Here is a 59827-nt window from a genome sequence, read left to right on the forward strand (position 1 = left end):
CTACAAATTATAAGAATTATCAACTTTTTTTATTATTTGAACTTACAACAAAATATACTTTGTTATCACCTACGTACACCAACATTCTTAGTCATCATCATTATCCTCCACCACTCATGCATTGCCCACATGCCAAAGTTGTAATTCAACATTGCACATTTTTTGTATACAACAGTACTTTCAAGCACTATTTTATGAGAACAATAGAATATCTGCATGCTTTAACGGTGCATAACCCATCATTTTTGTCCCTATTACCAACATTTATAACACATGTTACCAGCAATGGATGCATTGTTACCAACACTTTCATAACCCATCACTACCATCCTCAGTCACTAACCAGCATTTGTTGTTGTGCTGCAGCCATTGTCCTAAAAAACTCCCATTTTTCAGTTACTAACAAATCACAAAGGTTACCAGTTTTTTTATTTATTTAGAGTTACCAACAATAGCCACTCAGACCCACCACACCACCGCCCGACCATACATGCCACCTCCCTCACATATTTGATCAATGGTGGGTGCAATACTGCTAGTATACGATTTTATCGTAGAGTAATAAAAAGATCAAATATATAAGGAATGAAATACCTCTAAGTAATTTTAATTAATTACTAAAACACTTAAAGATACATTGCATTAAAGGTTGAGCTAATTGGGGACTTAGACCCCAGTAGAGTAAATTATAGGTTTCATGCATGATATGCACCTGAGGCTTTGTTTGGGGTACGAGAGAGAAAGGGAAGGAGAGAAATCAAAGGGAGAGGAAAGGAAGGGAAAAAGAGGGAAATCCTCTATTTATTTTGAGAGTATGAAATTTAGATGAAGAAAAGAGATGTAAACTAATGATAATATAAGGATATTTTTTTATTTTTCCTTTAAAAATGTAATTAATAATGAGAAAATGACAAAATAATATATAATTATATAATATTACTAAAATATTTAGTTATTTTAATATTTTATCTCCAAAAAACTCCAAATTAGGGAAACTTTAAAATTAGACACATGAAGGTTTGAGAAACCCTCCAAAACTTTCCTCCCTCCTTCATCCAACTCTCAAATAAGGGAAAACTTTCCAAAGTCATCCATTCCCTCCACCTACAAAACCCTACTATGAAACAAAGCCTAAATGACTTACATGCCTCAAGAACTATTGCTTTATGTATATTTTCAAGTTATGAGGTTTATATTCCATATTGTTCTATATTGTGCCTTAATAGAATAAATTACTCTCTTAAGTGGTACCTTGAATGTTTAGTGGAACGACTACTATAAGTCTTGATAGCTCTCTTTTTGTGTTGTAGTTAGTCTATTATTTTTAATATGATTTTATTGATGACCTCTTATACTTTTGATAAGAACACTTGCATTTTGAGTACTTCGAAACATTAGATTACTATACTAAAATGTGTTACTTTTAGATCTTATAGCATGAAATTCATTTTGGTTGGGTGTTTGGACCTTAGCATTTTGGTTTTGAGGCAAGTTTTTTCAATTTCTAGGGTATTGATTCTCATTTAGCGAAATACTCCTCCTTAAGCCTTCATTTGGAAGAGTAGAAATAGAAGAGAAAGAGAGTGGGAGGAGAGAAGTTGAGGAGAAATATCATCTTTCCCTCATTTGGTTTAGGAGAGAGTTTGAGGGAGGAGAGGAAAAAAGAAGAGGGTCCCACAAAATCTCTTTCTCCTCCCAAGTGAAGAGAAAATGAGAGGAGAAGAGAGACGCCGATCTATTGTACCAAACTGTGTCTTAAACCATGTCATGCACCAATAATATTGAAACAAAAAACAAAAAATAATGAACATTTATTTTTTTTAATTGACATGAAATATTTTTATTGATGTTCGGCATGATTTGAAACATAATTTGGGACAACAAATCTTTATCTAGTGAAGAGTGAGGAGAGAAAAATCACTTCTTTTTTTTTTTTTTTTTATACAACCAAACAACACTAAAATCGACTCTATTTCTCATATCTTTCTCATCCATTTCTCTCTTTTCACTCTCTTTCTCACATATTTCTTTCTTCTTATTTTCTTCTCCCAACCAAACGAAGCATAAGTGAAAGTCTTGAGAGAATTAGTATCAATTCTCTACTCCATTTTTGTTTAAATAATCTTTTTTGCTTAACAAATCCTCACATTTCAGGGAGAGGATCTCTATTTAATTTCACAATGCTTGAAAGCTAATTTTCACCTTGCCTAAAAAATTGTAAAATTTTCTAAGTTCTTGATTTGATTCTTTTAAACGGTCTCTTTGTCAATTTTTTAATAATTTTGTATTTCTTGGTTTGATTATTTTTGTATGGTATATATACATATATTCTTTAGGTATTAATGGCTAATTTTTTTAATATGATGCATGGATAATTCACCCCACATGGGTGTTTAGATGTATAATGGTTACTTAACCATGTTTTAAGGACTTATGGAGATGGTTCTCTCTCATTTTGATGCACGATCACCTCTCCTTCTATTTAAATATTCATGTAGTTTAGTTGTATTTACTTTAATTTATTATAAAATGGTGTTCTGTTGGCCCTCTACAATGGTGTTATATTGACCCATTCTCGTGGGTCAACTAGAATGGTCAAAGCTGGCCTGTTTTGACAGCTCCTTCAAGTGACATGATGTGTGTCATTTGAAGCCTTGACGAATACTAATATTGTTATCTTTTTAACGTACCAATATTATATTTTTATCATTTAAAATACACTAAAATTTTTAACTATCATCTCCATTATCTGACAGGAATCCAACTCATTTAAAGGTAGTAGTAAAAATGTACACATCTGATGTCCCATTCTTTGTGCTATGAGTTTGTGATTGGTTAGAAAAAATATATTTAAGTTTAAATTTAATTATTAAGTATTTTGCTAACCAATCACAATCGCAACACATGGAGTGACACAAAGTGTGAGACAACAGATGTACGTGCACAAGAATGAGTATGACAGCTTGACATTTTTTTAATTTAGCAACAACTTTATTAACTTCAAAAGATTGAAATTAAAATTGTAATACTAAAAACTACATTTTTCTTTAAAAATTCAAAATTTACGACTAAACCCAACCTGACTTATTTTTTTGCATCAGTTCTATTCTTATTAAACCAAGAAAAGAAAAAAAATAAGCCTTCGTGTTCTATCATATAGTATAAGTTGGAATGAAACAAGCTAAAAATATATATAAAGAAGTCTTTCCACCCGTTTTTTATTAACTAATAATATTCTCACAATATGAGTTAATCTTTTTTAATATATGATGTTTTTTAATCTGAATAAGTATCATTGTTAGGGACCAAAACCTCTTTTCTTTTGGTTGTATGATGTGTGGAGATGAAACGTGGCTTAAACTAATAACATATTTATTAAAGTGAGTTTTATTAATATTTTTGCAATTCCTCAAGTTAAATTAACATTTTAGTAAAATATGAATAACATTTTACTAGTATAAGAAAGAGTAGAATATATATGAAATAAAAAACGAAAATATTAATATATAACTTTATAATAACTTAAATTTTCATATAGCATCATTGTAAAAGTTTATCGGCAAATTTATTTGGCTGATATACTTTGACCGAAATATTCCAATATTAGTGTACCTTTTAAAAAAATTTATTAAACTACAAATTCGATAATGACATAGTCTAGTTTTTTTTCCTGGCCTTACATAAAACTCGGTAACTACGATGTAGAGTTTCAAATCCTTTTTTTAATTTCCTAAACAAAACTGGTCAATATGGTAGTAGTTTTTATTATAAATACATATTGCAATCCACACGCATGATGCCAACTTTTTTAAATGTTACATTTTAGTAATTCCGCAACTTTGTTGCTGAGTATTGCTTATTTTTTTTTAATTATGTATTGTTTACATTTTAATAAAATATTTTGCAAAGTATATCCATTTTGCAAAACATAAATATTACAAGGCAATAACAATAAAAACCAGTCTAATAAATATGAATATGCATGTTTTGCATTTCAGTAACAATAACATTCTCAACTAAGTTTTTTTTATTTTTGGTACTACTAAGGATATTCTCTCACCCTTTTGGATAAAAAATTAATTCATTTTGGTGTGTGACTGTCACTCCTAAAAAATATCACTCACAAAAATCGAAATCATAACCTTTTAGTCATCTTAGAATCTAGCGGGGTCTTCCATGTAATAGCCATGATAGTTCACCTTATATTATATTGTTATATGCTTTAAGTTGCTGATAGAATCATAGCAGTCGATAAACCATTGCAACATGTAGTACCCATGATAGAGTGATAAATATTGATCATTACAACATTTCCATTTCTTAATGTAGTAACCAATGCATCATTTACTATTATGCCTATGAAATTGATAAACGTACTATTTGCACTTCGTTCAGTGGGATATATGGCTCTATGTGAAATTTCCATTTCTTCATGGAAAACTCTTCTAGATTACCTTTTATCTACTTGTACTAACTTTGTCTTATTGTTGTAGAATATGGATCAAATATAGTGCTCATGGTTTGTCCATAAAAGATTGAATTTCAATCCCAAATTACATGCTTTTCTCATATTCAAAATATTGGATAGGTAAATATGTAATGTGGTAGTTTTATGTAAAAAAGTTTAAACAACACCCGGCAACAAAGTTCCTAATATACTAAGATGTAATATTTAAAAAAGTTGGTAACCCGGTTGCCAATTTCAGATAGAGAAATTAAAAAAAAAAGAAATACTCCATTGGGGATGTCGAGTTTTATTTAGGAAATTAATAAACTCTACCTCCTTCTTGTTGCCGATTATATTTAAATATTAATATATATATATGAAACTCTACATCCTAGTTGTCGAGTTTTATGTGGGGTCAGAAAAAAAGGAAAACTCAACTATGTCATTGTCGATTTTATGAACAGTGCATTAGTTTAGTAATTTTTTTGAAAGGTGCACCAAAACCATAATATTTTGGTCAAAATGTACCAATTATGTAAATTTGCACACACATAAAAAACAACTCATTGTAAAGACTAAAAACTTAGTTAACGAATGAAATCACATCATCTAAAATTATGGGAATCATAAGACACTAACTTATAATTTATCTAATACCTTACCCTTTTTTTGACTTAATCAATAAGCTAAAAGATTCATTTGTTAAATAAAAATTGAAAAGCAGTCTACAACTTTTAAAAAGGTACCTTTTACATTTTAGTTTTTATCAACAAAGTCATAGTTAATTGTCTAGGTAGTAAATGGATGAATTTAGATCCTAATGAATAGATGAAAAATCATTCATTTTATTTAAATCATATTTTAATTTATCTAATCATTAATATGGGTGGATTTTGATCCATCCCATTCACTCATGAATCAATTTTAATAAATTGGATGGTTAAATGACCAATCTATTTAATTTTTTAATTGGAGCTAAAAATACTTTTGAAGCAAATCGTTCTTTTAAAAAACACTATTTCAATAATACTTTTAGAAAAATGACTTTTAACAATCATTTTTCTAATGTGTGTTATTTTTTATATAAAAAACACCTTTTTCAAAGAGTAATTTTTTGAATTTTTAAAAAAACTAATTTTTTTGTGATAGATATATTTTAAGCTCTTGTTGGATAAGGTCATGAGGGAAGGACAAAGTTGTTCCACCCTACATATTGCATCAAAGGCTTTGTTAGATGATTATGAAGTTCATAGTACACCTCCAAGGAATATTTGATATTGATATTAAGAACAATGTTGGAAAACAATGGAAGCTCTAGACATAGATCATGACATAGATCATGTATTATAGAACCATATCAAATTCATAAAACATAATTGTTATAAAAATTAGGTTATATGTGTAATATTTTTAATATATATTTATATATATATATATATATTATATATTTAAGAATAAATTTTTAATATTAATCACATCCACATATTATATGATTGATCTCAATTTAATTAAAAAATCAAAGTGAGGGTGAAAAGTAAAAGTAAGAGTTAAGATAATGAATAAAATTTAAAAGTAAAAAAAAAATTGTTTGTAAATATTTGTTTTTTTGGATGGATTGGATATCCATCTAAATGGATATGTACACAAATATCCACTAGAATAATGGATGAATTCAAATTATCCACTACTAAAATTATATATTAGATTATATACATTTAAATTTATTATCTCTAATGAAAAGATTTAGATGTATTTAATTTTCTTGAATTTGAATAATTGTGAATAATTTTGTCACATCTAATCAATTTCTCTCTTTTTCCTCTTACAAGTTTGTAATACTCAAATCGAATTAGAAAACTTTACAAGTTTTAAAATTTTAATTATCATCATTATTATCTCACAAATAAAGCATAATAACTTAAGACAGGTAAAATCTAACACTAAGACTTTGTTTAAGAGTCTTATTTTACAGTAGGGTTGAAGGAAAATGATAGCTTTGGAAATAGTCTCCTTTGTTTGAGAGTTTGGGGGAAGAGAGGGGAGAGTTTTGGAGGTTTCCAGGAGCCATTTAAAACATCTACATGACCATTTTCATGGTTCCCACAATTTAGAGTTTTTTTGGAAGGTAAACATGTTAAAGTACCTATATGTCTTTAGTAAAATATTATAATTATATTTTTGTACATTTCCTATTGTTAAAAATATTTTGAGTAAATTACATAGACATCCCCTGAGTTTTAATAAAATTACACGAATTACCTATCCTTTTTTTTTGCACCTACACAAACCTCAAACATCCCCTCATTTATATATGCACGTTACACAAACTACTTTTGTCATTAGTTGACTCTTAAATAATGGTACTATGTGCATATTACATGTAATGCTCACACCTTGTTTGATAAATACTTGAAAGAATTATAATGAATATTAATCTACACATAAATTAATGAATGTTTTTAGAAGTGATTATATGATACATAAAGAACCTTCTTCTACTACTACACGAGGAACATAGCATGATGCAATTAAATCAAGAGTTATGAAGCTGAGAATTTGAACAGCATAATGGAAAGTCAATTTGAATTCATATTCTCAATCTCATGTCCCTTACATGACATATTGAATTCATATTCCTCTATCTTAAATTAATGTAAAGCCGAGAATTTGAACAGAAAGCCAATTTGAATAATTTTGTCTTTATATGGCAACCTTTTTGCATCACTAATGGAAAACCACATTTTAACAATTTGAAAATTTTGAATTTATAATCTTTGAACAACATAATGGAAAGCCACATTTTATGTCAATGAATATTACAACATTTGCTGTAAATCTCTTATGATAGAAGGAAAATGACTCACAATTCTTTCAAACATTTTATCAAACAATAGAGAGTCAAAACGGAAGAATTGGAATACAACAAAATGCAAGACAAAAGAGCATATAGTTTCTCAGAATTTAATACAATGAAGCCAATTTCACAATGGAGTACAATGAAATGAAAAAAAATCATAATACAATACAAAAACGAAAAACTAAAAAATGAAAATTGAGTAGAAAAATGAAAGATGAAAACAATAGTAAACATGAGAATACAATAAAAAAATGTGATATTGTTTATACTCACTCTTAGCCGTAATCAGTTACCAAATTTGATTTTGATTTATTTGAACCCTAGTTTGAGAAAGATGACTTACTTTGTTAAAAGAAAAAAAAAGTTGTATTTTTTGAAATAAAGCGTAGTTTAATATTTTACTCATTTACTTTAACTCTTGGTTAATATTGTTAGATCAATGGAATGTATGTATAACTGTTAAAAGAGGCAGAATAATATATATTGTTTCATTAAAACTGTGGGAGGTCCATATAATTTACTCAAAATTTTTTAAAGGAAAAATATTCTTTTTTGCACTATCATTACTTTAATATCTCCAATTTTGTGGGTAGTTTGTTGTGAAACTATGACCAAAGTTCAAATGTTAGTGTCAACCAAATAATGTGGCCTAATTTTGATTAGGCATGATTATGAGGGTTCGAGTTTTACCTTCCTCAACCGCGAATTCCTAACCCTAAACTTAAACCATGGGGGGGGGATCACATCCTCGTCTTGTCGGGTTTTGAGTTTACTTCAGTTCTTTCCTCGACTCTCTCTTATACACACACATATATATAAGAGTATTTTCATAAAATTCTTATATCTAATCTTATGTTTACATAGGGCACTCAAGTGAGAACAATTCTCATATAAAAACTATTAGAATAATAAATTTAGGTCTTACAACCAATCATGAATGGTTAGAATTAAAAGTTCGTCATCGGTCACATGATAGTCATGTGTTTGTACCTTTTAATCTTGACCGTTCAAATAAGATCTAATGATTCAAATTAAATGTTTTCATTTCTCACAATAACATATCATTCTCTTGTGAGTCACTCTATATATATATATATGAGATGAATTTGAGTGTCCTCAATACCTAGCTCGATGAGTAAAAATAAACACATAAAAATGGAATTTCATCGTCAAGTATCCAATGATTCAAGATATATTGCATATTGCATTGTCAATTTGGCTTATCCTACCCGTGTATATGCAATGCCCACCTAATTTAGGGCAGAAATGTGCATACCCATTTGCGAAAATGACATGAAATATCATATCATGCCTTCCCTAAATATGAGTAGGACGACTTGCACCGTGCCACTATAAAATAAAAAAAAAAAAAATACATAAAATTTAAAGATAATCTTATATCATTCCCACATTTTTAAATTTAACACAAATTAATATTAATTATCATTGAAATTGAATGATAAATCAAAACTTAATACTTAATAATTAAGATTATATGCCATCTAACAATCTGCCTTGCCCATTAAACAAAGTAGACATTTTGAGTGAATGAAGACATTTTTGACTCTCCACTAATCCAACAACTGCAGGGGCAAGGCCCATGTGCTAAACCAACCTAATTGCCACGAAATATAACCTTTCCTCTTTCCCCCCCACTTTGTTCCCTACTCCCCATTGGTGGAATTAAGAAGAGAAAATGCCTAAAAAGCCATAAGATAATAAAATTATTAAGAGAGAAAGAGAGGCATTTTGGTATCAAACAAAAAACAATAATTTTATTGAGAGAGTCTGAGACTCTGCCCCTCTTGTAAAAACCCTATTCAAGATTTTTCAACACGCGTGCTCATCAAATTCATCACCATCATCTAACATAGACCCCATTCAGGTTCAAAGTTCCCACCTTTTTTGTCTCTCCAATTACCCACTTTTATTATTTTCCATTTTTTTAATTGCCAATATGTTAGGGTGTGCTTTTTCTGTGATTTTTTTAACTATGGAATGGTAAAGTTGTCAACTTGATTGTTCCCCACCATCTGAAATATGTTAGTTTATGAATTTTATTTATGGGGTTTGGTTTTTATATGAGTTTATCATGTTTTATTTCTCTGGGGATTGAATTGAATTGGAAGTTTTGGTAAAGGTGAGATTTTTGAAGCATGTGTAAAAGTAGATGCTATTCAGTGAATGTTTGTGTCAGCTTGAAGTTAGTTATTACCTTGTTTCAATTATCAAATGAACTGAACTTATTATCTTGATTTTCACTTTCTGTCCTTGAGTGTTCAGTGGATGCTTGTGGTTTTTGAATATGGATAGGGTAACATTTCTTATCATATTATTCTGATCTGATTTTTCTATTATTTTCTATATTCTTGCTTTGATAGATTCTACATAGAGGGGTGCTGCTGCTTATAATCTCCGGATTATTTTAATTTTGGAGAGTAAAAATTTAATGGGGAGATGTGATTGATTGTTGTAACCTAGCTGAGTCAGTTGAGTGCTGTGAAGTGGGAATGCCTAAAGCTGAAGTTTAAGGAATCTGGTCTAGTGTCATGAAGAAGATGAAAAAAAGAATTTTAGCTTCGCAAAACGTTGATTATTGTAAATCTGCTGATTGTCAAGATAGACTTGGTGATTTACCGGATTGCCTTATCCATCATATTTTGTCCTTTGTGGAAACAAAGGATGCAATTCGAACTTGTGTTTTATCAAAAAGGTGGAGGCATCTTTGGGCTTCAGTTCCCTGCCTGAACTTCACCAGCAAATCATTTGCTCGGCTGGTTGATTTCAGGAAATTTGTGCTGTGGGTCCTATCCCATCGCGATTCTTCCCAGGTCAAAGTTCTTATTTACTCTCGCTTCGGGGTAGATTATGCGACAGATCAATATCTATTGAATAGGGTTATTGAATATGCAGCAGTGCATGGTGTTAAAGAAATCAGAATCAATCTTCAGGCAAAAACTTTTGGCAGTCCACCGGTTGAAATCCCCTTGGCTCTATTTGCTTGCCGATCCTTGAAAATGCTTGAGTTTAAAGATTGTCATCCTACAAATCTGTCATCCCCTATAGGTTGCAAATCATTGGAAATATTGCATTTGGAACGATTCTCAATGCATCCTGCTGCGGCTGACTTTTCAAATCCATTTGCAAGTTTGGCAGAACTTTTTGGTTTTACAACATTGACAACTTTGCACCTAAGCAGCTTCAGTCTGTGTTACACAGGGATTGACTGTCTGGATCCTTTCAGAAATTGTGTCAATTTGAAGACTTTGCACTTAAGTGAAATGTCCTTTCAGTCAGATCTGAACCCTAGGGATTTCGTGATATCCGCTCCCCAACTAAAGAACTTGAGTCTAATGTGCAACCGCTTTAAATGCAAGATTATAGTCGCTGCACCGCAGCTTACCAATTTCAGCTACTTATATTCTACACCTTGCGCCTTTTTTGAGTTTGGTCTTCCTTCCTTGGATGGCTTGACCATTGATATTCATGAACCACATGATCAGTTGGAAAAGTCTCATCACAAGAAGAGGCAGGAGACGTTACATGGTTTGATCAATATGTTACGGGGACAATGTAATGCTGAAGCAGTGAAACTATCCTTCTGCACTGTTGCGGTATAGAGAAATTTCTGTGTTTTTTATCTGTGTTTGTACATGAATGCTCACTTGGAATGTGTATGTGTATTTTGCATGACATGTGTGTGAGAGAGTATAGATTTTTGTTTTGAATACTTTCAAATATAGTTTGGTTTCTCTTAGCGTTTTTTCTGTTTCCCCCTCTTTTTTCAGGTTACCTGTGGGACTGCAATCTTGTTAAAACCAGAATGTTTGTCTTTTAGTAAATTAAAGTCATTGAATTTCGGGGTCGGATCAACATATAAAATCTTCATTAACAACCTTGACCATATAGCTGCCTACTTCCGCAATTGCTCTCAGCATGCAGACTTTGAGATAGTGACTATTTAGAAGGTATTCATAAACCCCCTTCATTCTTAAATTAGATATTCTCTCCTTATTACAACTGTTATGGGTTTTTGGAGCTTATTTCTTATGCTAATGACATTCTTTAATTTGGTCCTTTTAGCTGATCATTCCTCTCCGTAAAATAAATATTACTTTAATGATTGGCTATAGTTTGTAATTTATGGATAATACTCAATTCCATTGACCATTTTCATGTTCTGCAAGGTCTTGAATTTGTGTGCTCATATAGTTTTTCTATGTCCCTTGATACACTTTGAGACAGATAAATATTCGTCACCTTTAATTTTTGTTTGGAAATACCATTTTTCACTTCTTTGTTTTTTGCATGTTCAAAAAGTTTGACGGATCATTTAATATGCTCTCTATTTGCATTATTTTTCGTAGTTTTTTACCGTAAAAATATAAATTACATCAACCAGATCACATATGTTCATCTTTATTACTTTTGGATTGATGCTATTATTTTATTTATAGAAAACAATACTGTTTAATGTATTAACCAAACCAGATAAGAAAAGAAAGATAGAACTTAATTGCTATCGAATCCTTCACTGGTGGGTCGTCATTCTCACGAATGGAAGAAGCATAACCCCATCCCTGTGAACAGCATCATGGTCTTATCTTCTTTCACTTTGATATCATGTTTGGTTCTGCTGCTACCTTCCTCTTGATGTTGATTCTGAACATTGAAATGTTTCTGAAGTCTGTTATTGTTTCAGTTTTGTGAACTGGTCTTGAAAACTGTTCGAAACAGTTTTGTCAATTCATTGGTATTTTTCGAATTGAACCCAACCATGTCCAGCCTCTCTGATCTGTGAAATTTGGATGGGTTTGATTTTTTTAACTGATTTTATTTAAGTTTGTTTATATATAAAACTGGTTCTGTTCAAAAAATGGATTGTATATCCTGTTCAAATTTGTTTAGCATGGAAGGTTGAACTAAACTGCACCTTCCCCACTGCTATGCAACACTAAGTTCTGACACTATTTCCCACCTTTGATTTAATGAGAACCATAGTTTTGCATTTGAGTTTTCATATTGACTAGGAACTTTGGGTTGTAAAAAGGTTATAGAATGCTATGAAGTGGGAATATTATCATGTTATTTTTGTGAATGTTTAGGAGCGAGATAAAAATTGGAGATCATACCATACCACAAGTCAGTAAGTTTAAGTATTTTTGGTCAATCATACAATTCAATTGGGAAATTGAGGAGATCCAAACCATGTGATTCAAGTGGAATGTATGAAATGACATAGTGCTTATAGTGTCATGTGATATGAAATGACCCAATATGTTATATGGATCGAATGTTGAGCGGTGAAAATGAAATGTCAACAAGAGAATTAACTCAATGTAGCATAGATGAGAATGTTGCTTTGGATGAGTGGACACATACAAGATATAATTAGGAAATAATTCATTAGAGAGAAAGTTGGGATATCTCTTATTATAGAAAAGATGATAGAATCACACCTTAAGTGAATTAATCATGTGTTAAGGAGACTGTTAGACCCCCTAGTAAGAAGAGTAGAACAAAATAGAGGTTAATCTAATTTCTAGAAGCAAATGGAGGCAGAGAAAAATCATACACGAAATGATTAGAAAAAATTTAGAGACTAGTGTTTTGTCTGTGGACATGATATATGATAGAGCCTCGTGATGTTGTTCAATTTATATATCTAACCCCACATAATGGGTTGTTTAGGAGCAGCAATTACTAGTAACTAATTAGTATTGCAGTGTAGTGTGACTATATTTTTGGAGTGACTTGTATAATGAGGTCATTGATAATGACTCCTTTAATTGATTTTTTTGGACTTTGGTAATAGATTTCAATTTAAAATCTTTCTAAATTAGAATATGAGAATAAAATTATTAATTTGTCCATTTGTTATAAATTGAAGGATAATTTGCACAGGAGGTTTTGCTGCTGCTGCTGAGGTGGAAGTTAACCCAATACTTGGATATTTATAATCTAAAGAAGGAATAGTATTTGGTATATTTTGAATGGAAGGGATTGGGGAATACTTGTATATGTGGTTGATTTTAGACAGCATGATATACAGTGAAATAGAAATTTAAAGACTTTTTTCACATTGTCTTATCTTTATTCTCATTTTATAGCTAATTTTTCAGCTGAAAAAAAGAAGAAAATGGGCTGAATATACTGACCATTAATTATTTATTTTCTTTAGTATCTCTTAGGAAAGTAAATGGGAAAAATGCATTGAGGTTTATGAAAAAGATAATTCTGTTCATTGTTAATGTTGAGATTGCAATCAGCTAATGGAACGTACTTCCATTTTGAATTGTAGATTAATATTTTGTGATAATGATAGATTTAGTTTTAAAGAAATAATAGTTTGGATATTTTTATTCAACTACCAATTGTTCACTGTATATATAAATAGGCACTTGAATTATATATATCAAAATTGAACTCTACCATCTTCCTAAATTTGGATAACATTGAAGTAATCTAACAGCATTTTCTTTCACTCTATGTATGAATTGTGTTTGTTGCTTTTGGAGCCATTCATAGCCATTTCTGATTGCCTATTTATTCATCTTGTGTCACTTCCATTTATCATTGTCACAACTATAATGCATGTTGAGACTAGTATATTAACCTTCCATGAGGTGTGTTAGGTCATTTGACCTGAAGCCAGTACAATCTCCAACATGAAGACTTATATGTTTTGTGGTAGTTCAATGTTACTTTTAACTAGGTGGTCACAAAAGGTTGTACTGAATATATGCAACTAATGTGAGTGGGATTTGTTCGACTAGTTTGACCCGTTGATCGATTACAATAGCTATATTAATTCATGCTCTCAAACAAACTCTTAGCTGGTCCATTTTGAATCATCTAAAAAAATTATTCTTGATATCTAGTAAATAAATGCATAATAAACTGTATAATGATAATTGAGGAAACTAGGAATTAATATCTACTAAATGTCATAATAAAAAATTCTTTAAATATTTTTTGTTCTTGATATCTATTTATACGAGAAGAAATGCTATTATATGGAATTCTAAGTATAAAAATTAATCTTAAAAAACGAGGGACAACTACATTCATATATAGATAAAGAGATAAATATAAACATTATAATGAAAAATGATATATTCTCCAAATAAATCCTCTTTCATATGTTACAAATTAATACTTTATTTATTAAAGATTGATTTACAAGTGACATATGCCACTTTCTTGTGGTAAGAGGATTTGTAGGAGAATTTAGTAGGAAAATGTCATTACTCAGAAATAAATATATATATAAAGTTCCCAACTAACAAATTGATATGATAAAGATATACACCGTTACTAACTGGTTTAGAGACACTCCCTTCACTTGAGTTTTTTCATGCAAAGTTATATTTGGTGGTGTGACCATAATTAATTCCCAAAACTACTCCATTCATCCCAAAAAAAATAGTAAAAATATACACACAAAAAGGTGTCTCAAATTAAAATTATGATAATGAATAAAAAGGCTTAAAAGTTACATAAGCATATATAATTGAATAATGAATGACAAATACATTGAATTATTGATTTGATGATTGATCTCTCTGACAAAACACTAAGTGTGTTCCCTTGATTTTGTCTTTACAAAATTTCATCATCTTTATAAGGCTTGGAGAGAATATAAGTTTATCAGTAGAAACTAGCAACTAGTGGGAGAATATATGTTTTTTTTTGTGTTTTGACCAAATACACTATGACACATAAAATATAGCAGCACATAACAAAAAACAACAAATTTGATCTTTTACATCACATCACCAATTACTTCTTTTTCTCTTTCTAGAGAAAGAGTGTAGAAGAAATATTTTTCTTAAATAAAAGCCATTTTTCCCAAGCTTCAATGGAATCCAAACATGCTACATCCACAGTTCCACACACCAGTCATCTAAGAGTTTAGCTTTGTCTAAAACACCCAAAGCTTCATCTAAAACTTCAGCAACAGTCTATAAATTCAACTCAATCTTATTTGAAAGACTTGGAAGAGATTATTACATCAACATCTATGAAGACTATAATTCTTTCATGGACTTTTTCTTCCCCTTAAACTCAGGGAATATTCCATTAATCTACATAAACTTAACAACATACAATGTCAAACCATGGAAAAAAAAGTTAAACAATTACTTTGGAGACTGTTGAGAAGCATCCTTTTGCTCTTGTTTTGACCCTGACACGGCTGCAGTTGCGGCTGCTGTCATCGCAGCTGCAGCTGCACCCAATTTTACACCACCTGCAGCCTTCATTGCACCTGCTATTTTAGCAAATGCTGCTATGCCTCCCACAAATAAAGCCCTCAATGCAACTGTTGGTTTAACTGCCATATCTACCACTTGCTACCTGCAACAAAAACAAGTCTAACTAATGTCACCTAACAAACACCAAATAAGTTCATTACACCATTTAGGATGATAACAACATGCTGCACCAACATGGTTTCCATCAATCCAGCAATATCAAGAACCTAAACGCGTGCCGACTAATTATGAACATTCTTGATATGCATTTTTTTACAAAAGAAATATCTTGGCAAAGTAACAGAGGTCAAGGTCACAATAATTTAACACCTTCTAACAGTATTTTTGGGGTATTACAGTTGAAGGTAAAACAATTTCCAGAGAGAAAATCTGGTGTTCATAATCATAAGAAAAATTATTCGCATAAACCAACCTATCAAGTCCAATTACAGAATTATGAAACCTCGCAATCTGATAATGTGTATTCTTAACAAATGTTGTAAATTCCGTCAGATTAAACATTTGGAAAGTAATATGGCGAATGTTATTTTAAAACCATATACCATCCGTTATGAAAAATGGTTTATTTGAACTTTTTGTTTTTGATAAAACTTAGTAGCATTGATCAATTCATGTAGTTGATCCCTCCTAGTGAAATAGGATCGGGTTGTTGTATTCCACCCATTTTCATCAAAGAGTTCAACCACATAAGTAGCATATCCTTCACACTAAAGATGCATCTATAATTTGGATATCCTAGAAAATCATAAAATATAAGTTTCCTTTGCAAATAATGATAAGCAGAGTTTAAATTGAAAGCACTGATGTTAATCAGATATCTCAGTTCCTGAGAAAATTGGTATTTGTTGTAGTGGTTAAATCTGGGTGGTGCAGTATGATTCTTGTTCACTTCAATCCTTTCAAAAACCAAACCTTATTCCCTTATACAGAGGCGTTTGTCTCTATTAAAATTTTGAGCACTTATGTAATCAAATGGAACCTATAAAGTTAAAAACCACCTAATGAAGAAGATTTGGAGCTACCACTTGATGTGAATCATAAGATATAGAAAAGGGGACAAAGGCATCATCAAGATTCGAGAGAAAGCATAAATCCTCCCCATTACCTATGTGAATTTGGCATTTGCTTTCCTTGAAGCTAGTCAATAACAAAATTGTTTACACTAGAACTTCCTATGGAACTTTTAAACCTCAAAATGACCCAGAGTCAATCAATTTGGTGTTGAAAGGTATATTGGATTCAGTTTCAAATGACAACTATAGTCCATTGCAACAGTGGCTATTTGGAGGACAGATAGCCATATTTCTCCATTTTTGCATTGAAAGATCACATGCCATTAGGCAAAAAGGATCCATAACAAGTTTTTATTTATTAATTCCAACATTTCCTAACAGCCCTCTGTCAAATGAGCTGTTTATGCAAAGAACCTTACAACATGGATGTGTCAAATGATCCCACAATGCCATAAGAGCAGATGGTTTTTTCAATCATTCTATTTGCTATGAAGGCACCTAATTAGACTAGATTTTCAGAAATCATTTGTTGGAAGGTTTTGAGACAATTTTATATAAAGGTAAAGTGGGAGGACATACCAACAACAACAACCAAGTCTTAATCTCATTAGGTGGGGTCGGCTACATAGATCAAACTACGTCATAATACACTATCATAAATAATATCCATCGACAAAACATTGATCTCTAAATATTTCCTAATCGTTTTGCCTATGGTTTTTCTTGGTCTCCTTCTACCTCTAAAAATTGGATTAGGCTCTACTTGATCTATTCTCTTTATCGGAGCTTCCAACAATCTTATCCACACATGTGTAAACTACATAAGGCGCGATTCTACCACCTTTTTTACAATTTAAGGTACCCCAAATTTCTCACTAATACATTTGTCCCAAATCCTACCTTGTTAAGTATTTCCAATCATCTAACGCAACATTATCATTTTTGTTACATTGAGCTTATTCTCTTGTTGACATTTTACCACCTAACACTCGGTCCTATATAACATTGCGGATCTTAGCTGTGGAGCAAAATTTTCCTTTCTACCACATATGACACAGAAACCACTCCTCCTTAAGCTTTTTATTGAAAAAATTCGCTTCTGACATTAATTCTTTAGCTTCTAACAAAAAAAGTTTCAGCCGAAGTCCAGATTTTGGAGAATCACTTTTTTGTAAAGCCAAAACAAATAAGTACTAAGTGACTTAAAATTCACCCTTTTGATCATTAGCAAGTCATCTCAAGAAGGACTCAAGTTAAGGGAAAACTAGTTGCATTCACATATGTAGGATTCACTTTCAACTTTGAAGAATCAAATTCTGAAATAACAAACTACCATAACCAATTCTCACTAAATAAGACCAAACCTAAACAAAATTTTAACTCAATTCATATATTGAATAAACTCTTCAAAAATTAATATTTTCTAATCTTTGGGTTTCATTGTAAACCTAAAACACAAGTATTTTTCACCCCACATAACCCAATAAAATGAAAATACAAATGAAACAAAAAGGAGAGCAAATTAGATAATAATGAAACCTGAAATTGGAATTGATAGAGGTGAAAGATGAAAACTTTGTGGGTAATGGAGAAAGGCGCAATGAAATTGATGCATTTTATTTCCTTTTGCTAAACAAAACGCTAACAGGGCTGTTTTTGGTTTGTAGAGAAGAAAATGGGCTTTAACAATTTTTGGGCCGAACACTAATTAGACAAATATGTATCTTCTTGAACAAGGTTAGGGTTGCAGTTTGAACTTTGAAGTAAGAACATAATATTTAGTTATGTATTGTTAATATAAGATTTACTTTGATTTTTTTAAGAATTAATAATGGTTAAATATATAGTAAATGATATGAGTAAATCACCCTCATTTACTTTCATTTCATTATACTGATTAGCTGCATAAGAAATAAGTAATCTTTTAAACAAAAAATGTGATAAATGCAATTAAGTTAACAAAACATGATATATTGTGTAAACAAGTCTAAATAATATAAAAATCAATGTATTTTATTATTTTTGGTTACAAAATACATCAACAATTCTAAAAAAAATATTGTTTAAATCATTCTTATAATACAGTGTAACGAACCAAAAATAATAAAGAAATATTGACTCATATATTATTTGAACTTGTCTCTAAATGTATCACATTTTTTGTTTAAAATATTACACTTGTTTCTTATGCTTAAAAAATTAGGAGAGGTTTGTGTAAGTATAAAAAAATAAGGGATGATTTATATAATTTCACTAAAACTAGTGTAATTTCCACTAATGATATTGCTTATAGACTGATATGTATTATAAGAGATAAATTACATGAATTTTATATAATATTATTTCATCACTAACTTTTCTAACTGTTTTAGCCTTTCAATCCCATCAGGAACTATAGCACCACCGCGCCATTCCGCCAACCCCGCCGGAAAAATACCACTAAGAACGACATTGCACAACCATTATCTGTAAGCTTACTCTTCATCTGCTTTTTTCTGACACAACCATTGTCTGATTTTGCACACCATTTGTTTGAGGAAATACCTGAACCTCGTGATTGCTGTCTGAAGTTAGAAAAAATGAATCTTTTTTGCCTTGTGAGCTTGATTATATACTTGTTGGGTTCTTCTTAGTCTATGCTTTGGGTTCAACGTGCTGATATAAATATTATCTTAGAAAGTGAGGCTCGGCGGAACCATAAGGTCGCATGTGTTGTCACCGGGAGATCATGGGTTTAAACACCGGAAACAATCTCTTCGCTTGCGTAAAATAAGATGCAATATTAAGATGGGGTTTAATTAAATTTTGCATAAAATAAGATGCAATATTAAGCTCATTCTTTTTTAAGTAGTTGTGCTTCTATTAAGAATAATACCAGCAGCTTTTATTAAGAATAATTATTGACAAAGATATTATGTATGTGATATGTTTTGTTTTCCATTAACAGTCTAGTGCATTGCAGAGTAACATTCATAACACTTTTTTAAAATCATGGCATTTAAGTTTCTATGAGGGGATCTGCTAAGGTAACTCTTCTATTAGTATGAAAGCTATTTCATTAATTCCTACTCTCTTCACATGGATTTCAGAATGGGAGGCAGTGAAGACGAGTCAATTTCTGACCTGAAGCAAGAAATTATACATAAATTTAAAGATTTCATGACAGGGTAATTGCTAACCTTACTACTTTCTGGCTTCTTCGTTTTTTATAGGTTGCCAAAATGATTGGTAAACATTTGATAATCTTAGTTTTTTATCGAGTAGATAAATTACAGGAGAAAACTTAGGTAAAGTTCTGAAGGTGCTTGTGATGTTGTTTATCAATAAAAACTAAACATTTCTCTTACTTTTTTTCCTCTCATTAATAAACAGTAAGAGAATAACAGTATGTGTTATACTTTTATTGGTGTACAGCACCACAAGCACCTAAATAACTTTATCTATGTTTTGTTCTAACCTATGAGTAAAGCTGCCCTGTGGACTGGAAACAACTTATTTGCTTGCGAGGGTAAAGCTGTGTTTATCTACCCTCTAGCCTTGTGCACTGGATAGTTCTTTCCTTTTTTGTCCTAACTTATATGCTTGCTTTGGCTGATGCTTCAAAATAAAAATTAAAAACCTTTTCGATGTTGTTCTTCTAAGGTTGAGAACTCCATTGTGCAGAGAATAATATTTTACTTCTTAAGAATGTGATCTTACAAGCATCATAGTATTTCTTAGAGTTCTCGAAGTAGCTTCAACTCAATAATCATATCAATGTCTACAATTCTAAATCTGTAACAAAATAAGATACCGAAAGAAGAATTTTGAATGGGTACAAACATTATCAGCATTAGTTATTGTTGTTTTGGAGGTCGGTTTGCTTTCATAAGCAAAGAGGATCCAGAAGTTTCAGGATAATTCCTCATCTAGTTCTTGGTTGTTGTCTTTGCTGTTGATTTGGTTGTATTTATTTAATAAAGACAACATAGAGGTTTGATTTTAAAAGACATCCTACAAACTACATTAACCCTAACCAGTACCACACTCTTAGTTGCTCCAAGATAATCAGTTCTGTAACCTGGATATGCAATAACGATAAGCCGATAAGGGATCCCTACTCCGAGGACTTTAGTTGGTGATAACTGGTAAATGGCAGACGTAATGGGAAGCAACATTAAGAGAGCTTGATAGTCAGGAAATGGAACTAATGCATGAAAGAAATTTTTTTCATGGTTGCTTGTCTGTGTATGTTTATATATTTTTGAGACACTGATAATACACAAATACTTTTGTCTTTGCTTTTTCTTTTGGAATCAGTGCTAGGACAGAATTATTTTGTACTTTTTTATCTCAAAATATATTTGCACAAGTTTATGTTTCTCAACAGCTACCATGTGATAGGATCGCAAAGCTTGAGGAGTTGGGAACTGCTGGAAGCAAGCTGCTGTCTGGATTTCAACGAGCACTTGGTAGTTTTACATAATCATGTTTACCACCTGTTAGTAGTTGGTGTAAGATAAAAATAGTGCTTGCTCATTCATTCTTCACCTTTTATCATGCAGAGTTTATTCGGAGGCCTCCTATAGATACAAATTCTAAATTAGTCAACAAGATAATTGAAGCCAATGAAACTAAGAGAGTTAAATCCTATGTCAATTCTGGATGTAGGAATCCCAATGATGGTGTCCAGAGTGTAACCAGTTGTAAGCACAACTATTCTCTCTCCCTCTCTATCTCTATCTCTATCACATTTTTCTTACTTTTTTGGTTAAGTTTAAGAGGAGGACAGTGTGTGATGTGCCATTCCAAAGTTAGGTTATGCCAAAGCCCACCTGAGGAATTCAGGGTGATACTTACAAATGACCTACCAATGTACAACTCTTTTTTAACATTCTAAATTGTGTCTAATATATTTTTTAAAGTAAACAAACAACTTTTCTGCATCTACGGTATGGTTGGTGCAATAGTAAGGTTATTGGTTTGTGACTTGAAGTCACAGGTTCAAATCCAGGAAATAGGCTCTCTACTTATGGAGGTATGACTATGTATATTTACCTTCCCCAGATCTCATTAATTGGGAGCCTCGTGCACTGGACCACCCTTTTTTAAACAAACAAGTTTTCATTATGATAGAGGATTATGACGTTGTTCGATCCTTGTACCCGACCCCACCTAGCAGAATAATAGCGTGTTTGTTGTTGTTGTTGTAAACAAACAAGTTTTCTGCAAGACTGTTAACAATTCACGATTCTTCTTTATTCAAATAAAAATGTAAACAAGTGATTTCTTTTTGTGTGCACTTTAAGTTAATATTGAATTTTGCAAAGCTATGATTATATCATAATTTCTCACAAAATTGTGCAGTCCTACAAAATTACTCTAACTTCTATTCACAAATTTTGTTCTCAATAAATGATCCTACATGTTTTTCATGGCCTGTTTGTGAAGCAACACGCTCGGGTCTGTTTATTTGGGAAACTAGAAATGTAGAAACAAGCTTTGGAAGTACTTAGCTTTTGTATAAGTGGAAGTAGGACAAAATATATGTGGTATAAGTTTAGCAAGAGGTAGAAAGATTGGGGATCATGTCATATCACAAGTGACAAGTCACTAGATTTAGGTATCTTGGGTCAATCATAGAAGACAATAGGAAATTGATGGAGATGTAAACCATAAGATTGAAGCGGGTTGGATGAAATGGCGGAGTGCTTCAAGTGTCATATGTGATAAAAATGTACCACCAAAGCTTAAGGGAGAGTTTTATCACATGACTATAAGAACTGCAATGTTATATGGGACAAAACGTTGGGCAGTAAAATGTCAACAAGAGAATAACCTTCATGTATCAGAGATGAGAATGTTCGTTGGATGAGTGGACACACTAGACAATATAAGATTATTTTCTTCACTTGTATTAGTCAGTTCACCAAATGTCTACCATTAACAAATTTTTGGTTGAAATCACTAGAACTAGACATATCTAGTGCCTTTTATTTATTGGATAAAGGACTCCTGCTTGAAACAGCACTATCAGATCATCCGTTATCAATTCTCAATTAAATTCGTTTTTCTAAAATTTATTGCTATTTCATTGCCCTGACTATTCCACTGTTTCAATAATGGCAAAATCTATATATGGAAGTGAACTCATGCAAGCATGGACTTCTTATCCATATAAGCGAAGGTATGGACTCATTTTTTTCATATGTTTGATCACTTATTGCAATATGCTTATGTTAGGCCCATATAAACTTATCTAGAAAGTTGAAGCATGGTGCTAGGCTTATACAAAACCATAATCCACTTAGTCTGGAATATACAATTCTGGACAGAATAATACGTTTTTTTTCATCAGTTGGCTGGTTTTCTTGCCCTTAAATCTATTCAATTTTGTAGTACACAACATACTGTACTTGTAATAACTCAGGCATTTGTTGAATATATATATATTTCTCTTGACTATAGGAAAAAAGAAAGTTGTTACTTTTAGTTAACCATTTCGATTGCTGGCCATTTATTTATGTTTGTCTTCAGTCTTCACTATGGCTTCTGGCTTCTTACTTTATGAAGACCCGTTGTAACTTGGAGGATGATTCTTTTCATTTGTCAATATTGCTTTCTGGATTTGCATTACTTTTCAATATGCCCTTCCTTTCCTTCATATCTATGCAAATTCTCTAGTAGATAGAAAGTAAAGTTGTGCTCCATAAAGAGGCTATCATTAGTATAAAGGCCCATAGTAACAAAATCAAGCCCCCTCCCCTTGTAGTGGAGCAATGGCTCCTATGAAGTGTATTTGTTTGTAAAGTGAAAAAGTTACTATCCACCTTTAATTTAATAAAGTGCGTTGTGATCTTAGCTCACTAAATGATCCAATAATATACATACACCATAGACCCCTACTTTCTCAATTTAGGGACAGATTTGCTTTAGAGAAGCTTTTTCTAAATTGTAGTTTGCTTATAACTTGTATGTATTCTTGGAATGTAAGGTAATGCAGTGGTCTTCTTGATTCATCTTGCCTTCTTTGTCTTAATGTGACAATTAACCAATCAAGTATGTCTTGCAGCCCAACAAATACTTAATAAACTTGAAGGTTTATTGGGTGATGTAACAAGTACTATACAGCGTATACATGGAAAATTGTTAGTCCTCTCAGATCATGATGTTGGTGTTGAATTGAATGAGGTGGAGACCTATAATGATTTGGTAAATACATTTTTAATGCATTCTTTCAAGTTTTTCCCCGTGTATCCCTCAGCCCCATAAAGAAAGTGAAAAGCCCGACATGATATATGTGGGCGAGATTCATATGTAATGCAAGGTCATTGTCCTCTTTTTCTGTTCTTTCACGAAGTTAAATATCTTCACTAGATTCATGCATTGCTTACATGTTCTTGATATAAATGTGATAATGAAAATTATGAAATTCTAGCTCACTTAAGAGTTACATCTCACGCAGGACGAAAATGGCGCTTTGTCATCAACTACTGATGTCACAACTACCAAACAACAGAAAAATACTGATGTCACACATTTAGCTACCTTGATGGCTATCTTGTACAGTATGGTCAAGCAAGACTATTTGATGCAGGTAATGATCTATTTGTGACCTTACAATCATAGTAATATTGAAAAATCTTAATCTTCCTTGTCAGTGTTTTAGCCGACCCCGTCTGGTGAGACTAAGGCTTTGGTTGTTATATTGTAGGAAAGAGTTGTTTCTGCATTAGATCTCAAGTTGTCATCAGAAGAACTTGAAAGTTATTGCCAAATGTGGTCTTTGTGCCCCTTCATAAATGATGAAACGGTGCGTCAAGCTTGGGAACTTATTCGGTGATCAGTCATTTGTTTCTTACTTCATAAAATGATTTACCAAAAATTTATTTTGAATCTAAGTTAAATTTATGTTCTGCCTTCTTGAGTATTAGAAAAAATTGAAATATTTTTGGATAAGATTTCTTCATCCAAATTCTCTTGGCAAGAATCACACACTATGCAACATACTTCTAGTTCCTGAAAATAGTTCAGTTATTGCTTTAGAGTGAGTGTGAATCTAAAAGTCCCCACTTAATAGAATGAAGAAATCAGAAGTAAAGAGACTTTGTGAGGATAAACTCTTTGAACTTGATTTGATATCTATTTAGAAGAGAGTTGGTCGAGATCAGGAGTGGCCAATCGAGTAAAGAATACTCTGAGCCTGACTAGGCTTATTGTGGAAAATTGCTCATGCTGAGAGAGTCTTGGGTTTCGAGAGGCGAAGGTGTAAGAATACTGACTTGAGCATCGAAGCGAAGATGCAAAAGAATGCTCGGTCAGCCTCGAGATGTAAAGAATACATGTAGCCTTAGGAGAATATTTATGCATTTTAAATGGACTAGTGGTTGATATCTTTGTAGTTATTAAGGTTGGGATGTAATTTATGGTGGCTGTGAATGAATCATGGTAATTTTTTTGTGAGATCTTCAATTTTGAGCTCATTCTAATTGATTTTATTTAACTTGTAGTTCAAAAGATTCACAGAACGAATCTTTTTTTATCGATCTAATTTTGATTTGTAAATTTCTAAGAATCCCTTTTGTGTGGCTAATTTTTTCATGCATGGTAAATATTTTTGAAGTTTTTGGGAATTCAAAATTATTTATCTATTATCACTTTTTAGTTTGACAATATATATTACAAATATCTAAGACAATTTTCATAATTTATTCTTGAATAATTTTTAGGTTTAACTTATAATTTTTTTACTTAAATAAAAATTGGTCCCAGGTTTATGAATTATGATCGTAAGTTGATCATATTTTTCACTAATTCATGCACTTTCCCAAATTGTGTTCAAATACTTTATTTGATTGAACTACGAATTAATACAACTTCAAAAATTTAAGGAACATAAAAGGTAAAGTATGATCATGATCATACATATATTTTACCAAGCTATTAGAGAAAAGATGATTTCCACATTAAAAAAAACTAAGGAAATAAATCGGCATCCTAGCATTAAACATAAATGTGAATGTGATTTTGTTTTTTTATTTTACAAGATAACAGGTTGTGTAGTAAAAGTGTAAATGTTCTTGACATTGTAGTATAGTACATTATTTATCATTGTGTTAAAAATTATTCACTATAAAGTAAATGTCATAAAAAAAAAGTAAATGATATGTGTTGAGTGTTGACAATTTAAACTTTTTACATCATCAATGAATATTCATTGAACTCTCTTTTATTTATTGCAAAGTCAAATGAAAATAATTAACTTTATTGATTTTAAAAAAATAATAGAAAAATATGAAGCTGGAAACTATTTTAAAAGTTTCATAACTTCAAACTAAAAATCATTCCAAAGAGAAGCAAAAACAATTTAATCCTTAGTACCATTTCTCTCTCTTTTCCAAAAACATAATTTTCTCTTAACATCTCTCACTTTTTTTTCAAAAAAGAAAAAAACTTCTTATAACGAGTCAGGTTATCGCTTTTGTTTATTTAAAAGTAAAAAGTTCAAAACACTACAAAGACTTGTTCAAAAGATAAATGAGACTAATTCAAATTAACAACGGTGTAACTTACAATATCTTGAAGAAAAAACATAGTGTCAAATTAAAGTGTAGCATATAGATTTTTATTTTGGATTGTTTTTTTTTTCAATATCCAAAACACACACAAAGTAGTATTTTTTTTCCCAACAAAACTTTCGTGTTATGCATTCCCCTTATTTATATTGTGATATGTGACTAAAAAATTATGTGTATTATTAGTCATTGATATATAATACACATAGTCTCTGATTAACATTTATCTTTTATAATAAAGTTTCTACCCACTTCACACATAATAATAAATTTGAAGTAACCCCAAATGAATTGCTCTTTTTAGTTTGTATTTCAAATTTCAAACGGGTAATATTAAATATATATATTTTAATAAATAGTTATCTAGAGGATTTGACTTGGCTTTCAAAACTGAATTATAATTAGTAGCATTTGGATATCACACTAGCAATGTACATATCTAATTAACAAAATGAATAAGACCAATTGAAACTTAGATGAATCATTTTAATTGATTTGGATCCTCTCCGATAGTTGTATCTCTGCCACAGTTACTTTGCAAATCAAACAAAAAAAAAAGCTATTCCCTATACTTTTCTAGAAACATTGAAACTTAAGGTTATCTAGTAACATTTCTAATTAAATACAAGGTTTTGTCAATCTAAACTTTAGTTTAAAATGAGTCGGTCAATTGTATCTAACATCAAACATAACATTATCTTTCTTTAAACTAGGTTGGAGGATAACAAAATCATTAGTATTTAGAATGAAAAAATAAATGCCAAACCAACAATTTCCTATAATATGACACATTCCACTCACAGAAATGGATTCTGTTACACCTCTCTGTCTCATATATCTATATTTCTACCTATCTTTCCTTCCATTTCTCTCCATCTCTCATTTCCTTTTTCCCTCATTTCCATTATTCTGTTTCATCCTTTAACAATGCTGAGAAATTAAGGGGAGAGAAACCCTCCAGAATAAGTCCCTTCCCATAGGAAACGCAGCTGATATCTCACATTCACACCCTTTTTTTCTTCCTGTTTTTCCCTACACAAACCATGAACTATAACAACAACAATCCAAGAAATGGTAACAATACAACCCAGGCTTGCGCCGCGTGCAAGTACCAACGCAGGAAGTGCGCGCCCGACTGCATTCTTGCACCTTATTTCCCTCATGATCGCCAAAGGCAATTCCTCAATGCCCATAAATTATTTGGTGTTAGCAACATTACCAAGATTATTAAGTTTCTTGAGCCGCACGAGAAGGATCAAGCCATGCGCACGATCATTTACCAATCCGATATGCGTGCGAATGACCCTGTAGGTGGTTGTTTTAGGCATATCCAAGACCTCCAAGCGCAGATCGAATACTATCACGCAGAACTCGAATTAGTCCTTCAACAACTAGCTTTTGTTCGAGCGCAGGCTCATCAACAACAACAATCTCAACATGTTTACAATCCAACAATGAGTAATGTTAATGTTGGTATAAATGGAGAGGATGTTATGAGTGCTAGTGATCCTTTGAGCTTGTATAACGCGCCCCTGACGAATCAATATCATTATATTTCACAAGTGCCACAACATGAACATTACATTATGTTGCCAGAGACTAATGAGAATAATTGCAGCAATAATAACAATAATGCCGCTTTGCAAGAACATGTTAATGCGTGGACGATGCAGAATTCGATGTCTTTATCATCGTTGTCATTGCAGGGACAGAATAGTAATGCAAGTGTTGGCGATGAATATGATCCTAAGCCAATGCTTGAGATACCTTGTGATGAAAGAAATGAACTCGGATTCGAGGTCGAAAATCTAGTCCACCACAGGTTTGTCTATCATTAACACTATGCATGTTTTAATTGTTGATCATTGTTGTAAAAATTTATGTTCTCGTTCTAATTGATCTCAGTCACATGTACTGGGTCGCCCTTTTTATTCTAATTGATGTGTTAGACATACAATTTGTGAAATTGCATGCATCTAGTTAGAATCTATATTCATTCATTGTCTTTCATATAATTTGGATTTAGTCTTTGATCAAATTTCTTTGGATCTTTGATCGTAGGATGTAGAAAGGCATCATGAATTCCAACAACAACAAAAAACAAGAGTAGATTACTCCGACTAACCCTTGTAAGAGGAAAAAAATGTAATTTTTTAAACAAAAAATTGTGACGAAAGTAGATATATTGTTGGGAAGACAAACCCAAATAGGATGAGAGTCAATGTCTATTCATTATTTTGTTTAGTTACAAACTGATCAATAATTCACTAAAAACTACATTGTAACTAATAAAAACAATGAATAGATACAGACTCTTATACTGTTTGAACTTTGGGTAGAAGTGTAACATATATATCTGCTTCTGATTCATACAAATATGCATTATGATTGGAGTTATGACTATAATATGTTCTGTTTCTGATTCATACAGCAACAACATTTTCTAACAAAGTTTTATAATTAATATGCAGTGATGATGCAGTTTTATTTAAGATAGATGATGAGGTAATAAAGGAAGATGGTGATTACATTCAACAAGCTCAAGATCATGATCTGAAAGGTGCAGCAACTTTGTTTACTCTCACAAATTGTACTAGCTGAGATGTTAATTAGCATAGATTTTTAGAATATGATTTCACATTATTAGAATGTTTCTTACTCAATTTAGAGCTTATAATTTTTGAAACAATGATTAGATGAGGCTATAACTATAACATAACATCTTTCATTTTTTATTAATTTTATTTCTTCAAATAAATAAAATACCATATATCATATCTCATGCAGGTTTGGTTCATGAGAAAAAAGTATATGCATTTTCTGATAAAGTATGTTTGGATTCAAGAAGTAGAATGTTCCCTTAACTTTGGCTTCCTAATAATACCATGGGTAGGTGCACAAGAATTACAACAAAAGACTGAAAAAATGTAAGGAAAAAACTTGCAATGCCATAACAGTAAAAATGAAATTGAATCAGGGTGCTTCAAGAAAAATGAAATTTTGCATATCTAAAATAATAAGTTATATGATTTTGATATTGACATCCACTAAATAAATAAAGGATTTACTATGTATACACTGATAGTGCAAGTGTTTTTTTACACTGTCAGTACACAGATTTTAAACTCGTTGATAAAATCAAAGTGTGAAATTTTGCATCAAATAAGATATCCATGCTATCCTTTAATGATTTATCAAATTAATAGCAATCAGATTATTCATAAAATAATAAACCCAACGTTTTAATTGATAAGTAAGTTCAGGCTAGTATTACAAGTTGTACAACCCTATTTAACTTATTACCATATGTGTGAGCCAGTACAAACCATATTTTAGTATAAGGAGAAAAGTTAAATTCTATCCACCTATAATAAGTTAATGTGTCGGAAAATTTTTAATGAAAAAACAAAGATAACATTTACTGAAAGAACAAATATAGTAAATGTCCTGATATGATGATATACATCATTATGTTTGGATATATATATAGGAAAGAATACTACTTGTTGGATTTAAATATATTTCAGCTTCACCTTTAGTATTTGAGTGGGATTAACATCCCAATCCATAACTATAACATCACGATTACTCAAGTGTCTCTAAGCAGTAAGAAAATAAGATTACATCTTAACTACAAGCTATAGTTTTGGGCCTAATGGTAAGTGCTTGATGCCACAAATGGTATTAGACTGAGTCACAGGTTTGAATCCCATGACTAGAGCTTATATTGGGCTTTTGAATTTATATATTGAGAGTGGTTAACATCCCAAGTCATGGTACAAAACACCATAGTCCCTTAAGTATTTCTATTCCTCAAGGAAATAAAATTTAACTTGACTAACATGTTTAGTTCAACAAATTGACCATTTACTAATAATAGCCAACTTTATTTTCTATTATCCTCTCATAAACTTCGCTTTTATGAAATTAAAAATCTTTCATTTGTCTACTTTACTCATCTCAAATCATGTAAACACGCTCTTCCTCAATTTTACTAATGACTTGGAGTTGTTACAATGAAGATCATCCACATATAAACACTTAAGAATAATATCTCTATCCTTGTTGACTTAGATATATAAAACATGCTAGTATGTAACTCTTGCAATAACCATTATTGATGATGTATGCAACTATACTTATATACCATCTTTAGTTGCTTGATTTCTATAAAATGCTTTCAACTTGCAAACCCGACCAATCTTTATCACCTTATTTTAAGTACAACAATTGTTGGATGTAAACTTCTTCAAATACATTATTCAAGAAAGCAGATTTTACATCTATTTGGAATACGCAGCGTAACCATTCTAGCAACCAGAGCAAATAAAAAACTAAACCAAAGAAAGAATTTTTAATAAGTACTCTCCCCGATCCACCTACTTATCTCGAACCAAACATAATCCTAAAGAATGAATAACTAAGTTTCCATCTAATATCCTATTTATATAAGGATAACTAGAATGAGAAACAAATTTCCCCAATACATGTAAATCATAGGTTGTATATTTCAGCCTCACTCCATAAAATACAAAGGTTTTAACCACTCAAAAAAAAATGATACAAAAATTTGCTTTCACCATTTGATGAAACAGGTTAGTAGCCCAAATCATCCATATCTGGCACCCTGCTTGGAGGTTTATTTTTGTCATTCACATTCTCTACCACTGCTGCTTCAGTTGTTGTCAGTAGCAATGAGACACTGCATCATGAAAAAATAGTTTAACATATATACTAATGGAGAAAAAATGTGTGCATTGACAATGTACGGGTTTTATACATTGTCACTGCATCATTCACCATTCATATTTAATCATCACTGACCGATCAAAAAAAGTAATTCAAATGAATGGTGAATGATGTAGTGACTGTGTATAAGTCTTTACACTGTATATAGATATTGCACTTATAATAATATTTCATTTATGAAGAAAAAATTGCAATGTAATGATATGATTTTACCTGGCAGCATCTACCAAAGCTGATCTAACAACTTTAAGTGGATCTATGATTCCAGCCTTTACCATATCAACATAGACACCTGCTTCAGCAGAATATGCAACAACTAAACATCAAAATATAACTTAAAAACAATCTTTCTTTACTACATTATTATGATTATTCAGAATTTTTTTAATGTTAATGTTAGAATATCCAGAAAATATTTCTATATATATTGGTTCTATCGAATTTGGAAATAGTTTCTAAGCAGGATAAGCTTTGTTCTATAAAGGTTGTAGCTTGTAACTATATCAAGCAACCAGACCAAAGGAAGCTTTGTTCCATTGTCTTGAACCATAGCCAAGGAGGGGAAAAAATATGAGGCAAATAATAATCATAATGCATTTTGATGTGATTTCATGTGTAAAAATTGGGATACAAACCATTAGCAGCATCAAAACCCAAATTATGATTGTCTTGTTCCAACAATTTGCTGTGAACCAAAGTACCATCATAACCAGCATTTGAAGCTATTGTAAATGTAGGTGCCTGTGATAAAGAATATGCATGATCAGAAAAGATGAAAAATTACAAAGTTAAAAAAAGGTCAAAAAATGAAGAGGGAAGAGCTGTTTATGTGATAAAAAAAGAAAGTCGGGTGCAGCAAAAAGGTACAACCTTAAGTGCATTCTGGATAATCTGCACTCCTCTTTTCTCATCAGCATTTCGAGTTTGAAGGTTCTCCAAGACTTTGCTAGCATATAATAGAGCAACTCCACCACCTGATTACAACAATTACATATTGACTTTGATACATGAACAAATACTCGAAAGCTCACGCTACTTGCAGCCCTCTGCATATTTTTTATCCCGTCAAAAAACGGGCAAAAATAAGTTACCTGGAACAATTCCCTCTTCCACAGCTGCTCTAGTGGCATTTAAAGCATCTGTCACCCTATCTTTCCTTTCCCCAACTTCGGCCTCACTAGCCCCTCCAACCTGAAGATATTTTTGTCGATCTTTCATGTGAGGTAATGTATTCAGACTAACCATCACAAACTAGTATTTTAAGGACGAGTAACGAACCTTGAAAACAGCTACACCACCAGATAGTTTTGATAGCCGCTCCTGCGCTTTTTCTTTATCAAATGTGGCAGAACTCTTATCCATAGCCAACCTCAGCTATAAAATGATATTCACTTATATTAAACATCATTATATGAAACAAGCCACATGAAGGGACTTTAAATTGAGTAATGGCAAATAGTCATGATATGAAACATGATTAACTTTTTTAAACTGAAATGTCAGAGTTGTACATAATTTTAGTGTCTGCTCAACCAACATCACTTGATGTACATAGTAGCAAAATTGAAAACTTTGCAGTTCTCACAAAAACACGAAAATGGTATGAAATGGCCGGGCATATAATAATTTGTTTGTGAGATCTACGAGAAAATAAACCACGGAACAAAACATTATCGTCATGTAGTGCTGCATGTTGATTACATTGGCAAATTAAGGTGCTCCAAATGCATGAATAGGCCTATGTTAAGAACCTAGTAATTATTTTCAGTAAAATCAATTATTTCTGCAAGAAAGGGAACTATAGAAAAATCACTCATCTAAATGACTAAACATTTTAAACAAGGAAAGACCAAGCTAAAATATAATACTTTCAATAAAAATGAAAAAAAAAATACCTGCTCACATCTCTCTTCAATGAGTTTCTTATCCCCGCCACCATGTAAAATGATGGAGTCATCGACGGAAACAGTAACCTATTGCATATTTAATTAGCTGCATATATAACGGTTTAAAAAATCAAAGGTACAGATGTTGGTTGAAGGCACAAACCTTTTTTGCAGTTCCAAGCATTTCTGGTTGGACCTTGTCAAGAGTCAAACCACGATCTTCGGTGATGACCTGTTTTCAAATTCATCATAACTTATTCATCGTACATACCTAGTTGTAGTCCTAAACCTTGACTAGATGAGCCATGATTAAAGTCTTAAAAAGAAAATGAGTGCCCTAGTAACAGGAACCAAAAAAAACTATCTGGTAAATAAAACATGGGTAGATAATCACCTCTCCTCCAGTAAGAACTGCAAGATCGTCTAAGCTTGCTCTTCTATTATCGCCAAAACCAGGAGCTTTTATAGCACAAACCTAAAATACAAGAAACTTTAAATAGAGAAAGTGGAAAACAAGTATATACAAAATCGAACTCCTAGTAGCTTGGTAATAAAATGGCAAACACGCATGTCCGTTTAAAATACATAGATACTACTTACATTAAACAAACACCGAAACTAGAGAAAAAAAGCAATAGATGCACTCAAAAGTTACTACTAGAAATTCCAACAATATTAACCAAAATTCTTCTACAAATGATAAATTTTATAAAAGAAATTCGTAAAATGAAAGACTCATGTGGATAACTGCATCCACTTAATTATGCATATGTACTTACGATCGCCAACTATCAGTCAATAGATAATAAAGAAAAAAGTGTGAACCAGAGAACGAAAGAATCCAACATTCATGTTTAATGTACCACAAACTACAAAGTAACTGAGAATATCACCAAGAGAAAAGCCACATAAATCACCTTAAGCCCAGCTTGATGCTTGTTCAGTATGAGCATGGCTAATGCATCACTATCAACATCTTCCGCAACAACTAGGAGTGGTCTTCGATTCTGGTTAACGTTAAAATAGCAAACTAAAGAATGAGAAAATTCAATGCAAATGAAAACGAGCATATTGAATCAAGATTAGCTTATGCACCGTCACTGCCAGCTCCAATATTCTCAACAGCGAATTCATGCCTGAAATTTTCTTGTCATGGATGAGGATAAAGGGATTCTCCAATTCCTAAAAAAATGGAAATTACAATTATGAATATCACAAACAAAAATGAACCCAAATAACACTAACCAAGTAAAATGAAGCTTTTATTCACATTAGGTGCATCATGTACAACTGAATAAACCAAGGTAATATTTATGACAAATTGATTGTACCGCTTAGCTTGGAGCAATGAAGAACAATTTGAACAAATAGAAAAAAAAATTACAAATGAAAATAGGTTTCAGAGAAATGAACAGCAACCCTATGTCCTTAACACATGACCACAAAATAGAAAGATAAACAACTATAAGGACTCCCTTATAGAGGCATTAACATTACAGAGGACAAAGGGGACTCTGTAACAAATACTAACAATAAGAGAATGGAATCGTTTATCCCTGAAATGCTTCTTGTAAAACAACATGCAAGTTCAATTTTTAAGAATTTTTTACATAATTTTAGCGAGAAAAGAAGAAGGCACTTACACATTTCAGGGTCTTTTGATCAGTAATAAAATAAGGAGATATATAGCCTCTGGTTAACTTCATTCCTTCTACCACTTCCAACTCGTTATCCAAAGTATTCCCATCCTGAAAGCTTTAAAATTTTAGATAACCTGGACAGGAACTTCTGCAAGTAATAAGCTCGCAAAATGGATGAAGTTTCTTACAGCAACGGTAATGACTCCTTCCTTCCCAACTTTCTCCATTGCTCTTGCTATCAATTCTCCAATATCACGTTCTCCATTTGCAGATATAGTTCCAACCTAGTTGTTATATAAAAGAAATGAATGGACAGCAAACAAAATATAACCCGGTATAAAGAACGGCACGTAATTTATTTATAAGCAATATAACTAGTGGTACAACCTAATTTTTATCCAAAAATATATAGAGTACTATGAGCTAAATTTATTTCAAGTATCCACTGCCAAAGAAGTTCAATGTCTATGCACCTAAACATAATGATAGCAGAGTATAAACAAGCATTATTCTATAAATCAATTTTCTAAATCAAAATTCATTTAGCAGGAGTAAGTTTTTCTTGAGAAGCCCTTGCACCTGGGTTATCTCTTCCGGCGTACTTATCATTAATGTTCTGCTTTTCAAATCAGTAATTACAGCATCAACTGCCTTATTTATACCACTACGCAAATCCATGACATTTACACCCGCAGCAACTGATTTGCATCCTTCTGTGAGTATTGCCTGAGTCAAAACAGTTGCACAAGTTGTACCTGGAATCAGAGAAGAAACATTGACTGGTAAGATGAAGCCATTTAATGCAAATAATATACGGCCTATGAAGGAAAACTAACGGCGTAGATGAACAGAGGCCATGTCCATGCTTTCTTCCAAGTGTGAAAAGGGGTAAAAAATTGAGAGACTATTTTAATCATCTTTATAATATTAAATAACTTATAAATTCAATCCAATAGTTATAGGCTTATAGCAACCATTGGGCAGAATTTTCTTCATCCTATGATGTACCGATACTTCCATTTGCTTCCTGTATCCGTATCAGATATATATCTAATATTGAAACTCTTTGATATTTCACCTATAAGTAGCAATGAAGTATCCAAGTCAAACTATTTTTATAAACAAATTATAAATCTGACACTCTTAATACTTTACTGATACATACTGTAAAGACCATCTGAATTGACTCACCCCTTCAGTTTTTTTTATACACATGATACAATCCCAAGATTTTCGCACAATATTTCTCAGTAAATAGGATCTAGACACAAGAACCAATCTACAGGGTGGAAGCATTTTTGAGAGAGAGAGAAAACACAAAGCACATATTGAACCAAGTAGAAATGGAGGAACAAACATGGCGGCCTAGTGTACAACGCTCCCACCAAGTGGTGTCTGGGAGGGCAGATGTTGCAGCCTTACCATGCAAGCAAAGAGGCTATTTCCAGCATTCTCGAGCATGTGACCTCTTGGTCACTATGAAGAAACCTTACCCTTGCACTGAGGTTCCCAAGAAATGGAGGCAAAGAGAGAGAAAAAAACATTCAAACTGTCAAGTAGGAGCATACAAAGAAAAAAGTTGAGCTTGTGTATTGCATTGAGAAGCAATAAGAAGACATGTTTCTACATAAGGGACTCTATTCCTTTCTCCACCTAACTCTAATCTAGAAGAGCAATTCGGGTGATGATCAAGGAGGGAATGACATTGATATTACTCCTATTTGTAAACAATAGGCAACGATTTCTTATGACCACAATATATATATACTTTTTATTTTGTAATTGGAAATATCTAAGAATAATGTTTTTTAATTAGGAATTTTGGAAAATAATTATATGTTTAATAAACTTATGCATATTTTATATTCATATATCATAAACATATTGGAGTCTATATTTTTAAAAAGGAGGTGTATCTTCATGTCGCACACAGATATATATGTATATATATCATATTCACTATCTGTATTGCATCTATGCATCATAGTCGGTTTCATAAGTAACTCTTGATACTTAAGTAAGCTCTATACCAAATGTGTGTTTAAAAGGCCTTTGACTACTTTACAAAATGTCTCAATTAATGTTATGGCAATTTGGCTTCCTAGAACTCGCTTGTAGAACTTATACGAAGTCACATAATAAAAAAAAATCAAATTCTTAATGGACACTCATGCCAAAACTTTGGATATAAAAAGGTAGAAAGGAAAGTAATGACCATCTCCAGCAGCAGTATTGGTTGCCTTCGCCACCTGCTTCACGAGTTCTGCACCAAGATTTTTTGATTTGTCTTTAAAGTTGATACTCTTGGCAACTGTTACGCCATCCTTTGTCACCCGAGGATTACCATGACTTTTCTCAATAATCACATTGCGACCCTGAATCAATCAATTAGAAATATAAAATAAAATAAAGTCACAATATATAATGTCAATTTCCCCTCCAACACTAATTACAGTCATCATCAACAAAAATGAACAATTCCTATCAACAAAAAGACTTCCAACTTGATTCAATCAATCAAATAGAAATTAAGAGAAAATAAAGTCACTCTTGATCTTCACCATGTAAAATTCTTGTTTCATCTTGTATAATCAAAAACACTAATTATAAAACATTATAGTATATAAATAAAACATTATAGTTTCTTGTTTCAACATGTATCATTAACAAGAATTACAAACAATATATGAGAACAATACCTTGGGTCCCATAGTAACTTTAACAGCTTCAGCAACCTCAGAAACACCCTGAAGTATAGCAGCACGAGCCCCAACACCAAAGTTGATATCTTTGGTCACATAGCTTCTTTTTGAAATAACCCCATTACATATCTACCCCCAAAAACATTAAAAAAACATCAATCAATATATACAAACATATTATGAACCAAATTGCAATATAACACTAACAAAAAAACTGAAATTTATTCTTACAAGGTTCTTAGAGGTGGAAGAAGCAACAGAGGAAGCTAATTTAGATGCGAATCGGTACATTGCAAGCAGCCACAAGGTAGAATGAATGGAGGAAAGTGTGGAGAAGAGAAAAGAGAAAACAGTAAAACACTAATGGCTAATACTAATAGGGCTTTAGACAGGGTTTAAGGTTTTATGGTTTTTGTTTTGTTTTGATTTTTTGGGTTTTGACGATGATGGCCCAAACTAGAAGGCCATTACTTTTTACTTTATTTTTTTAAATATGAAAATTTTATTATTAATAATACTTTGATATAAGGTTTCCATAGATCATAGAAAGATCAAAATATCAAATATTTGATTTCTTTGGATGATTGTTGTTGAGAATAACCAAAAGATTAATTTCTTACTTATAGAATAAGAGAATATATTAATAGTATAAAAAATAACTTTAATTTGTCCTGATTATAAGAGATAAATTTTTAAAAAGTTTTGATGAACTTTTTATTATATACTTTATATTTTCTATATAATATTTATTATTATTTCCTTTATTAGCTCATATTAAATATTTTGACTATATGGTTGTTGTCATTATTACTATAATTTAAGGAGCAATATTAAATTGGAGTAAGATTATAATATTATAATATTTATAAAAAATAAATAAATATGTTTATTACTATGCAAATTTAGTTTTGGGTACAAAATTTAGATTCAGTTCACTATTTAAGGTTAGATAGGGAACGAGCATGACCCGATTCGTCGCGTCTCATGTACTCATTCATTATATTTGTACGCATCTCTATTCAATTATCGAACATAGTGACATCTCTTTGGTCGAAAGTATGATTAATTCTCTAATTTTTTCATCACACATACATGATTACATATATCATCTTATATTTCAAATTGCAAATCCATAATAATAAGTAATATTGAGAAAACATGTATTATATTTAAGTAATATTGAGAAAACTTTATGTATTATATTTAATTAGGTTCTAGAGTCGGGTTCAGGTTCAAATACCGTTAACATTTAAGGTTGGATTAACTTCAAAATTAGGGCAGTTCGACCAACTTTTAGGATCGGGTAAGGGATAAATCTTACCAGACTCAACTCAGCCCATGCTCAACCATACTATTAGAGGGAGCATGAAGTGGTATACCTTTGGGACACAAGATGTTTCAAAAGATTAAAGAATGTTGAGAAGAAAACAAAAAGATTAAAGAAAGGAAGGAAGAAGATAGATAATAACAATGAGAATCTAAACTTAAATCTTGCAACTGTATTACCTTAGAGCCTTAGAAGTTATATATAATTATATATAAATCACATTTGTGAAGTTGTCAATGAATTGCTCAGTACTGGATCCCCTTGCGGTTGTGTGTGGCCCCTTCAAGTTAAACTCTGCATTAACACTGCAACATTCAAGTTTTTTCCTTTGGCATGCAGTGAGTTTGAGGACATTGAGAAACCTCTTCCTGATTCAAGTTTTCAAAAAGAGGGTCCTCTAAGTGATGCAGAAGGGAAACTTTCTAGAGTTCAGTTGAGAGAAACAGTTCTGGCAGCAGTTGAGAAGTTTCTCTAGAGGTAGCACAAATGAGTATTGATTTTCAACTAAATTTTCACTATAGCCAGAATAACAGTTCTGATGAGAGATGGCTTCTGTTTATGAACCATAATACATATAGTCTCACAAAGTGTACCACAATCTTGTCTAAGGTTTCTAATTAGTCAAGAAGCATATCTTTCATCATTAATTATCGATATCTAAATGAATCGCCAAATCAGAATCCGTGGCACATAGTTGTACTGTGGCACACTCTGTGAGACAGCTGATATGGTCCCTCTATCTATAAGTATGGTAAAAATACACTTCAAGCAAAATGAATAAACTTGTGTCCTTGTATGAGATATTCATTTTACCATTTTAAGTATAGAAACATAATCTGTATCATGTATTTCCTGAGCTGCTCTTGAAGTAAAACTTCAGCTATGGAACACTTAGAAACAGGTTTCAATTGTGAAATGCAGATGAATTCTAAGTCCAAATTCCAGTATAAAAGACCTTTGCTTCTTGCTGTTCAGTATCCTTTTTCCTACTCTAAATAGAAACTAAATCAATCTATTGTTAGCATTTTGCAAAGTGTTAGGATTCATACTTGCCAACCCAATTCTCCACTCTTGAATAAAGCATTTTGAACTTGATCTATACTTTTTCCGTGACCAAGTCCAAAAGAAATTCTTGTAAAAATTTCATAAATAGGTGACAAATCGTGTACCCAAGGAATCACATACTTCTACCAAGTACTTGGTAACAATGATTGTAATGAATTCATTCTGATTGCTTCAATTTTAGAGAGCCAAAGCTCATATTTGTTTCATCTTTCTGTTGCATCTCTGATATCTTTAGAATGTTGGATTAGTTTTGAAGTTGTTATTTGTATAGCTATTCTAAATATCAATACAATATTTGTACCAAGAAATCATGAAATACCATATTTTTATATTTCAACACTGTTTACATTTTTCCTCTCCCATTTCATCACATCCCAAGTCAATAATAATACAATATTTGTACCAAGAAAACATGAATGTTGTATATTTTTAGATTTGGTGAAACACATCCCTCCTTATACACCAGCCAATTTCTCCAATGTTTCTCTCAAAATCTTCAGTCCCATGTACCTGTCACAAACAAAAACAGACATAGTATCATAACATCTATAAGTAGATTTTGACCAAACAAAAATGTGTTGTGAATACCTGCCCATCATCATCACAGTTGCTTGAGGATTGGTTCCTGGCGACTCGGTAAACGTTGATCCATCCACAACACGGAGTTTATCGACACCAAGAACCATATAGTCATTGCTGACTACCTTCCCCACATGACACCCACCATGGTAATGCCAAATTGTGATCACGGTGTCCTTACAGAACTGCTCGAGTGACTCCGTGTCGTTGGGATGCTTAGGTATGAGGTTTACATTAGCCTTCACACTGAGGTTAAGCAATTTCTCTGTGGTTTTTCTATCAGACAAAGTGTAGTTTGTGAAATGTTGTGACTGTACAACCTTAGTTGCAAGTCGAATACCTTCGACACAGCGCTGAAGATCGTAAGGGTGGCTGAAGTAGTTGAAGGTAACAATAGGATTGTCCTCTACATTGGTGTTGTTCAGCCTGAGCTTGCCTGCTGACCAAGCACTTGCAACTTTTGACAAAATAAAGCCTCCCTTGAATGCTTCAATCGGTATGTCGCGCTTGTTATCCCGAAACGCTTGAATTGCTTCTTTTGATCTTTGCTTTGGAGGAATTGTGGAGAGCTGTCCAATCTGGTTTATCATGTAATAAAACAGAAATCTGACTTGTCATTGATATATATTGATAGTTGCTAAAATCTAATGACATTTCTGGATCATATATGTGAATTTTAAGACCAATTTGTAGCTAGCTTGTAATTGATCACTATTTTTTTCAACCATTAATGTACTAAATGCTAAGTGGAACAATTGGAGACTAATATATGATACAGGATTCAACACGGTTTTAAATTTCGGCTATAGTCGCAGTTAGTTTACATGGTCATCAATAACTGTCAAAACGTATGGACAATGCGGTTGCAATTACAATTATAATAGAGTTGCAGACACTATCAAAACTGCAATATTGAGGCCATGACTACGATAACGGACCGCAATTTAGAACCATAGAACTTATAATTAACATGTAATTGTATGCACATTAGTTATATTAACATTGTATAAATTTAGAGAGAAAATTGCATACCTCAGCTGACAACATACCATGGTGGCAGTGAATGCTATCATTGGATTGGCTAAACCCACTGCTTGCCTCAATGTACACACCCAACTTGGTAATACCCACTGTTTGTATAAGTGACTGATTAACTGGCCTATTAAAAGGCACAAAAACTGCGTTCATTGGATTATCTACCATTCCCTTTCCAACAAATGGATTGTCATGAACCATTGTTATGTTCAAGTTTTGGAGTTCAGATTTTGGCCCAATTCCACTAAGCATTAGTAATTGAGGTGTCCCAATTGCACCACTAGAAACTATCACTTCACTATGCCTATCATTTCCTAGTATTGCCTCATGTTGTCTCCCATTTTCATCCTTGAATATAACCCCAACAGCTTTTGGTTTTTCTCCTGCAATAGTAAGTAGCATTTGCTATTTCAGTCATATGAGAGTTACTTGAGAATTAATCCACATACATAGATATACACATATATTGAGAACAATGCTTTAGTATGAAAGATACTAGTAGCCAATAAGTCATTAGATTAAAAGTTAGTTAGCAGTCATATGATTTAACTTTTAAGAATTAATTCTCACATCTTTCGTGCTAACACACTACTCTAAATGTTATATGTACCTTTATGATCAAAAACTATCTTTTGGACAGTGGCATAGACCAAAACAGTAAGTTTGTCAGGGTTCCCTGAAGCAAGGAGTTCGGCGGTTGTGTGGCGGCGGCCGAATCTGTCAAAAATAGTTCCACCAACTTTGGTTCCATAGATATGATCATATGTGAATCCATTGAATGGAGACACCCCGGAATCTAGAAGGCTCTCCTTCACTGCATCCTGATATGGTGAAAACTTTGGATGGTAAACAATTCTCTTCTCAATCCATTGGTATGACTCATTTACTAGATTAGCATCCCACCCTACCTTCTCTATAAACCTGCATTCATGTAAAATGTCATAGGTTAGGAGAAGAACGGCTCAATACACGAGACTCTAACGAGATAAATAAAAACATATTGGTCTAGAATGCTGAGTGAGTTATTAGTTGAGTGTTGCCTAAGTTAAATTCAGTGAGATGAGACATTAAGTCTTATAAATAAGTTATAGTTGCATTAACATTTCATATAATTTCATTTTGTAATCAACACAACAAGGTTTTCAACTGGATTACAATATCTAATTGTTTTTTCTCTTGAGTCTAGTGGAGAAGAGATATAAACATAACAGGGTTTTCTTAATGGTCTCAATCAAGATTTGTGACATTCCCTTTCTCAAAACATTCATGTCTATATCTCTCATTCATGAAAAAAAATGAATAAGGGTGTTAATAGTTTATTTATAGAACACAATTTGATGAATGAAATTTATGAAGAAAATTATTGTTCTAGTTCTTTTTAGGACTAGGTTTCTTTGGTTCTAGTATGATTTTCAGTTTTATCTATACTATATCAAAATTTGAAATAACTTCCTTCATGGTGTAATTTTCATTTCCTATTTTGCCCTTCACATTATTTAATTTTTACAAAAAAAATTATATAATCTTAAGGAACTACCATCAATACATTAATTAACCACATAACTCACATTAAATTAAACATTATCATAAACACAAAAAATATAATATAAAGTATGCCAAACACAACAAATACATTCTAATTCAAAAAATGAAATATATAAAAATTGAATATTTAGTATCACACAATATTCGCCGGCAGGCACAAAGTGTCTGTACACACTAGTATACAATAAATGAATTTGTTATTAAAATATTCTTATATGCTCAATTTGATTGAAAAGATAAAAAAATAATTTAATTTCATTGATGAATGACAGTTTTGATATAAAACTAATTTGGTTCCCACAAGTATCATCGCACTGGAGGCAATTCTGTCTGAGTCGGGCATCCATAGGTATGTAGGATTGTCTCTCCCAGCGAATATTTTTTTCATCTACAAGATTCAAACCTGAGATTTTGTTTAAGAAGAATAGTATGTACCACTTGAACCAAACTCGTCCGCAGTCTTGATAAATTTAATACAATTGTTGACAAATTTAATACAATTGTTGACAAATTTAATAATGTTTCCACAGTTTTTAGTCAGCCTTATAAAAAAGAAGAGAGCTGCCTAGAAAGTTAAAAAAATGTTGAAGAAACTTGTCTATATTTTAAGTAACTAAAAGAAGTACACATTTGTGCTAACATTACAATTCATAGAGTCATACAGAAGTTTGTGTATCAATAAATATGAATGAGTATGACATTTAATGAGTTTAACTTAAATTTATATAATGTTGGGAAATTGTTAGAATTAATCTATAGCCAAAACATCCTATAAATATCTAATATGGTGTAATTTTTTATTGACTCTTTTACACTTCTAATTAACTATTATTACAATGTTTTTATACATAAATAATATAATATTAATGAGTTAGAGAAAGTTACATACCTAAAAATATTATATTATCAATATAGTTTTTTAAAATAATTACAATTCATTTTCATATTTCTTTTATCACAAAAAATATAATATGATTCTCTTAAATATTTAATACTAAGAAATAAGAATGCAAGTCGACATACATAAAATGTCTATCGACACACTAGTATGTATAAACTCAAAATGTGAGTATGCAGTTAGCATATTGTTTATCATATATGTTAATTATTATTAACTTTTCAAAAAATTTATAATAAGTTGATAGATACTAAACTCTAATCAATTATAGCATCATGCTGATGCATATGATTTGTTATCTTCTCATCCATGCCATTTATTTCATGCCAAATACAGCATAATAGACCAAACAAATTTGGCAGTTTGGCCAGAAAAGACTACACATCTATGTAAACTAAAATAAATGCAAAAAGATTCCATGAAGTTGTTTTTTCTTTGTCATTTGGTTATGGAAATGAGAAAATAGACACTCATGTGTCAATTATCAAAGCAATAATTTGTGAAAATAACTCTTATAAGTATATTTGAATTGACATCTCAATTAACAATATATTTATACACCAAATGTCTATTCCACTTTAAAGTGTAGAATCTTCAAACATTAATACATGTTATATATATATATATATCTATATATTATATCTCCATCTCAATTATATAAATATATATGATAATGGTAAAGATAGAAAAACAAACTATGTGATGAATATAAATAAAGGATAAAAGTATAATATAAAAATTAATTTTTGTAATAAAATGGTTATATGTATAGTCTATAGACATACATTTACCAGTGTTTTGACTTATTATATACACATATTTGTGAGAATAACTTCAACAACGATTATGTAAACTCTCACCAAAATAAGATTTTGATAATTTTAATTTCTAAATTTTTTGTTTGGGACATAAGAACTCTAGGGGAATTATATAAAAACTTAGATACTTGCTATGCCAAGGGTTTTGATTGTTGTCCTTCTTTCTATAAGATGGACCAGATTTTCAAAGAAAACATTAATGTCTTTCTCAAAAATTAAGATTTAGTTGTACTAATGAACGTTTTATCATCTACCTTGACACATAGTCACATAACATACAATAGGGACTTAACCTAAAGCTTAAATATAATGTACCAAATATATAATCTTCAGCTTCTCCAAAATTATTTTCATCAGAGTATTATTTTTATAAAAAAAATGAGAACAAATGATTTAGCATGACATATAACCGAAAGTTAAGTCTCAAAAAAACTAAGAGTATGATAATGTTAAACTATTTTTTCACCACAAATTTATTTCTATTTTTATTTTTTTAAGAAAAGGAAAGTGATAGGCTCAAAATAAATATTTTTTTACTGTCCACTCCCAAAACAGATACTTTGCTGGATAAGTAAAAAACATATATAATTTACATTTTTGCAATGAAAATATATAATTTACATTTTTGCAATGAACATATATAATTTAAATTTGATCTTCTTCCCTTTTGAAACAACTTTCCTTTATTATTATTTTTCCTTTTTTAATAAACATACAAGAAGTTTGCTGAAAAGTTGAAGGTATATTAACATCGTTCACGTGCTAGTTCATTAGTTTTGTACCCATACGCCATAGGTCCATTAATAACATCATATGGTGGTTGTATCTGTAGTAAAAGAGATTATTTATAGAAACAAAAAATTTATCTTTACAACTAACTTATTAGTTGTTGTGTGCTTTTTGGACTACAGTTTTTAGATCCATAGATATAACATAGAATAGATGAAAAGTAAGTAAAAGTTAAAGATAATTTGATTTACTGTCACAGAATTTATCAAATTTCAAATGTACAAATATAACTCCTCTTATAGAACTAACACTGGCATGGGAATACAAGAGAGAAAATCACTCAAAAAAATTAAATACAAAAGTTGTAACTTTTAAAATGGTATATATTTACTTTATTCATTATGAAACTTTAAGAAAACAAATAATTAATGCATCTATATCATATGCTACATATCTCAACTATATGCATTGTATTCAACAACAAAAGTCTAATAGAAGTTAATGTTAGAGTTTCATCCCCCAATAACTTTGCATCATTAATAATTATTACTAAAAAACATGGAAAAGAATAAAAGAAAAACACGACGACCCAAAGCACGAATCTCTCACTTAGTAAGGTCTGAGAATGATAGATGTATATAGTCTTATCTTATAAGTAGAGATACTATTTCAGGATTTGGACTCGTAAATTTATGGTCACTAAGTAACAACTTTACTGTTGCGTTAGACTTGGCTAGATCAAAATTTATGAAGAGGTATGGGTGAAGAATATAGAATTAGTGAAACCTTACCTTTGGCTAGCTCTAGTATAGAATCCAGCATTGATAGAACTACCACCACCCAAAATCCTTGCCCTTGCATTGTGTACTCCATCAGTTGAACAGAAATATTGAGAAGCTGAAGTTGGTGAAGTATCTGCTAAGGAAATGTGGAAGTTCCTTAGGAATGTGACATTGGAATTTGTGTAAGGAACACCTCCTCTTTCAAGTAATAGGACACTGAAATTCTTAGAAAGTGTTGCAGCTAAAGGGCACCCTGCAGTTCCACCTCCTACTATTATATAATCATATGCATTGTTGGTTGAGCTTGTTGATATTGATGGTGGAATTTGGAATGAGCTAGCATTTTTTATAAATGGGTACTTTTTATTTTCATACTTGTTTTGCTTACCTGCAATCAAATTTCATGAACAGTTTAATTAGATTTTCTGCTATAACTTAGGACCAATTATAGTTTTTTAAAAAGAAAAGTGAGATGAAATATTGTAGAATAATAATGGTAACACATTTGTAATTGAAGACAAAAAAAAAGGAGCATAAGTATAAAACAGAATAATTTGTGTGAAATGTTAAAAAACTAGCAAATTGAATATATTGTATGTGATCTAGGTATTTAACTCTAGATTTATGCTACGAAATGATGCTCCATATAAAATATAAGAGATAAGAACCACTACATTTTGCAAATTCCTACTGACCATTGTAATAACTATGCCAGTGTCAAAGTACATATTTATAACAATTAATATATCATTCATAATTTATTTATATTAGTTATATTTAAAAGTCAATTATAATTAAATATTAACAGGCCCAGGAATAATGTAAATGTAAAAATTTCTTCCAGCTAGTTATACATCTTTTCTATGTATGACAACATGCAAGGAACATAATCCAGATTCCATTATGTAATATAAAAAATGACATACAAAGAACACTGGAAGATATACAAGAATTTGGCTTCTTTATCCTTGAAAAATAAAAGAGAAGAAATATTTCTGAAAAAATGTCATTCTTATGCATATAAAATTAGTTTTCACAGAGAATAATCTTTGAGAACACAAACAGAAGAGGTAGAGAGGAAGAAAGATGAAATTGAATAATAATATAATAAAGTTGTAAGAAGAAAAAAGTGATGAACCTTGACATTGAGGTAGAAAGTTGCAGAGCCATAGAACTAAGTACAACAAGAATTTGAGTGCACCAACTGAAGCCATTGAGAGTCACAGGCCACAGAAAAAGCACTCAACTGAAGAAGCTGCTTCTGCCAAACCTGGCTAAATCTCATTGGTCTTGTTTTGTGTGCACATTATTTATATACTTAAGATACATCTAAAGTACATATATTAATTTAATAATATAATCTATTAGTTAATATGAAACATTATAAGATGAAAAACTAAAATTAAGAGCATGAAAATGTAGCTCTACACTATAGTAACACTGAAGCTATCACTGAATAAAGCATTTAATGATGAAATGAATGCCACAGTTGGAGTCAATAGAATCTGGCCATTGGATTTGAAATTGTAATTTTCGGATGTTGTCCATCAATTTATACAAAGACAGCTCACTCAACACCCGGCATATGAGTAGAGATTCTTTCCGGTATTGAAGAGAAGTAATCTTTTATACTTAATTTTAGAATAAGACAATAATTACAAGTATAAACAAAAGGATATAATTGTCTTATCATACTTTTTGTTTTATTTTATACAATATTTCCCTCTCTATTATTGGAGAGGAGTCTGAATCCCCTACATATATGTCATCGAAAATTATATAGTTAAATTTAAAAAAGACAGTCCACTTCATGAGATTATAACGAAGTTTGTGAATGATAAATGTATTGTAAATCATCTTACTTCCACACAAAAATAAAATAAGTTATTTTTAGGTTTTGAAAACAGACCATTTTATTATTATGCCTATGATCACCCTCTAAAACTAATATCCCACAAAAAATATGTAAGCTTTTTCCTTTTCCTCCTTTTTTTTTTGTTATTAGATTAAAGTTCACAACCTGGATATGTTGATTCAACTGTCCCTGGTACTTTGACTTAGTTATTCATTATTATTGTTACCAACATTCACATTCTCAGCACCTACAAAGAGAATACAATAATAGAAATTAGAAATAAAAGAAAATGTTTTGCATTGTTATCATATGAATTTGAATTGAATCCTACATAGAATTATTCATATAGTGGAAAGTATGTGACATCACTGCTACCAGTAATATTGGTTAATATAATTGGAACGTGAATATGAAACTATAACCCATTTGATTAGGTGATTAAGGGCTGATAAAAAATAATTTTCTTAACATTGACCTAAAAGGATGATGATTGATTTTTTTTATAAGAAAGTTAACTATTTAATATATTAAAGAAGTAATAGATTTAATTTATCAATATTTTATTTCATTTTTTTAATTCTTTAGGCTTAGTTCTTAAGCCAGTGTTTAAAAAACCCAAAACAGGGCCAACAATTATATAGATTTTCTTTTAGAAAAAAATGAATTTTATAAACTTTTTTTACGAAAAGTGATTAATGTAAAATTACAAACTATAATGTGTTGAACTATGAGCCTGGAAAAGGAAAAAGAAAAGTCTAAACAAAGTGGCTTCAATTTACATATTTTAGAATTGATTAGGCTGAGAATAGGAATATGAACCATATTGGGAATGAAAGTTCCCATGTTAATAGTTAGATGTTAGTGATTACCCTAACATGGTTTGAGGGTCTCCACCTTCCAACTCAGCCTCACGCTTTAAAATCTATGCATTATTAGTATAAAGTTTTTTACATTATTAGCCTACTATTTATCATTATTTTATATTACTTTTTTCGAGAATTAATGATAGTTAATATATAAATGATGAATGATTTATTAAAGATGTTAATAATACTTACATTATCAGTATATACATATTAAATTCACTCATTATTGTGATAGACTAGATAATCATGCCTCCTTATGCTCAAAAGTGTAAAGTTTTCACTATAAATAGAAGTGTGAAGTTTTATATGATGGTTAAAATGAAATAAATCTTCCAAATAAATTTTTAATTAGCAAGAGATATGGTGATATAAATGGGAAGCGTATTGCATATGGCAATGAATAGAGTACTCAATACCTTAACTTAGGAAGTATACTAATAAGGGTTTTTCATACACGCTACATATTTAACACATATCTTTTACTTAGAAAAATATGCGGGTAAATTTAGGCAGTTTCAAATGCTCCAAAGTTCTTCGATTTTTCGGCAGAAATATGATTGTGCTCTGTAGATTATGTGTATCAACTTCACCAAGACACCAACAAGATGTGTGTCAACTTCACCTTTTTGTTCACCTTCTTGTTATTGCTCCAGTAGTATAAGACCTCATTAAATCCTAAAATGATTAAAAGATTAAGAATTCTATTCCTGGAAGTAATATCTATCGGGAAAGGCAATTATGTACCTAAAATTAATTCCTTACTTAAAGGTGAAAATAACCTTGATAAAACAAAAAAATGTGCCAAATAATCAAAGGGGGCAATCACCTTCTTGTTGTTTGCCCTTATAGTCTAAGATATTTCTTGTGGAAGTTGGTGACTGAATGATCTTGTAAATTTTCTAATGTTTGTCTTGTAGTCATCCAAAGTTTTCTTCTAAAAATTTCCAACTAATTAATATTTTTTTAAATCTATATAATGAATGCCTGATCCTCAAAATTTTCGAAGTTCTAATATCTTTTTTGGTATATGGAAGGGTTCCTTCGCCCATTAATAAAGGACTAACCTTTTTCTAATATATGATATCGCCTCTTACTTTAAAAAAATTGTATATATCGGAAATATATAAATTTTATATATTCTCGCTGCATTATCTATTATTCATGTTTAATTAGTATTATCTCTTTAAAAAAATAATACAAATGAATGATAAATGACTGTACGTAAATTTTTACGTTGGCAATGCAAAAAATATTACAACATGGTAGTTAATTATGAAACATTACATATATCCATTATAAATCTTCCATGTAATTAGTCGGTTGATTTATATATTGGTATGTGTTCCACCTGGTTAAATCCGGGTTGTTTCATAATCGTATCGAGTATAGAATTATATTAAGCATTCATCATTCACCCATCAAGGCCAGACTAATATTACTACAAGTGTCATTAATGCATCTGAATCACCATTAATGTACCTCTAGCTTACCATTAATGTGTATTTGGCTCGTCATTAATGCGTTGCATATATTCCACCTGTCATGCCTCCTGTAAGTTTCACTTGCCCCCAAAAGATCGACAATAGCAAACATGCAAGATAGTTAAGGACAACTCGATATACGCTTACCATACTCCTACCGTACCTACTAAATTATAACCAACCACTGGCCAGATGTCACGTCAACCATTTCAAACTCTATAAATAAGAGGCTCATACATAGGAAATATTAATAATATCTCATTCCCTCATTTATTGTTTGCGTTCATTGCTTCATGCTCTCACTTCTCTCTTATTTACTATCATTCTCTCTCATAAATCACATATTGACTTGATCGTCGAAGAACCTTTTCACATACCTTCCCTGGCGGGTCCAGATAGCATCCAGACCAAGGTTCCTGACTTCTATTACTCAACCGTGCATCCAATTCCGACCATATTCGATCAACACAAAAGAACATTAGCGTCGTCTATGGCTTACCTACAATATAGTGACCATCCATAACCAAGCTCAACCCCTCATCCAAGCAAAATCAATCACTACAAACATGCCTCCGAATCGTGATACTCCTTCCATTGACCCTCCAGCACTAGTACAACCATCCCAACAAGCAAGCCAAAGTCATCTCCAAACCCTACCCTAGAACACCTACCACTCAATAGCTCCTCCATATGATCCAAACTCAAGGCCAAATTATCCAGCAATAAGCCTAACTATTAGTTGAACTCCGCCAGCACAAACTTGAGTCTAGTAATAGACCTTCTCGGCCAATTGCCGATGAGCACTCTGCCGAGTCCGCCGAAGCATCCCAACCTGTAGCCCCCAAACACAAAAACCACCCATACAACCCACCTCTCCGACTATAGCTCCTCACGAGCAAGACACCCATTCACTAAAGTAATCATGTCCTCACCGCTACCTAAGCACTTAGCTCGCTAAAGTAACATTGACCAATATGATGGCACCACTGATCTGCAAGACCACCTAGATGCCTTTGAGACTTCTATGCTTTTTCATGGGGTGACTAACCCCATCATGTGTCGAGTCTTCCCTCTCATCCTGAAACGTGCTGCCTTGTAGTGGTTTACATGGTTGGCACCAAATAGCATCGATCAATGGGTAACTCTCGCCAACGGGTTCAACATTTGGTTTACGACAAGCAATAAACAACCAAGATCTTCCTATACCATGTTCAACATCCGGTAGAAACAGCATGAGCCTCTCTGTGCATACTTGGACAAGTTCAACATGGAGGCCATGAAGGTCCGCACCTTAAGTCCAGAGGTGTCAGTGCACATATTGGTTACATGGCTGCAAGACGGCCTCTTCATGCAATAATTGGCCAAATACTCAGACCTTACCATGGAAGACCTTTAGTCGAAGATTCAGTAGTTTATCAACCTGGAAGAAACTCAACCAACCCGCCCATCTTCTGACCACATAGAATACCAACTCCCCTCATGGAAAACCGAACAACCAAAACTTCATGAACATCCCCGAGATGACCCACCTCGACCAACCAAAAAATCAAAATATTCCACATACACTCCCCTCAATGCTAGTCGCTCCAAAATAATAGAAGAAGTCATGGCTACTCATCTGGTGCAGCTTCCTAAGCCCAACCTGGGGAGAAAGCTGGGGGACCCAAGATCGATCTAAATACTATGACTTCCACACTATTTCTAAGCATGTTACAGAAGAGTGAACCCAACTACGAGACATTATTGAAGACTTATTCAGGCAGGTCATTTACAACACTTTATTGCCAAGGAAGCCCGACAGGGACGATCGCCACCATCACGTCGACCCAGTCCTTCTAGGAGACGCTCTCCCTAAAAAGTCAATAGGAGCATCCTCCAAATAGGGATCAAGGAGACAGGTATCGCCCTAGTAACCGACGACAATGGAGTCCAGTGGACATTAATACCATATCAAGAGGATTTGCCGAAGGGGGCACTTTTAGGACAATATGAAAACATGGTAATATGAAAACATGGTAGCACCCCTAATCTCCTTCGACAAACGTGATTATGAAGGTGTTGTCCACGGTCATGACGTTCCCCTCTTCATCACCATCAAGATGAATAACAAGAAGGTCGAAAGACTTTTCGTCGACCAAGGTAATTTGGCAGATATTATGTTATAAGACTTGTTCGTCAAAATAGAACTAAAGGATATAGTCTTGTTACCTTACGACGACCAATTGGTCCACTTCACCAGGCAAGGAATCACCCCTCGAGGATATATGGACATATGACTCACCACTAGGGACCAGCCTTTAACCTAGACAATTTAAGCGACGTTTTTTTATCATTGATAGTAATTCTGCCTACAATGCTATTATAGGCCGACTAACAATAAATCGTCTTGAGACAGTGGTCTCCACACCATACTTGTGCATGAAATTCCTCTAATATGATCTCTAGGTATGCACTGTAAAGGGGGACCAATATAGCGCCAAAAGTTGTTACTAGATGAGCCTCTGTCTAAGTCAAACATCAAATAGAACGCCACCCCCGATGAAAAGACAAAGGGGTGTGCACCTGGTTGAGTTAGACGCTAGAGAAGATGAAGGTGAGTTCCGACCTCAGCCCGAGGGCAAAAAACTTCTCTAAAACTTGGGCTAATAAAGGGCAATTTGGTATACATTGGCAACACCCTCACCGAAGCTCAAAGGTCGAGGTTGATTAAATGTTTGGAGGCCAACAAAGATATTTTTTCTTTGTTAGCTATAGATATGTCAAAGATTGACCCCTCAATCAATTGCCATCGATTAACTACACACCCTAGGGTAAAGCCAATAGCCCAAAAGAAGAGGAAAATGGGCACCAAAAGAACAATCGAGGTTACTCGGAAAATCTCTGAACTCCTGGAGGCCGGTTTTATCCGGGAAATTACTTATACCACTTGGCTGTTCAATGTGGTACTTGTCAAGAAACAATCAAGGAAATGACAGATGTGCATAGTCTACACGAATCTAAACAAAGTATGTCGCAAAGATCCATATCCCTCCTAAACATTGATCACTTAGTGGACAACTCCTACGACTATAAATATTTATCATTTATGGATGCCTACTCCAGATACAATAAAATACCTATGTACCCGCTAGGTCAAGATAAAACTACTTTCATCACACCTATGACTGCATATTGTTACAGGGTCATGCCTTTAAGGTTAAAAAACACAGTGGCTACCTATCATATGATGATGAATGGTGTTTTTGAGGATGAGATTGTGAATCATATGGAGGTCTACATGAATGATATGATTGCCAAAGTCTACCTATAGAAGACCATGTCTCTATTCTGGAAGCCATATTCAGGTGGTTACGTAAATTCAACATGCGCCTCAACCTGGAAAAATGTACCTTTGGGGTTGAGCCTGGGAAGTTTCTTGGGTTCTTACTAACACGCCGAGGTATAGAGGCAAATCCGGTGAAATTTCAAGCTGTTATAGATATGTGAAGCCCTCGCTTAATCAAAGAGGTTCAACAATTGAATGGACGATTGACAGTGTTATCCAGATTTCTCCCTGCATCTGCCAAAAATTCTATCCCAGTCATTCAACTGCTCAAGAAAAGCAAAACATTTGACTAGTCGAATGATTGTGATAAGGCCTTCCAGATCTTCAAACATTATTTGGTCACCCCTAGTGCTCTCCAACCTAGAACTTGTTGAAACACTATTTGTCTACCTGGAAGTAACTAATGAAGCCGTAGCAACCACCCTGGTCAGGGAAAATGAAGAAGGCCATAATCCGATTTACTTCACAAGCAAAGATTTGCAGGCTCCCGAGCTCAAATATCAAAATTTGGAAAAGGTCGGTTACGCCTTCTTAGTAGCAGTGAGACGACTATGACAATACTTTCAGTCCCACCCTATAGTTGTCAAAACAAACTAGCCCATTCGAAAAATCTTGCATAAACCGGAGCTAGCCAGACGAATGATCTCCTAATCCATTGAGCTCTCATAGTTTGACATCTGTATGAACCCAAGACATCCATCAAGAGTAAAGTCTTATCAGATTTCATTGCCGAGTTGACTTCCCAATCGGATAACTCTGGTTAGACATGGACAATGTACATGGACGAGTCGTCCAATCCGCGAGGAAGTGGGGCTTACATCTTACTAGATAACTCAGTTTGGGGTACCGACCACTATTATTAGAGATAATGGAACACAATTTTCAGATCGGAAGTTCAAAGATTTATTATCAGGTTTGCACATCAAACAACATTTTACTTTAGTTGAGCATCCTTAGACTAATGGACAACTAGAGGCTGCTAATAAAGTCGTCTTAAGAGGAATAAAGAAGTGGTTGGAGGAGGCACAAAGAATTTGGCCCGAACAGATGCATCACGTCGTTTGGGCCTATTGTACAACTCCTCACTCTACCATCGGGAGTCAACATTCAACCTCACCTCTAGGGCTGAAGCTATGATCTCGGTAGAAATCGACGAGTCCACTTGGTAGATGTTGCTATTTGATAAAGCCGCCAACTCAACTATCTTAATGCACAATCTAGACTAGATAGAAGAAAAAAAGGACTAGGCCTAAATCCGAGAAACCACCGTCAGAAGATGAATCATCGATAAATACAATGTTTTTGTAGTCCCTAGAGAATTTGAAACTAGCAGTCTGGTCCTTTGTAGAGCAGACATCGGCGGATCCAAAGGGAAGCTAGCACCAAACTGGGAAGGACCTTACCTAGTAACAGACAAAGTCGATAAAGGGGCCTACAAAGTAGAAGACTTGTCAGGAAGGGAGATTCCCGCACTTTGAACACAATGAACCTTTGGTAGTTTTTTTCTTTGAAAATATGTTAAAATTATATATGTAGGTCCCTTTGGCAACCAAACAGCCCATGCAACTCAGTACAACTTATATGTTAATGAGATATTATTCAAATGTTTCCTAGCAGGCCCTGGAGTGGCGATCAATGTCTTATAAAACCCCAGCGCGGACCAAGTCCCCTTGGTCCCCCATTAACAAAGCCCCTCAAGGCTTGAACCCGTCCCCCTTTGACAGTGACCAACATAAAAACCCAAGCGCGGACCAAGTCCCTTTCATCCCCATCAACTAAGCCCCTCAAGGCGTGGATTCGTCCCCCTTTGACGACAGTCTGATTATAAAACTCAACCGAGGACCAATTCCCCTTGGTCTTCAATCATTCACCCCTCAAAGGCATGGGTCTGTCCTCCTTTGACGGCAGACAATATATAAAATCCAAGCGTGGACCAAGTCCCATTGGTCTATAATCATTCACCTCTCAAAGGCATGGGCCTGCCCCCCTTTGACGACGACCTGAATACAAAACTCAAGTGAGGACCAAGTGACATTGGTCTCCAATCATCCACCCCTCATAGGCGTGGGCCCACTCCCTTTTTATGGTGGTCTAAATCTAAAGACGTTATATACCTTGATCTCACATTCTGTACACTAATCGGGGCATCAATTATTTACGACTTATTTGGTCCATCTTATTTAAAAATAGCCTGGGCAATTGCCACTTCTATTTATCTAAATTCATTAACACCAATCCGAGCAGTCGTCACTTAAGAATTATTGAGTCTGATTATCTGATTCATTTTTGGAAATTTGGACAGTCATGACGTAAGAATTTTTCGGTCTCTTTGTCTGATTCATTTATGGAAATCCGTGTATTAGCTACTTAAGCGTTATTCGGTCTACTTTGTTTGGAGGATAACCCAATTGTGTTATTATGTTTTGTTACCTCCGATTAGTGAAGACTCATGATATAAATAAGGGATACCAACAACAAGACAAGAAAATAGAAAACAAACATTTCATTACAAAAAGGAGATTTCAGGAACCGAGCAACACATGATGGAAATGCGAAAAGGAAAAAACAAAGACAGAAAACTAAGAATTAAACTAAGACCCCCCACCACCCTTGCCCGAAATGGGAAGCTTCACCAGGCCATCATCCTCGTCAAAGACGAGCTCTCCCTCAAGAGTAACTCGAGCATCTATCCTCATCCATGACTAGTCAGCCTCTGGGAAAACTAAGCAGACCTGGACAATGACATAGTCCCACCCCGTGATAGACGCTATGACAACTTCGTCCTCCAGATTCGGATAGGACACCTTCATTTGGGCCAGTTCATCGGTCATCCAGGCTATAACAACCCGGGTTGATTCTTTTTGCTCCTTCAACAACTTCAGCTTGTTTCCAAGTTGATGCTTGTCCTCCTCATCTCACCCTAGACGGTCACCCAATGCACCCAGCTCCCTCTAGGCAACCCCCATATTCTCTTAAGCATGCAAGACCGCCTCCCGAGTTTTCTTGAATTGGAGCAACATCGTAGACAACTGCTCGCCGAATGCTAGATTTTACTATTCCTGACTCTTCAAGGCTTCTGCATGTTTCCTCTCAAACTCGTGCAATTCGGCTGAATACTGCTCCTGAAGTTTGGCCAGAGCCTCCTCCCCAACTCGGGTGGCTAATACCTCGTCGCCCTTGAATTACTTAGCCATAGAAGCAGTCAAAACCCCGACTTCCCGGACTTTCCTAAGCAACTCTGTCACAGGCATGTACTCCATGGTCTCAAAAACTCTAGGTTTGAGCAACCCAGCCTCGACTACCCTTGAGATCTTGTAAAGGTAGGATGACTTGGCATAAGTCTTCCTTTTGCTTGTACTAGGGGCCCTTCCCTTCGCCGAATCCTCTAATCGGGCAACGGGGGTTCCAGTAGGCATGACATCCTCCCTAGTTAAATCAAATGGGCAAGTTGCTGCAGGAGCATGGACGATGGGACTGGAGGTTCAAAGCGGATAGGAAGAATATCCCCTGACTCGGTAGATGGACCACCTTCACCCTGAAAAGGTTTAGAGCGAGCTGGTGAGTCAAACCTCACTGTCTTGGTGATCTGAACACCCTCCCTTTTCAAGGCGACTCTCCTCAAGAGGCTTGACCGATCAACTTGGTCACCCTTAGCAACTAATGAAAAAAGGACAAACAAAAATAAGTCAGACATTATATTTACCAATAACAGAATGGGAGAATAGGGCGCCTACAACCAAATCCTCACCAACTGCCGCCTCAAATGCTTGGTCGCCCTGGACCAACTTGTAACATTCGATGACCCGATCGTCTTCTATACAGGATAGAATTTCATCCGCCACCTCCCATTCTCGGGCATCTAGCTGATCGTAGGTGAAGCTGAAGGATTTGACGGATTTCTCATGGATTCCCCCGTTCTAGGAGAATGGAAAACGAGGCAGACCGTCGGGGCTATACGCCTAGGTATGCCAATTACATCGAGCTTCCACCCAGAAGAATCTGTTCTTTTAGTTCTTCACAAATCCTTGAAATGGGTAGAAAAGGGCACAATCGTTCCGAGATTGCAGCGACTTCCACCCTCACTAAACTTTATTATTTTTGTCTTTATTGGTATTATGACTCACTCGGAACATCCAGAAGAAGAGACATAGTGTGCATGGCCGCTCCATGACCTCGTAAAATATCTTAAAGACCCATATGAAACCCTAGGAATTCAGGTGGAGTTGAGAAGAAGCCACCTGGAGATGTCGTAACACCTCAACACCATTCTTCGAAGGGGATCTTCACCCCAATCCGTTGACATACATACTCGTACACATAGAAACTCCACTGATTTTTATTCTCCATGATATTTCCATGTAGAAACTCACATTCGTGGGTGCGACGAGAAATGCAAATAAATGCGATGGAGTCGCCATCAATGTTTTTTAGAGGGAAAACATGAAAAATCAATTTTTGAAAATATGATTGATTTTCTCAAAAATAGAAATTGAGTTCGAGAGTCGGTTACAGATGAGGAAGGTGTTAGGCACCTCATAACGCTAGTTATAAAAATGGTACCTAGACCAATTATGTTGACATTTATTCAAAAGATTAATTTTACCCTCACATTATTAAACAAAATAAAGAAAGACAAAAAACATGTTTTTATTTTTTTGTGCCTCACAGGAAAATACCTGCTCATACATATCTCTAGATGCAATAGAGAAATCAAGGCTACGTAGTTCTTTCAGAAAATAGTTTATTAGTCGATATATTTTTATTTTATTTGATTTTTGTCTCTTGATTTAGTTAAATTAATTTTGAAAGTATTAACTTAAGGCAATGCGATAGAGTAGAAGTCCCATAATGCACTACCTCTCATTGATTTAATTAGCTTAATTTTGATAATGTCAATTTAAGGTAATGCGACAGAGCACAAGTCCCATAGTGTACTACCTCTCATTAATTTAATACAACATAAAGTAACACGACAATGAACTAATCCTATAGTGAACTATTTTATATTGTTTTTTATTAAATCATTTATTTTTATAAGAATATTAAGTCTTTGTGCATCAATTTATTTTGCCAATTCCTAGTAATATGTATAACTGAAAGGTATGTACTAACGTAACATAAAGATGTATTCCAATTGTTTAATTTCATCATATATATTCTCTAGTTACTATTTAGTTTTAAGTAACAACACAAAAATTCAACAATTGTGATGCATAATATTTTTTTTTGAAGACAAGGCCATATAAATTAGCACCATGAATAGTTCAAAGGACTAAGTTCTTCAAAACAAAAATAATGGAAATGAATTGATAAGCACAAACAACATGATATTTCAACCCACATATTTTATATTTATATATATATTTTGTCCTGTATGTTACAAGTACCTTTACATAACCTTTTTTCCCCACATAATTGGGAGTTTTGTTTCGATAATCTAAGTTTATAAAGCGAGAAAAAAAACTAAGTATTGTGACATAATAAAAGGGATAATACACATAACAGAGCACATAATCATAGCCATGTTTTTTTAAGAAGTGCAGGAAGTAATGATACCATACTCTAAAACCCAATTGACTTGTGCTACAAAAATGCACGTACCTATTTGTGTTTGAATGTTGAAATTACCCTTATGATACCATAAGTTAGCACAAGAAGAAATTCATCACGCAGCAAATCCTCAATAACCCTTCAACAATTCAAGATACGTAATAGTTTTTCCCCTTTGTTCTCTAGGGTTGCATCTTCTGTAGATACGGATAAGTGAATGTGACAGTGTTTCTAAAAAAAGGATTAGGTTTAGCCAACTTCGATTTTTAATTATTTTTTTGCTGCTTCTCCCTTACTTGCTAAACCTGACAGCAGTGCCAATTTGTTGAGAGGTTATTACTCTCATTTTCGTTATGTCCTATTTGTAATTAAGAGAACTCGGTTTTATTCTTTGTTCGCCATCTCGGCTTTGTTGAAATAAATTCCAACGTCGGTATAATGGTTTCAAGAATATTCCAGTTACAACTTACTTTCTTAGTAATCATGTGAATAAGTCATTCCTTCTTTGCCCCACCTCGGCTTTGTTAGAATAAATTCTAACGCCGGTATAATGGTATCGAAGCAATTACCTATTACATAATTATTAAGTACCTTTGAATACCATCTCGATTTTTTGGAATAAATTCCAATATCGGTTTAATGGTATTCTAATATATAAAAGTGATGAATAATTAGTTGTTAGATACAAATAAATAAATAAATAACAAAAGAATAATAAATTTAGTGACCTTTTATTTATTTACTCCATTTCAGGTTCATTTTATTAACAAACCAAACTTCTTCCTTAAGGAAGGTTGGTATTAAAGAATAAATAAAATGCGGAAAGTAAATAACAAGAAATAAAAGTT

At 32.8% G+C, this 59827-nt stretch overlaps 5 protein-coding genes and 1 long non-coding RNA gene across 11 annotated transcripts; 3 read left to right on the forward strand and 3 right to left on the reverse strand.

The window, feature by feature from the left end:
* On the forward strand, window positions 9034–13384 carry LOC109333506 (putative F-box/FBD/LRR-repeat protein At4g03220). 6 transcript variants are annotated; one of them, XM_019569028.1, is made up of 4 exons: window positions 9036–9189; window positions 9686–10918; window positions 11093–11272; window positions 13195–13384. In XM_019569028.1, the coding sequence occupies exons 2-3, from the start codon at window positions 9854–9856 to the stop codon at window positions 11267–11269; spliced, it is 1242 nt and encodes a 413-aa protein (XP_019424573.1). In that variant the 5' UTR covers window positions 9036–9189; window positions 9686–9853; the 3' UTR covers window positions 11270–11272; window positions 13195–13384. The 6 variants fall into 6 exon arrangements, 5 of the variants coding, with proteins under 5 accessions (XP_019424573.1, XP_019424590.1, XP_019424591.1 ...); XM_019569045.1 differs by having other exon boundaries at window positions 13207–13384; XM_019569046.1 differs by lacking the exon at window positions 13195–13384 and adding an exon at window positions 12007–12929.
* LOC109333554 lies at window positions 15136–18245 on the reverse strand. Its single transcript, XR_002106028.1, has 2 exons — window positions 18133–18245; window positions 15136–15662 (listed from the first exon to the last, which is right to left on the reverse strand). It is a non-coding gene; the product is annotated as an uncharacterized LOC109333554 (long non-coding RNA).
* On the forward strand, window positions 18954–25044 carry LOC109333575. The gene is made up of 8 exons (XM_019569081.1): window positions 18954–19061; window positions 19683–19760; window positions 20977–21044; window positions 21138–21278; window positions 22718–22759; window positions 23645–23784; window positions 24038–24169; window positions 24287–25044. Exons 2-8 carry the CDS (start codon window positions 19684–19686, stop codon window positions 24413–24415), a joined length of 729 nt encoding a protein of 242 aa, XP_019424626.1. The 5' UTR covers window positions 18954–19061; window position 19683; the 3' UTR covers window positions 24416–25044.
* Window positions 27022–28886, forward strand: LOC109333569 (LOB domain-containing protein 22-like). The gene is made up of 2 exons (XM_019569069.1): window positions 27022–27969; window positions 28619–28886. Exons 1-2 carry the CDS (start codon window positions 27191–27193, stop codon window positions 28746–28748), a joined length of 909 nt encoding a protein of 302 aa, XP_019424614.1. The 5' UTR covers window positions 27022–27190; the 3' UTR covers window positions 28749–28886.
* Window positions 30471–37500, reverse strand: LOC109333563 (chaperonin CPN60-like 2, mitochondrial). Its single transcript, XM_019569054.1, has 18 exons — window positions 37356–37500; window positions 37122–37253; window positions 36638–36797; window positions 35002–35177; window positions 34611–34706; window positions 34426–34530; window positions 33878–33964; window positions 33700–33789; window positions 33177–33257; window positions 32946–33014; window positions 32792–32869; window positions 32175–32270; window positions 31988–32087; window positions 31767–31870; window positions 31532–31637; window positions 31110–31188; window positions 30744–30849; window positions 30471–30688 (listed from the first exon to the last, which is right to left on the reverse strand). Exons 1-17 carry the CDS (start codon window positions 37413–37415, stop codon window positions 30744–30746), a joined length of 1725 nt encoding a protein of 574 aa, XP_019424599.1. The 5' UTR covers window positions 37416–37500; the 3' UTR covers window positions 30471–30688.
* On the reverse strand, window positions 39806–47237 carry LOC109333582 (protein HOTHEAD-like). Its single transcript, XM_019569093.1, has 6 exons — window positions 47041–47237; window positions 45912–46290; window positions 41741–42051; window positions 41128–41513; window positions 40105–40673; window positions 39806–40026 (listed from the first exon to the last, which is right to left on the reverse strand). The coding sequence occupies exons 1-6, from the start codon at window positions 47114–47116 to the stop codon at window positions 39972–39974; spliced, it is 1776 nt and encodes a 591-aa protein (XP_019424638.1). The 5' UTR covers window positions 47117–47237; the 3' UTR covers window positions 39806–39971.

Source organism: Lupinus angustifolius, chromosome LG02 (genome assembly GCF_001865875.1).
Source record: "Lupinus angustifolius cultivar Tanjil chromosome LG02, LupAngTanjil_v1.0, whole genome shotgun sequence".
Lineage (NCBI taxonomy): Eukaryota > Viridiplantae > Streptophyta > Magnoliopsida > Fabales > Fabaceae > Lupinus > Lupinus angustifolius.

What these genes read in the sequence shown, in the direction of transcription:
- LOC109333569 (XM_019569069.1), top strand. Translation starts at nt 27,191, where the DNA reads ATGAACTATAACAACAACAATCCAAGAAATGGTAACAATACAACCCAG. An exon ending in GAAAATCTAGTCCACCACAG is followed by an intron (nt 27,970 to 28,618) that starts GTTTGTCTATCA and finishes ATTAATATGCAG; the next exon opens with TGATGATGCAGTTTTATTTA.
- LOC109333506 (XM_019569028.1), top strand. Translation starts at nt 9,854, where the DNA reads ATGAAGAAGATGAAAAAAAGAATTTTAGCTTCGCAAAACGTTGATTAT. An exon ending in TATCCTTCTGCACTGTTGCG is followed by an intron (nt 10,919 to 11,092) that starts GTATAGAGAAAT and finishes CTCTTTTTTCAG; the next exon opens with GTTACCTGTGGGACTGCAAT.
- LOC109333575 (XM_019569081.1), top strand. Translation starts at nt 19,684, where the DNA reads ATGGGAGGCAGTGAAGACGAGTCAATTTCTGACCTGAAGCAAGAAATT. An exon ending in TGGATTTCAACGAGCACTTG is followed by an intron (nt 21,045 to 21,137) that starts GTAGTTTTACAT and finishes TTTATCATGCAG; the next exon opens with AGTTTATTCGGAGGCCTCCT. An exon ending in TCTTATCCATATAAGCGAAG is followed by an intron (nt 22,760 to 23,644) that starts GTATGGACTCAT and finishes TATGTCTTGCAG; the next exon opens with CCCAACAAATACTTAATAAA.
- LOC109333582 (XM_019569093.1), bottom strand. Translation starts at nt 47,116, where the DNA reads ATGGCTTCAGTTGGTGCACTCAAATTCTTGTTGTACTTAGTTCTATGG. An exon ending in CTTTCTACCTCAATGTCAAG is followed by an intron (nt 46,291 to 47,040) that starts GTTCATCACTTT and finishes ATTTGATTGCAG; the next exon opens with GTAAGCAAAACAAGTATGAA. An exon ending in GATAGTTTTTGATCATAAAG is followed by an intron (nt 41,514 to 41,740) that starts GTACATATAACA and finishes TTACTATTGCAG; the next exon opens with GAGAAAAACCAAAAGCTGTT.
- LOC109333563 (XM_019569054.1), bottom strand. Translation starts at nt 37,415, where the DNA reads ATGTACCGATTCGCATCTAAATTAGCTTCCTCTGTTGCTTCTTCCACC. An exon ending in TTGAAGAGAGATGTGAGCAG is followed by an intron (nt 32,271 to 32,791) that starts GTATTTTTTTTT and finishes ATCATTTTATAG; the next exon opens with CTGAGGTTGGCTATGGATAA. An exon ending in GTGGTGTAGCTGTTTTCAAG is followed by an intron (nt 32,088 to 32,174) that starts GTTCGTTACTCG and finishes AAATATCTTCAG; the next exon opens with GTTGGAGGGGCTAGTGAGGC.